The sequence below is a fragment of the Lycium barbarum genome, chromosome 12, assembly GCF_019175385.1.
Source record: "Lycium barbarum isolate Lr01 chromosome 12, ASM1917538v2, whole genome shotgun sequence".
Classification (NCBI taxonomy): Eukaryota; Viridiplantae; Streptophyta; class Magnoliopsida; order Solanales; family Solanaceae; genus Lycium; species Lycium barbarum.
This window is the reverse complement of record NC_083348.1, coordinates 59,847,978-59,920,066: the sequence shown is the minus strand read 5'-3', so window position 1 is coordinate 59,920,066 and position 72,089 is coordinate 59,847,978. Positions and strand designations below refer to the sequence as shown.

At 38.8% G+C, this 72,089-nt stretch overlaps 2 protein-coding genes and 1 non-coding gene across 7 annotated transcripts; 2 read left to right on the top strand and 1 right to left on the bottom strand.

The window, feature by feature from the left end:
- The first annotated feature begins 20,451 nt into the window (after positions 1 to 20,451).
- LOC132624014 (uncharacterized) lies at positions 20,452 to 39,055 on the top strand. Of its 3 annotated transcripts, none has more exons than XR_009576510.1 (3): positions 20,452 to 20,832; positions 20,942 to 21,112; positions 37,834 to 39,055. XR_009576510.1 is itself a non-coding variant. In XM_060338835.1 (3 exons), exons 2-3 carry the CDS (start codon positions 20,990 to 20,992, stop codon positions 38,796 to 38,798), a joined length of 489 nt encoding a protein of 162 aa, XP_060194818.1. In that variant the 5' UTR covers positions 20,464 to 20,832; positions 20,942 to 20,989; the 3' UTR covers positions 38,799 to 39,055. The 3 variants fall into 3 exon arrangements, 1 of the variants encoding a protein (XP_060194818.1); XR_009576508.1 differs by having other exon boundaries at positions 20,460 to 20,832; positions 38,110 to 39,055; XM_060338835.1 differs by having other exon boundaries at positions 20,464 to 20,832; positions 38,433 to 39,055.
- A 14,193-nt stretch (positions 39,056 to 53,248) lies between these two features.
- On the top strand, positions 53,249 to 55,748 carry LOC132624112 (uncharacterized). Of its 3 annotated transcripts, XR_009576529.1 has the most exons (3): positions 53,314 to 53,729; positions 54,752 to 54,820; positions 55,251 to 55,748. XR_009576529.1 is itself a non-coding variant. In XM_060338939.1 (2 exons), exons 1-2 carry the CDS (start codon positions 53,424 to 53,426, stop codon positions 55,640 to 55,642), a joined length of 687 nt encoding a protein of 228 aa, XP_060194922.1. In that variant the 5' UTR covers positions 53,298 to 53,423; the 3' UTR covers positions 55,643 to 55,748. The 3 variants fall into 3 exon arrangements, 1 of the variants encoding a protein (XP_060194922.1); XR_009576528.1 differs by lacking the exon at positions 54,752 to 54,820 and having other exon boundaries at positions 53,249 to 53,729; XM_060338939.1 differs by lacking the exon at positions 54,752 to 54,820 and having other exon boundaries at positions 53,298 to 53,729; positions 55,262 to 55,748.
- Positions 55,749 to 64,760: 9,012 nt separating this feature from the next.
- LOC132625341 (small nucleolar RNA R71) lies at positions 64,761 to 64,865 on the bottom strand. Its single transcript, XR_009576779.1, has one exon. It is a non-coding gene; the product is annotated as a small nucleolar RNA R71 (small nucleolar RNA).
- Between the last annotated feature and the right edge of the window lie 7,224 nt (positions 64,866 to 72,089).

The following is a 72,089-nucleotide window of genomic DNA, read 5'->3' as shown; positions in this document are numbered from 1 at the left end:
TGACAGCTTTTTAATATGAGTATGATGTTCATTTTCTAGACAAAGAGAATATTCAAACTGGTTACACAGTCGCTCTGGACCATGAGTTTGTCATCATAAAAAAGGGAACATAAGCATATGTGTTTTGATGATTGACAAAGTAAATAAACAAAGATAGTACACCGGTCATAGAGACGAATCAAGTGAAACAAGTTTATGGGTTTGCAGATAATCTCTATGTGTGAATCAAGTGAAACAAGTTTATGGGTCTGCAGATATGCTCTATGGGTGAATAGACTGCTGCAGGACAAAAATGAATAAAACAGGTTTATGGACATGTCCCATCTCAGACAGTGAGAAAGATTCAGAGGTGGACGAGCCAGATGCGTGGACCAGGTCCAAGAACTTGTTCTAGCTCATAGTCCTACTGCAAGTAGGGATTTGTGTTTTATGATAAAGACTTAACGAACAAGTTTATAGGATTTCTTGCCATATTTATCAAGATACTTCAGACTTCTACAAGGACTGTGAAGTCGCTTTGAAAAGAAAGAATCTCAAGTCAACTCAAATCCTAACTCTAACTAGGGCCTTACCTAGTAGGGATTGAGTTCAGCCGACTTGAGGCAAACCTAAAGCTATAAATATTCAAGTCTTGCCATGAAGAAAGTTTGCACATTCATAAAGAAAGAAATCATAATATTGAGCAAATATAGTCAATGCAATATTGAGTGTTCTGATTCCAGAAGCGCCACCTGATACTACGAAGAAGATTGAAGATGTTGTTCTACAGAGTCTATGTTTTATAATTCTTGAGTCTAGATTTGTATATTAGGTTGTTTATCGAGTTGTACTTTTATCCGCTTCCATAGAAGCATAAATTATAGGTATAAACAGTTAGTGAAATTCAACTTCAAGTTGGGATAACTTGAAGGGTGCTTACTAGTCTAGGAATATAAGTGACATAGGAATTAGAGGTTAGTTCCTAGGTTACAGAGTTTGTAACTTGAATTTGTACAGTCTCACAGTTGTAGTGCAGTTTTGGGAAAATCCTATAGAGATGTAGGTCGTGGTTTTTTCACCCTTGTGAGCTGGGTGGTTTCCACGTAAAATTGTTGTGTCCTTACTTTACTGTTCTTTAATATTCCGTAAACGCTAGCTTGGAACAGGTAGAGTAACGTGTTCTATCCCAAAGGCAAAAATCTGGTATTACTTAGAATAGAAAGTAGGTCGTGCAACCCAACACTTTCTTAGTTTCTCTGATGGATCTTTTGATAGTATTATATTACCATAACAATCGTTTGCCTTTCCAATACTTTGGGCGGGAACCAGACACAGATCCAGGATTTAAATTTTATAGATTCAATCTTAAGAAACGCATTATATTTTTAAAGTTATGGGTTCATATTTACTATTTATTATAATTTTAATAACTTTTTACACATAAATTGATTCGAAAGTTAGGAATTCTATTGAACTCCACTTATAATGCTAGATACGCCACTTGCGGGATCCGAGCTAAGATGTAGATTTACTTCCCATAGGTTCATGTCGATAATAAGTTCTGTTTAAGTAATATATACTGTCAGTGTAAAGAATTTTTATATTATGATGGTCATTTTCACCTGTTGAAACATCTTATTTTTAAGATTGCAAATCCCACATTTTTAAGAAAACTTACTTGTAGATATCATTTAGATCATTTGATAGTGGTAAAATGGTATTTTCATTGACTGTGTATAAAACTTAAATCTATATATATATATATATATTAACAGCAAGAACTCCAAAACTTAAAAGTTAAATTAGTAAATTGCCCTTTTATTATCTAAACTAATAACCTATTTATTTTATTAAAAAAAAAAAAACAAATAGACACAACTTTTGGAGAAAGCCCCGCTTCTAACTTCCTTTGCCGAACAATTGCATTGTTTTACTTCAGTGTTCTTCTCTCAAACAGTCTGAAACCAAAGTTACTTTGTTGCGTACAAATAGTCTGAAACCAACCTTCATGCTGCTTCATCAACGGTCACACCTGTTTACTTCACAAACATATCTTCCTCTTAATTCCTATTAAATTATTCTTAACACTACAATTTCTTCGTGCTTGATTGTTACTCTCGAGACATTAAACAATCGTGTTTTGCTTATCCATTTATGTACGGGTTATTCATATTGGTTTATATGGTTACTTTTGGTAGAACATATAATATTGCTATGGTTCTGGAATTTGTTTGGCGAATTGGAAGATATTCACTCTCTTTGATTTTCAGCATTACATATTAATTGGTAAGTTCCTAATTTGATATATATTTTCTTTCACATTTTTCCCTTTTTCGGTTCTGTAACGAAATACATGATTTTCAAAACTAAAGATTTGCCGAGTTCCTAATTAATATCCATCTTCCTTCTCTTTTTAATTTTTTCAGATTTTCCAAATTTTTTTCTTTTTGTGTTTAATGTGTTTGAAATTTCTGAAATTCTCATATATCTCAATAATTTTTTTCTTGGTTCCTTCTCTTTTGCACAGTTCATGTACACCATGTTACTTATTGTAGATTTCGCAGCGACATTACAAGTGTCTAACCAAGGGTATAATCAAATAAAGGTAAATTCTTTGTCAATTCACATGCTCTTTTCTAAAAAAAAATTGGTTACTTTGAGTTTGAACTTTAAAATGATTAAAATTTACATCCTTCGTCCTAATTTATGTGACACTATTAGACTTGACACGGAGTTCAAGAAATTAATGAATATTTTTTAAACTTGTAGACTAAAACAAGCCTTAAGCATTTATGTGGTTAATAATCATTAAAATAAACCTTTTACTCAAAAAAAAAAAAAAATTATTTCTAAATATAGAAATGTGACACTTTTTTTTAGATAGACTAAAACGGAATTGAGTTAACAGAATGCATGAGCATTTTCTTTATTTTTTTCATGCATATCTTTGATTGGGGATGAATGTATATATACATGGATCCTTTTTGTTTTTTCGAGGTTTGAATTCAATGACGAATTCATTATAAAAAAGAAAAAAAAAAAGGAACTAATAACACCCAAGATAGATTTCATGGAGTTGGGGCTCAGGAGGAAAGGTTGGTGGGTGATGAGGTTGTGACCAAGGCTGGCTCCAAGGCCAAGCGAGCGAAGCGGCCGCTTTAGGCCCCGGAGAAGTTTAGGCCCCAAAATTACCTTACATCATTTATATAGTTATTTTTATTTTAAATAATTGTTATTATAGATGAAAATTGTTATTATTATTATTATTATTGACTTTTAACGAAGAGTGATTTCTGGATGGTTGCACACATCTTTTTAGGCCACTTTTTAAATTATGTCCCATTGATTTAGTGGGTTTTGTCTAAAAGAAATTCATCCAATTAATTTTCAATTTGTCTCTTTTTAGTAGAGTTGTTTAGTAAATGGTTCTCTTTCTATTTTTCTTGCAATTTAAGTGTATGTTAAGCCACGGTGTAAAGATCCTTTTTTAGCATATTAAAAATCTTATGAGAAAATGTTAGATTATGATTCAAAATTTTGAAAGTTATTGCAAAACGTCAGACGATGGTCTAATGTTTTGTTTGCAAAATTGAGTCATACGTGGACAAACATATGACCTGAATATACCATGTCTAGAAGGATATATTTGCATAACTTTTAAGAATAGGAACAAAATCTAAATAGTGACCTAAATAAGAGATTTTTGCATAAATTAACCACTGCTTTTAAAGACAAAATTAGCACAATGGTTAACAAGTGATAGAATTTAAAAGCAATTTCAAAAAAGGTCATAAAATGCCAATAATCCAATGCAAGCTTGTCCATAGTCTCTAAAAATTTATCCGAATTCATCCATACTATTTTTTAACTTTATGTTATCTACTTTTAAGCCAAAATTTTCACTTTTTTATCTTTTTCTTCATAAATGTTTATCATTTTTTGTTATTTTTGAGAATTTAATATGTCAATTGAAAATATAAGGGAAAATACATAACCCCCCCCCCCCCCCCCCAAACGTATAGCCAGATTAATTATGACGCACCCAACCTTTGCGGGCGACCTATTACCCCCCCCCCCCCCCCAGTCTTAATTTTTCTGTATTTTTGTACCAATTTTTTACTGACGTGGCAAAAACAATTCAAGCCCAGTTGCACAGTGGAGAGTATTACACACTCTCCGCCACATTGGTGCCATGCTGCTGCCACGTCACTGCCACTTTTCCTTTTTTTCATTTGATTTTTCTTTTATTAATTATATTTACTCTAATTAACCATTAAACCATTAATTTTGTCTTCTTCATCACTAAACTCTTCTTCTTCATCACTAAACCCTTCTTTTTCTTCTTCTTCTTCTTCTTCATTTCAAGAAATTCATCAACCCATTTTCTTCCTCCATTAGCACACACACATTCAACCCATTTTCTTCCTCCATTAACACACACACATTCAACCCATTTTCTTCCTCCATTAACACACACACACACATTCAACCCATTTTCTTCCTCCATTAACAATACACATTCAACCTATTTTCTTCCTCCATTAACACACACACATTCAACTCATTTTCTTCCTCTATTAACACACACATTCATTTGAAGGCAAATCAAACACCAAAATATCTCCTCTACCGAAGTGGCATTATGTTTTAATGGGTCAGACCCATTTTCATATTGGTGCTGTTGTTGTTGTTGCTCCTGTTATTGCTGTTGCTGCTGCGGTGTTGTTGCTGCTGCTGCGGTGTGGCGGCGGCGGTGGTTGCTGTTGCTGCTGCGTTGTTGTTGTTGTTGCTGCTGTGGTGTGGCGGCGGCAGCGGCGGTGGTTGCTGCTGTTGTTGCGTTGTTGTTACTGCTACTGCGGCGGCGTTGCTGCAGTGTTGTTGCTGCTGCTGCAGTGTGGCGGCGGCGACGGTGTGGCGGCGGCGGTGGTTGAGGAGAAAGAAGAAGAAAGAGAAAAATAAATTGCATTTAACAATTGAAATGTGAAAGAGAGGGAGGGTGGGGGTGGGTGGGTGAGAGGATAAAATATAAGTAAATTTTTAAAAATTAATTTTTATTAAAATATCTCGTTTGGACCATTTTCACTCGCCATAATTTTTTTTTTTGCCACGTCAGTCCAAAATGGTACTAAAATACTGAAAAATTAAGACTGGGGGGTAATAGGTCGCTCGCAAAGGTTGGGTGCGTCATAATTAATCTGGCTATACGTTGGGGGGGGGGGGGGGGTTTATGTATTTTCCCAAAATATAAACATGATTATTCAACACTAAAAAATATAAGAAAAACTTAATTAATTACGTTGAATCTTAAAAGGCTATAGAAATAAGCTTCAAATAAGTTTAAGGCTTCTTATTGAAGTTTCGCTTTAGGCCACAAAAATTATTGAGCCGCCCCTAGTTGTGACTTCAAAAGGGCAGGCTAAAGTATTGAAAGATGAAAACTATTAGATTTTGTAGAAAATAAGGGTAAATTTTTTTTTTTGGGGGGGGGGGGGGGGGGGGGGATGAAGATGATAAGTCAACCATTGGAATTTTGTGATGTTAGAGTCTCAATTTATAAATGTATTACGCCAACTGATAAACTGAAAGGATTGAAGTGAATATACACCAAGAATATTATCGTCTATACTGAAGTATTAACTGAGATACACTCAATACCTCATAAAATAAAAGTATGAAAAAGAACATGTGTACCTATTTATTCAAACTTTTTTTTAATGATATTGATATTATTTTACACAAGCATGCATGTACTGCATGACTCGATATAAACATGCAACGCACGTGCCGAGAGGCTAATTTAACTAAATATATAGAGAGCTTTCGAGCTTCTTTTTCAACTAACGCATAATCCCCCGACATGCTAGAGAATCGATGTGGCATAAATTGTTGTTATTCTCTTTGGGAGCTAAACAATAAGTCACAAAGAGTATCGATGTCACATTACGCATTGTTATAGCATCTGTGTAATATTAACACCCCGTAGTCTAAGTATTAAACTAGTAAAACGTGATCAATTTAAGCAACTTTTAGGTATTAACTCTAATTTACTTCAATTATTACAGAATTGGAACTACGGATGCTTCTCAGACTTAGACGTCGCATGAATGCTAGGGCAATTCAAATCCGAACCGTAACCGATAACCTAATCGCAAAAATGGCTTATTGGCTTATTGGAATTGAGCTATCGGATTAACGGTCGGTGAACAGTATAGTTAACGACTTATCACTGCGTGGACGGATTACTCAATTTTTTTATTGGGTGGATAAATCGTTAACCCATTAAGAATTATCATATTTATAGTTTTACCTCTAGGTACATAATGTATTTATTGAGAGTGGCATTGGTGGTCTGTATTAGAAATTTGGAATATTATCTATCCGGCGTGTGGATATTCATTTTGCCCTCCATAATTATTGTTTATGGAGACATTTAGTTGTCTTCAGAAAGTTGCAATTCTTGATATGCAGGCGAAGTTGGAAATTTGTATTGAAAATGAAATCAGTACTATTAGGTATCTGCACTTGATCATCCATTTCATATTTTTTGTTAGGTGTTATATATTTTTTAATCTAGCAATTTGGTACAAATTGCAACATCTGCTTGCACAATGCATACACAAAAATAATTGGGAAGTTGTGATCTTAATTTTGTTGGTGGACTAGATGTTGTGATTTTACTTTTTATTATCTCTTAGATTTAGTCGATACACGCAACGATAATCACCCGATAATTGCTAATACGACACTGAACCAACTGATATCTCATTGAATGCAACTGAGTGAATGTTAGGTTTTATCAATTTCTATATTCTAAAATTAATAAATGGCTAAGAAAATGCTGATTATTATTGTAGATTTTTTTCTAATATTTCCTTTGAAAATGTCATACAGCATATTACTAAAGTTACTGGAGGGCCCCCTCGAAAGACCAGCCATAAAAGACCTATCCAACTTCCACGTTTTTTAGCCACAAGGAGGTTCGCTCAGTGAGAAGTTATAGAAAATAAATACGGTATTAGAGATTTGACACCATCAATATATTTTTTTTTGATGTAATAATAGGTTGCTTACGGATGCTTGAACGTTTCCAATCTATATTTCCTATAAGAAAGTTATTTATGATTAACTTGTTTGGCCAATTGGCACGAATGTCCCTAATCTTGGGGTGGTCTTTAATTTTTGGCCCTCAAATCGTTGGTCTTTAATTTTTGGCTTTTGACACTTTAAGTAATAAAAAAGTGATCGAAAATACTGGATAATTTGCGATTTGCACCCCCAACGTATACGTTCTTTTATGACTTACACCTTATCCTAGTGTTTATAGCGATTTGCATCCTAGTCTCCTTAATTCCTTGCAAAACCATAAAACCCCATTTTTTCCAATAATTCATAAAGGGCAAAATAGGAATGTTACATATAAAAAACTAAAAAAAAAAAAAAAAGCAACAACATTTGAAGACTAACAGAAAAATAAGAGAGTGTTGCTCAGATGGTAAGCACCTCCACCTCCAACCCGAAGGTTGTGGATTCGAGTCACCAAGGAAGCAAAAGGGGAGCTCCGGGCGGGGAGGGGGGGGGGGGGACTAACAGAAACATCTACATGGACTCCAAGTTTTTTATATTTCCCTTTACAGCTTTTCTCCACTCAAGCAGTAAAGCTTCCGTTCTCTTCCATCAACAAACATTTAGTCTTTCTAGAGAGAGAAATATTTTTACATTTTCATGGAGTAGTAGACAAGCAAGCTAAAGATAAATGCAGGCTAAAAATCAAGGCCAATCCCAACTCTCTTGATCTATAATAGTTAAAGCTATGCCTTTTCTGAATTAGCTTGGAAATTTCAGATCTGCGGATTCATTTTTCTATCGGTTGGGGTTAAATTCAATTTATCTGTACAGAGGTGAAAGTTGTTTTTGTTTTGAATTTAGGAAAAAAGAGCAGTTTAAGCTTTAGTAGCTACTGTTTCACTAGCTCTAGTATTCATAGGCTTTCAAGGAATGGAATATTATCAAACACCCTTCACTATTTCGGATAGTATTTATGGTTTTACCTTTGTTAAATTAAGTTTGAAGGTTTTCTGGTTTTCATTTATGTTGCTGGAACAAACAATTCTTCTTTCTTTCTTGTTATATTTAAAGATCAACATCACAGTAGCAAAATAACATGGTGATCACAACCAAAATCGATCCTTTCGCAGAGCTTTAGTGGGGTATTGTGGTTGCAAATACGGAAAAGACCGCTTACCTTTCAATTTCTCCCCTTTAATTTGATGGTATGCATAATTGATTCAGTAAAGTTTATAGAATTACATAGCCGTAGAAATGAGAGAAGGTTAAGTATTATTGATGAATTGATCATGTACGATTAGCTCTTATTTATTCACATAGTAATTGTAGAGTCCTAAGTAGTAAACAACTAGGAAATACACCTTGTATATCACATATACAACTGCATATACACTTAAACTAGGAAAACCTATTGTAAGTCAACCAGGTTATCCCATACATGGAAGACTCCATATCCATGCATGAGTCTTCTATCTCGGAACACTTCCCCTCAAGCTTGTGAGGTGGTGGTATGCACACTCCTAGCATGCTTCTGAATCTTGTGAACTCTGCTTTGCCAATGCCTTAGTGTGAATATCTGCCAGTTGATCTTTAGTTCTCACAAAGTGAGTCACAAGTTGTCCTCTAGCTACCTTCTCCCTTACAAATTGATAATCCATTTCCACATGTTTAGTTCTAGCATGTAAAATTGGATTTACTGTCATGTATAATTGTCACGACCCAACCGGAAGGCCATGGTGGGCACCCGATGCTAACCCACCCGGGCACCTCTTATCGTACAATCAACTTCACATCTGGGTGAGCCACATGGTCTACTCATGATTCCTATACATCGACAATGCTAATCACATCAGGCAACGACACATTTATATCATCATCAACAACAATGCCCATATCCATATACACAAGTCGAAGAGGCTAACAAAATAATATACAAAATGTGAGCCGACAAGGCTACAAGACATCTAACCATACACAACTATCTACGAGCCTCTAAGAAGAGTATGTAACATCATATAGACGGGACAGGACCCCGCCATGCCCATATGTATGTACACAAAAGAATAATATCAACAGTTGTAGCTCCGGATGAAATGGAGCTCCTTTATGCAATCCCTGAACGAGAAATCTAAGGATCAAGCCTGTCTCCCTGTCCACCTGCGGGCATGACGCAACGTTCACAAACAAAAGGACGTCAGTACGAATAATGTACTGAGTATGTAAAGCATGATCAATAACATAATGAAAGCATAAGAAATAGCATAAGATAGACGAGTCATGAAATGAAAGAGCTAGGTATACCTCTAGCGACGTTCGTTATATTGACTTACCCTCTTTCTCATGGGAAACTTCCATTTCATACGTTCATACATTTAGAAATATCATACCCGACCATAAAGGTTCGGTGTCTTGCATACCCGACCATGATAAGGTTCGGTGTTATACATACCTGGCCCTACCAAGGCTCAGTGTTATCCGTACCCAACTGCAGTAGTGTGCGCGCGATAAATATCATACCCGGCCAGATAGGCTCAGTGTTACATAATAGCCATACATTCTTATACTCGTATATATATATATATATGAGAGTCCATAAGTATCGTCAACCTCATCATCATCATCATCGATTTTGTTACATCTTTCCTTAGGGGATCAACTATCATAAAGAGGAGGTAATAGCATCCTACAATTATCGAGAATCATGAGCTCTTTGTAATTTTAGAGGTAGAGTCGTTTGGAAGACATTTTGGAACCCATGGAATGATATATAGCAAAGGAATCATGCCTTAATGAAAGAAGGGTTAGCCTTACATACCTCGTCGTCTTCTTAACTATTTAACGTTCATCGTTAAGCTTGAGAAATCTACATTTAGAAGGATTCATACCATGGTTAAGCCTTAATGATACTCTTAAACCCAAACTAGAACAATTCATGATCTAATGAAAATTGGGCAGCATTTCCCCTATTTCATCGACTTCCACTATATTACAAAACAACTCTCAACATCCACAATATCATAATTAAGTAATCACATTACATTAAGACTTCAATATTCACTCTTATATTCAAACCATACTAGCAAATTCATACCAACTCTTGTACATTTTCATACAACGCTTCCTCGTCACCATCGTTACCTTCCATAATAAGATTATATCCATATCATACTAAGAATCACAACTTAAGTTAGCTTACTACTCAAGAACATCATAAAAACTACATTTAGACCTCATTTTCTACTTTCTTTTTCTACCCAAGTTTTCCTACAACCAAGCGTTCTTAATAACATGAAATAAGCATGAAAACTAACCTTTTTATCCCATAGGAACAAGCTTTGGAGCAGCTATCAACTTTTTCAAAACCCTAACTACAATGCCCAAGTAAATCTTGAAATCTACCAACCCCAGGAAGTCTTCTAACACATGAACACTTTGATTCGTGCTATTTAATCTTTGTAATCTCTTGGGTTTAGGTGAAATATGTTTGGAGAAGGGTTTTGGAGCTTTGGAGAGCTTGGAAGAAATGTGGGAAATGAAAAATGAGCAAGGGTCCGCCTTGTATATAAAAAGAAAATCTGACCCGACCCAATTATACGGCCAATTATATGGGACGTATAATTTATACGGTTCATATAATTAGACTGTATAACCCACCAGGTTTCACCCTTCTCTGGAAGCAATCCACGGACCATTATACGGGCCGTATAATTTATACGGTCTGTACAAATGGCCGTACAACTGGGATTTTTCCTAATTTCATTCTCGTCGACTCATTTAACTTCCAATCCTGGTGGAACCTTCTTGGCAGTTATATAACACTTCACTAACCATAAAATAGGCCCTATAGCAGAACCTCAAGATATTTCTAAATAAACATTAGCTCAATTATAGCGGGAACCTTTCCGAACACGACTTACATTTCACTTCCTTCAACAAACTAAGTTCCACATATTCATATGACTTCGAAATCTTATAGTATGCACCTTAATCCATATAATACTTTTCTTAATCTCGTAAGGGTTTCATAATCACCTTAAGCTTACGTTAGTCTACTCACAAGGCAACAAATCCGACATTTCTGAGATGTAAAAATAATGCACTGATGTTGTCACAAAATAGTGTTGGTGCTGACTTCAAGTACACTCTTAATCATTAAGAATGTATATTATCCAAGTCATTTAAGCTATTGTTGAGGCCAGTGCTCTATATTATGCTTCAACACTGGACCTTGACACTGTATGCTGCTTTCTAGAGGCCTAAGAGATGCAATTTTCACCTAGATATATTGAGTAACCTGTGGTTGACCTCGCTGTTATTGCACAACCTCCCCCAATCTGCATCTGAGAATCCATATAATCTAAGTGGTGATCTAGCTAGCAACCTCAGACCATAGTTTGATGTCTCTCTCACATATCTAAGAATCCTCTTTACAGCCTGAAAATGTTTAGTGTTTGGAGCCTGCATAAACTGGCTAACTAGATTAACTGTTTGTGATATATCAGGCCTAGTTAGACACAGATATTGGAGACCTCCTACAATACTCCTATACAATGATGCATCAGCTGTGTTTCCTGCTGCTAGTTGTAGACCATGTTTCTATGCCAAAGGTGTGCCAACTGGTTTTACAAGTGCCATATTAGTCTTCTTCAGCAATTCTGCAGCATACTTCCCCTGACTCAGATGGATCCCTCCTTTGAAATAATGTACTTCAATTCCTAAGAAGAAGTGTTATGATCCAAGATCTTTCATAGCAAACTTTTTTGCAAGGCCAGAAATTATATCACTAATGAACTCATCTGAGCTTCCAGTGATAATAATGTCATCCACATATAGAAGAAGTAAGATAATACCTCTTCTATTCTTAAGGACAACCAATGATGAGTCTGCTTTGCTGCATTGAAAGCCAAGGTGTAGTAAGTAAATATTAAACCTGCCAAACCAGGCTCTAGGTGCTTGTTTGAGCCCATACAATGCCTTCTTGAGGAGACACACATGATCTGGATATCTTGGATCAATGAACCCTGGTGGCTGACTCATATACACTTCTTCTTGAAGAAATCCATGTAGAAAAGCATTCTTAAAATCCAATTACCTTATAGACTAGTGCAAGCTTATAACAACAGACAGAACCTGTCACGACCCGACTAGGGGCAGTGACGAGTACCCGATACTTGTACCGAGCACCCCTTATCTATCATATTACCTTTACCTCATGGCAAGCCGTGTAAACAGAGCCATATATTTTTTTTTTCCTTTCTGAACATTAACATTAGCAGCGTCACCATAAACATAAGTAGTAAGCTTTCCGCTATCGCGTTATACCGGGACGCGAACAATTCAAAATACAACACATCTAACTGTACATAGCTGACTGTGCATATCTGTCTACGAGCCTCTAGATATAGTACACTTATACATGGAAAGGGCCGAGTACTGTCGTGCCCGAATGTACATACACAAAATAGTACCGCTGGAGTGAGGCTCCGAAACAACTGGAGCGCTGTCAAGTGTGGCTGGTAGAACTTCTAAGGATCACGTCCACCTGTCTGCTGACCTGCGCGGCATGAAACGCAGCGTCCACAAGAAGGGACGGCAGTACAAATAGTGTACTGAGTATGTAAGGCATAAAAGATAATATAAACAGTAACATAGAGTACGATTAATAGTATCATGGAGTCATAGGACATATAACGGGGCAGGAAAGTAACCTGTACGTGGGAAGGCCTCTGTTTCAGGCCGGCTATCATGTAGGCTTGTCCTTTTCTCTTTGAGACATTTCTTTCTCGTAGACACAGAAAATAGGATTTATATCGTGTCATATTTTATCATATTATGTGCTGCTCTATCATAGCGTGTCGTATCACGTCATGTCGTAACATCTCATATCATAGTATATCCTGGAATAGCGTATCATGTCATAGCATTTCCCCCTTTTTTTTTCAGAACACGGTGTCCCTTATTCTCGTATACAAAAAACAGTACAATTTAGTAAACGATATCTTTTACTCACATTTACAGACGCCGAATACATCGGCTCTCTCAACCCCCCCTCCCCAACGGTGTCCCAACACATCATATCATATATATCATACATCATATATATACAGACGCCGCGTACGGCTCTCCCATATCCCGCGTCCGGGCATCCCGCGTCCAGGATGAAATCCAGCTGAATCAGGTGGTGATATAACAGTGGCCCTTCCCCTTTCCCCATATACATATCCGTGTACATTTACTTCTCTATTATACATATACATGTCTTATATACAAATACTTGTCCTATATACATATACATATACATGTCCATACACATATCCCTGTATCATATAACCAGCATGCACAGGAGTCCAAAGAAAGTTACGTCTATCGGAGTGACATAAAGTCGGTAACCTCCGATTACATTAGAGAATACTCGTGATCGCTTTGTCTCACCTTGAAGGAACGAGTATTTTAAGGTGAGACTATCAACAGAGAATAATATTAAAGTAAACGTAGAATGAAATCGTGGGCATCATAGATGACAGTTCATAGACTTTGAAATCTTTAGAAAATAAAGTTATAGTACGTATCATTTGGTAACGAAATCGGGATCAAAGGTTCCCTTTGGATTCACTTCAAGTAAGTCAAGCAAGACTGTAAGGAAAATCTGAGAGTAGCGGGCCCACCTCGGGCCGGATGGGGTGGCGTATATGATTTACATATGTTACGTGTCATGTCATTACTTGTGAGGGTTCTAGGGTAATCGGGTCCCACTTATGCAAGTTCTAAGGGTTTAAGAGGTCTTTCCATCATTTGCACACTTTCTAGTTCAATTCTATTGAATAAAAAGTGGAAAACTTTAGGTGCGGATTCCGGGGACTAGGGTTGTCCCCGAGGCTCGTACCCGACTTATTACATCTAAGACATGCCATAGAAAGAAGGGTGAAGCCTTACATACCTCTTTCCGCTCCTTTTGCTACTCCAAATTCACGTTGCAATCTCGTCAAAATCTGCAATTTGGTCATGTTTACCAAAACTCTTATTAGGATACTTAGAGTTAGAATCTTAAGGAAACACTTGGCTACCGAAATTTCGGCAGCACTTCCTCTGTAAATATACCATCCTCAACATTCAACATAGCCAAATTCTCATCAATCACAACCCGGGAATTCAAACCCGGCCAAACTATTAATATAATTCAACAGCTACACTAGCGATTCACATATTCCATTCAAGACACATGATCTCAATTTACCACTTTCTTCAAAACCTTCCAACTTCAATGTACACAATAGCGACCCTATAGTATACGTTCCAACAATATCATACTAATATCATTACACGCTATCCATGCAAGAACATCATTTTTCAATTCACACAATCTTCCAATTACCAAAACTTCATCAAACTTATCAAGTCTTTAGTTGCGATATAAAATCTACGACACAACAACTAAAACATTAATTACAACTCGCTCATTATTCTTTCACAACTCACCAATATACACGACTATACATCATGTATACACGGCCACATACACACTACACACCCACGGCTTCATCATGCACACACAACTACATTCTTTCCAAAATCATTCAACTTTCACTTTCCACATAACATTCTCAACAATAATAACCAAATACTAGATGAAATAATTGAAACATGATTCTTACACCTACATATACATGCACGGCCACATGCTATTTTCTTGTTCTTCATGAATTTCATTCACTTTTGCACACTACAACATGCATAAATATTCATAACATCTAAAGGAGATGAATTCTCACCTTCTTCTTTGATCCTCCAACTTAGCCAAAGTTGTAACTTCAAGAACTTGTATTTTCTTGTTCCAATAACTACTCCACCTTGTTTGGGACCCTTTAATTAGTGGAAAATGATTTTTGAAGAAATTTTTATCAATTTTTCTTGGCAATTTTTCTCTTGGCCGAAAGGCCTTGGGGTTTTTCTCCTTCTTTTCTCTCTTTTGCTTTCTTGAAAGTTCTAGAGATTTTTGGTGATAAAGATGACTTAGTCATCTTTTTTTTATTCACCAATTTTATTCAATATGGGCCTAGCCCATGTACATGGCCGGTTGGGCCTCTCCTTTTTGCTTAAAATTTCAAGCCCAATTGTATTGGCTAGTTCTTGCAATTCATGGAAGGTATTTTTCCAATTTCCAAATTTACCCTTCGTCTTTCTCCATATTTTCACTTCTAGACTTTTCATAAGCAACTCATGTGCCAAACAAGATAAAATATGGCCTTGCTTGTTGTCCTCCCGCGATTGTCTTGAATTATCCGATTGCACAAAAATGCGGGATATAACAGAACCACCCTTATAGTTGTAGCTTTGACTACTGGACTAATTGTTTCTTCAAAATCAATGCCTTCAAGTTGTGAGTACCCCTTGGCAACCAACCTAGATTTATATCTATCAATAGTGCCATCAGACTTCAACTTAGTCTTGAACACCCATCTTGAGCCAACAGTATTCATGCATGCAGTTCTGGAAACAAGAATCCAAGTCTGATTCTTGTTTAGTTCATCAAGCTCCTCTTGCATAGTTGCATACCAGTGGGGACTAGCAAGTGCTTGTTTCACACTTTTTTGCTCCACATCTATCTTTTCATCAGTCAATGAAGTGTGAGTCATGGGCATTTTCTTTGCCTTGTGTCTAGTCATCATGTAATGTCCTTCTGTTGCTTCTAATTCACCTGTTTGAGCAGCTTCACTTGGATCTGACGGGACTTGTATAGGTATATTGTCACTATCTCCAGTGACATTAAACGATTTTGACAGGTCAACTTCCAATTGTATGCCTTGTGGATCCTGTACTGCAACACTGTTAGGACCTTGAGTTCCACCATCTTCTTGTGTACGAGCATTATCACCACCTATATGAACATCACCTGCATGAACATTATCACCACTTGTGACACTGTTTGTGTCATCTTCACTGCTGTTAGGATCATCATCTTGTGTCACATTTCCTTCCACATTATGGGCAGCAGCTTGAACAGGCTCATGTACAAACTCAGTGTTTGTGTTACTCTTCTGCAGTTCTTCCACAGGGTTCAGATCATCTCTTGTCTCAGCATTTTTATTAGATTCTAACAACACTTCCCCTAAGATGTTACTGTCAACTATATGGTAGCGGCAGGAAATTCTTTAGCCTTAAATCGGGATATTCAGGAAGAACAGGTTGTTCCAGCTCGATACCGTCAAGAATTCTTGACTATTGCATGGGAACAGGTTCATCTTCGAAGTATTTTTCCTTTTCAATATTTTTCTATTGGAGCTTCCCTCATTCCTTTTATCGAACATAATGATGCGAATCGAGCTTTAATGAGTGCTCAAGGCTCTCGGCTGAGTAGCAGGAGTAACTTTTAATTTATTATGAGCCCAAACGATGGATTCAATAAGTTCTTGCCAATAACCACGTCCGCTGAATAGAAACATTAAACTAAAAGCCCAGACAAAATGAGCACCTAGGTAAAAAAGGCCATATGCAGATAATGAAGAACAATAAGACTGAATTACCTGGGATGCCTGTGCCCATAAGAAATCGCGGAGCCACCCATTAATAGTAATAGAACTCTGCACAAAGTTTCCTCCATAATGAAATATACGATCAACCAATATTTATCGAATTTGAAAAAGAGTCAGAAGAAATGGTTCGAGCCTCTTATTTTGATTTCTCGAACCGAGAGATCCATGCAGCCTGTTCCTGCATATTAGAAAAGAACTCATGGAAAGTAGTTAGGTGAGGTGAGGGCACTGTGGCACTTAATTGATCTGTTTGAACATAGGGTAGAGTAAGCTCATCAAAAATAACATGTCTAGACACATAAACTTTCCTAGTCTGTGGATGATAACATCTATATCCCTTGTGTAGACTGCTATAGCCAATGAACACACAAGGGTATGTTTTAGGTGAAAATTTGTTTTGTCCCTTTATATAAGGATAACACCTACAACCAAAGACTTTTAGGCTGTTATAGTCTGGTTCAACACCATGCAACTTCACAAAAGGAACGTCATTCTTTAGAATTGAAGATGGCATCCTATTTATCAAAAACACAGCTATCAAAAAGGCTTCAACCCACAGAAACTGAGGCAATCTAGCATGAAACAAAAGTATCAATTCAGTCTCTACTATATGTCTATGTTTTCTTTCGGATATGCCATTTTGTTCTGGGGTGTGTGGAAAAGATATATGCCTGATAATACCACAGTTTTCCAAGTGCTTGGCAAACTCAGCCTGGATGAATTCAACACCTCCATCATATTGGAATACCTTAATAGTGTTAGAAAACTGTTTTTCAACCATTTTTTGGAATTTAAGAAACACTTCATAAAACTCAGATTTCATTCTTAAGGGATAAAGCCATGTATATCTTGTATGATCATCCACAAAAACCACATAGTAATTCATATGTTGAGAGGACACAACTGGTGCTGGACCCCAGAGATCACAATGTATCTTATGTAAAGGAAACTTCTCAATTTTATTTCTTGAATCAAAAGGAAGTTTACAACTTTTCCCTAACTGACAGCTAGTACAGACAGTAGGCACTTTGTTCCAACTTCTAACATCAATATTCTTGCTACTACTCAATAATTTTAAAGACTTCAAACTAAGATGACCTAATCTAGAGTGCTAAATACTCTTTGACTTCTTCCAATCCTGTGTTACTGCTAAGGCATAAAGGTTGTTATCTTTTAGTTGATATAGTCCTTTTGTATTAGGTCCCTTGCCAATAGTGTCCCTGACTTCTTGTCCTTAACAAAAAAACCAAACTCATCAAACTCAAGTTTTGCATAATTATCCTTTGCAATTTTACTAACTGACAGAAGCTTCTTTGCAATGTTCGGAACTACAAGTATATCCTTACTATGCAATCCTGATTTCTTTGTATTGCCAACATGTGTAATATCTAACTGTGCACCATTCCCACTAATTATTTTATCAGTTCCTTTATAAGCTTGGAGATCGGACAGATTACCTGTTGTATTTGTTATGTGTGTAGTGGCACCTAAGTCCATATACATGGCTTCATTCTCTCCTGTAGGATTCTGCAGCAGCTAAGGCCTGAGGAAGATCTTCTTCAGCCTGATAAGAGTAGTCCCATCTGTAAAAGCACTTCAAGGCTGAATGATTGTTTCTTCCACAAATTTGACAGGCCTCAGTACTAGTTCTTCCTTTTCCATTATTTGAACCCTGTATGCCTTAGTTATTATGAGTGTTTTGGTTTGTGGTAGCCTGTCCTGCAGGTCTGAAACCCCTTCCTCTTGAATTGTAGTTGGAGTTTCCTATTCTCTGATTATAGTTTCCTCTTCCCCTACCTCTTTGTGTAGTGAAAGCCATATTGTAGTTCTGTTATGGCATCTCCTCCTCTTCTTCCCTTATGTCAAAACCTCTAAGAGAGTTGACAAATTCATTCAGTGTGGGATATGGAACTTTGCCCAGCATGACAGTCCTAAAGGTCTTATACTTTGAACCTAGACGTCCAACAAAGTTAATGACTTTGCTATCTTCATCGACTGGCTTGTATAAAGCAGCAAGGCCATCACATATGCCCTTGAATTCTTTCAAATACTCATCAAGTTTCTTTGTCCCTAACTAAATGTTTTGCAGTTGTTGCTTAAGTTGGAACTCTTTATCCTTTGTTGCTTGAAGGTAGGCTTCCTCCAAGCACTCCCACATCTCTTTGGCAGTGTTGCATCCAACAATGAGATACGTATTTTCCTCAGTCATGGTTCCTGATATCCAAGTCCTCACAAGAACATCTTGTTCATTCCAACTGCTCTCAGAGATCTTCTCCTTCTCCTTTTCATCAGCAGGCTTTCCAGTATCATATTTGTCCTCAGATGAACCTGTCTCAGGCTTGTTTTCTTGGACTATTTTTGTCACTATCATGACTTGCATCAACTATATGATTTGAGTTCTCCAAATAATGTAGTTGGTAGGCTTTACCTTGATAGGGCAAGCAGCCATAAGGTGATGCAGTGAGGAAGCAGAGAGGGACAAGGAAGAGGAGGCAGAGTTTGAGGCCATTGTTGTGTTTACTGATAACAGATTTTTGCAGCGTAGTTGTGTGTGTTTGATGCTCTGATACCATGTAGAATTACACAGCTGTAGAGATGAGAGAAGGTTGAGTATTATTGATGAATTGATCATGTACGATTAGCTCTATTTATACACATAGTAATTGTAAAGTCCTAAGTAGCAAACAACTAGGAAATACACTCCTAATACACCTTGTATATCACGTATACAACTGCATATACACTTAAGATAGGAAAACCTATTGTAAGTCAACTAGGTTATCTCATACATGGAAGACTCCATATCCATGCATGAGTCTTCTATCTCGCAACAAAGTTGAGAATCGTTTTTCAAATATGATAACTTGCAACTGTTGGGGTTTGTATTTGCTTACAATATGCTACCGATGCGCAGAGAAGAACTACGGCTTAAACCTAAAATACGTATATAAGGCGGGAAGAACACCCACCCAGTTTTCATGTAGATAAAATAATATTTAGAGAAACATTAATTGTGTTTTCCTATTTTTCCCGTTGTGAATTATTGCAAAAAAAAATGGGGTTTTAAGATTTTGCAAGGAATTAAGGAGACTAGGGTGCAAATCGCTAAAAACAATAGGATAAGGTGTAAGTCATAACAAAGCGTATACGATAGGGGTGTAAATCGCAAATTATCCGAAAATACTCCTAATATCAAAAAAAAAAAAAAAAAAAAAAGAAGAATTTGGCCTACTTATGTATGACCTAATTACTTTGCCTTTTCAGGCAAGTTACATAAAAACTTTGCTTTGTCCGGCATAAGTTCTAGAGAAATTAAGTTATCTAGCATAACTTCATTTCTACAAAACTTATGCTAGACAAAGCAAAGTGTCTATTAACTTATGTCGATCGAATTAGTTACTATACAACTTTTGCGGATTAACTTTATTGCCATTAAAAAAAAATTCAACTCTGCTTGGGATCAAACCCGGAATCTTTGATTTCGTAGACCAGCAAATAAAGATACTTTGGCTAACAAATTTTCATAAAAAGAGAAATAGTGGCAAAAATTAAAGGCCATCAATTGGAGGGGAAAAATTAAAGACCAGCGATTTGAAGGGCAAAATTAAAGACCAATCAGTATGAATGGCAATCCGCGCAAACTGGAAGGGATCTGATGGTATAATTTACATGTATATATGAAAATTGAACTCATTTTACTATATTATAGAAATGACACTTGAAAGGGACGAACACAACAATTAATAATTGTACACAGAGCTAAGTGTGTTGTACTGGACGAATACTGTAGTTTTCCAATTGCCTTTACACGTGTATTACATTCAAAATGCATCCCTTTACTTTTGCCTTTCTTGGAATACACGTGTCTATCTTTTTTGAACCATTTGCTTCCAGCCCTCCACTTTACACTTCACTAACGTTTTAGTTCTCCTTCTTCAATGCTCCACCCTTTCTTTCTCTCACTTTTTTACTCTCTCTGTTATCTCTTATGAATTTAATTTCATTTGGTCTTGTTTCTACTCTCACTTTTGGTTTTCTATTTATTTTCTGTTTTGTCTCTCGCTTCTGATTTTATTTTATTTTTTCTTTTGATTTTAGGTCTTCTTTTATCGATTTTCCATTTGATTGGTTTGATTTTTCATTCAATTTTGGTTCAACCCTGTTGCAGTAATAGTGTTGCATGCACTGAATCTAGACTTGGTTGGATGTTGTTGCAGCTGATCCTTTTGTTCCTCCTCTCCGTCGTCCCTAATCAAGGGTTTCTATTCCAATTTTTTTTTTTTAATTCTTCGTTATTGAAATTTAGTGTTTCTTCCGCTTTGTTCTTGATATTGGTGTTTTCTCAATTTGTTAATTTTTATGTGTAGGCCTTTGTGTTTACTTTGAGAAGAAAGGAAAGGAATTGCAAACATGAGATGCAGGAAAGGAGCCGAAAGGAATGGAATTGCAAACATGAGATGCAGGAAAGGAACAGAGAAAGCTTGATATTCCAAAATTCTACCCATTTTCCAAAGATATTACTATATGTTATATTACAGGTACACCGTACACCGAGCTTAATTCTATTGATTAGTTATATATCATCATATATTTAAAATAGAAGTACGTTTATTATGCATTTAGCGCGTAATGTTGTTTGTTTTCCGACAGATATGGTTCTATTATTTTTAATCCGTGTCGATTTTTTTATTGCATTTTTTGCTTAGAAAAAAAATTCTGATTGATCGTACTACTATTTTGTGACAGTTAAGTTTCTATGTTTTACAAACATGATTAGTTTTAGATTTGTGTTTCATTGTGAATGTGTCTCATTGTTGACAATTCTACTTTGTGAAAATAAACCAGAGATTGTTTACCCCCAATTTGGTAACCAATTGAATTTGTATGTGGATATATGATATGTGCTTGGGCCTAAATACGGATTACAAAGAGTGGATAAGAACGCTTTTTAATACACAAATAAGGAGCATAAATACCGGTTGCTTACACATATGACGAGTTGATTGAAGAGGTTCAACAAGAACTGGATATATATATATATATATATATATATTGTGTTACAAATGCTCTTGAAAGTAAAAGAAGAATCCACCGACCTAAGGGAGGTGGGAGTACTCTATTTATAGTAATGAGCCCATGGGCTCTCTCCAACGTGAATCAATAAAATAGTAATAAAAGGGACAGCCCCTGCACGGGTTTGGTGTGATGTGACTGACGGCGCCGTCTGACACACGCATAGTTGGTAGCTGTCCATGATGTGATACCACTGACGCGTCCCAGCAACGGTCACAACGAACAACGGACTCACGGAGACCGGACCAATGGTGATAAAACCTCGGAAAGAGATCCCGAACCCTCGGTGGCTTAGAGACCGAGTCAGATGGCGCTTCCACTCGGCTTCGATCAAAGTGCTTATCTGGGAAGGTGATGTCCTCGTACGAACTCTTGCCCCTTTTCCCTCTCCGATCCATAGTTGCCCCGGATTTACCCGTATCCGGTTTTTTACCGTATACAGATAGCCCCCACGCTTCCCGGACCAACGATCTATCGGAGTGACGGGAAGTGAATGAATCATACATCCGACCATCCGGACGACCTATCCTTATCTCCTTATTTTGGCGGGAATGGGTGCGTCATGTCTTCCCCTTTGCCGGCCACGTGTCCTATTCCGGATGGTCCGTTCCTGTCAATCGCCTCTTGCACGTCGTTTTGCGTCGCTTCGCATTAATGACGTGACACGTGGCGATCCTCGATTGGCCGTCCTCGATAACCGTTCCCTTCCTTATGCCTATATAAAGCCCCTCATTCCCTCATTTTTTCACTTTTTTCGATCTGTCCTCTCTTTTCCTCTTCCCTCTGTGTTCCAGATCCGTCCTTTCTATTACAAATTTGTTGCCAAATCTTCTCTTGTTTATACGAAAAAGAAGGGGGGATTAATTTTGTCATCATTCTTGCCAACTGCTCTTTGCTTCTTCAAATCGTTATTTCCTTCGTTTCCTTTGCGTTGTTTCCCAAAATCCTTTTCCTTCCATTCCTTCAACATGTCTGAAACCACTTCTACCGAAGTTCCTTCAGTTTCATCCCCGAGGGCCGAGGCTGTGTCCCCGACTAAACAAAAGAGTAACCCCGAAACTACGGCCTCGGATGTTATACCGGCCAAATTTAACTTCAATAAAGACCTGGAGGCGGAAAAGCCCTCTGCCGTCTCAGACCGGGGATACGACGTGAGGCGATATCCTTCCTCCATAACCGAGGATAAACTCAACACAGTCCGGGCAGACTGTGGGTGGGACACACGCCCGGTAGGGGTTTTTGCACCCGGGCCAGACGAATCCGTTACCGATCACTGGGAAGGGTTCTTGTACGTATACACTTATCCCTTTACCCTTAAGCTCGATCCCCCGGTTGATCCGGTCATACTGGATATGTGCCGGACCTATGGCGTGACTTTGGCTCAGATCGGCCCGATTGTTTGGAGGGTCGTTGCTTGCCTCCGGTTGCTAGCCAACAGAGCTGAGAAAGAATTCTCACTGGGCCACCTAATACGCCTGTATTCCCTAAGAATATTCCGGGGCGGTGTCATAAAACTAACCAAGCGCAGCCGGAACCCGTTCTTCTCGAAGATGGACGAAGATCGGGACAGGGGGTGGTTAGAACGCTTCGTCCGGGTAAAAACCGAGGACATAATCCCGGCCGCCCATCTACCTTTTCCGGAGAAATGGAACGACAAACGTAAGTTCGAACCTTTGAGCAATCGCCCTTACCTGTTCAGTCGCTTATGGTATTGTTTTCTCACCGCCCTTTCCTTATTTTTGTAGCAAATGGGTTTGTTCCCCCGGTTATCCGAGATCTGAGCGAGTGGGTCACGACGCTCCTCAACCAGCTTCCCTATGAAGACCGGACTTGGGCCCACTTGTCACGCGGTCGATGGATCGCTCAAAATCATGGTAACATTCGACTTTCCTTCGATCTTGCTGCATCTTTAGCCATTCGAGGTCGTCAGTTTTCTTAACCTGCCAACGTCTTTTATCGTTCAGGTTTGCCGAAGGGCTCGGTGGCATCTAGATCGGATTCGGGGGCCGCTTCCCCTGCACTGGCGTCCGCGTTCGATACGGCGGGTTCCTCCCGTGTTCTTGCCGAAGCCACCAAAAGAAAACGGCCCTCAGAAAAGGGGCAGCCGTCCAAACGAAAGAAGGCAAGAAGCGTTGCTCGGCCCCAGAGAGAGGAAACGGAGCCCGACATCATAGTTCGGAGGGTCGACCCGGCTCCGCCAACAGCCCCAATACCCGAGGATACTGCCTCCGAACCGCCCTTGCCTTCTATCAACGAAGGTATCTTGATTCCCGTTCTTCCTTCAGGTGCGGAAGAAATCCTTTCCCCGGCTCCTCTTCGGTCGGTTGACTTTGTCGATATTTTAGGTGAAACTTCCTCGGAAGATACTCCCCTGCAGAGGAGTAAAGGAGCCGGGGAAACGGCTGTCACTGCAACCGATCAAAGGACCGTTCCAGTTCCGGAGACCGAAGCCCCCATTCAGGCTCGCCCATCGCCCGGCCACGAACCTGTTTCTACTCCGGAGCCCCCGGTCCTTGCCCGGAACATCGAGTCTACGCCAAGCTCGTCTACCCCCGCCCCGAGGGTTGAAGACTTTGAAGATATGTTTTTAACTACTCCTCCTGCTACCGGTGAAGCTGCGGGTTTTGGCCATCTTCCAATTCCTTGGGTCACGAGGTCGGCCCACCGACAGTCAGAATCTGGCTCTAGAGACAACCTGGTGACTATCTTCCCAGCCCCGAGCGTAGAACCAAGAAGGACCAGATCGGCCGTAATCACCGTCCCCGAGGATTGTGGCTTTCTATCACGTCCGGTAGGAGTAGCAAGTTATTTGCGTCCTCTTGTCTCCGACTCGGACAAGCGTAAAATGACCGGGGTCACCTGGCAGTGCCTTATGAACGAAGGCATGCACGCGGGCAACCGGGTAAGACTCTCGGCCATCTTTGTATATCAATAGACCTTATGCTCATTTCGTTTGATTCTATACGTTTGCTTTCTTTGCAGAGTGTAGTACTGGCAAACGAAGCCTTCATTCGTGCCCAACACGAGATGGATGATCTTCGAGGCCAGCTAGATGCCCAAGGCCGAGAAACGGAGAAATACAAGCATCTCCTCCGAGAGAAGGATGAAGAGTTGGGTCGGGCCGCCGTTCTTGCCAACCTTCGTCCCGAGCTTGATGCGGCCAAGGACGAAAATCGTCGTTTGAAAAATGAGTTGGCCGCCATGACTGATTATAACCGAAGCCTCGAGGCTGAGAAGATTTGTCTTAGCCGAGACAAAGCTCAATTTTCGTCGAGGCTGGATGAGCTAGAAACCACCGTGTCCCAACTCCGGGGGGAACTTGATTTGGTGAAAGCCGATGCAGCGAGCTTAGCCGGGAGGAACCGACTACTGGAATCTGATACCGCTCTGTATAAAGAACGTATGAAAGTTTTCGAAGAGAAAGCCGAGGAGCGGTCTCGGATAAGTGAGGGCTTAAAAGTCGAGCTGGAGGAGGCGGTGAGTGCCAACGATGTTCTTAAGGCCGAGCTAGAAGCTGCTGTCCATATGAGGACTATTGCAGTGGCGGGTCGGGCCGAGCTGGAGACTAAGTTGGCTAAAGTTGAGGCCGATTTGGAAGAAGCCTGGAAAGGCGTGGAAACGGCCGAGGCCCATACTGCCATTGTCGCCGAGTATGAGAAGTGGAAGTCTCGGCGACTCACCCTCGAAGAAGCCGATCGCGGATTCTCTGATCTTCCGGCCCTGATAAACCAGGCCAAAGAGATGGAGGAGGAGGCAAACCATGCCCTCGGGTCCGACTCGGATGATTTCGAACGAACCGAGTCCGATCATTCTGCCTCTAGCCATGCCGAGTAGCATAGGATTTTTTGATGTAAACGTACTCTTTTGATGTAAATGTACTCTTTATAAAAGTATCCTTTGCGTACATGAAAGTTGCACTCCTCTTGTGTCTTCGTTTGAGTGCTTGTTTTTATTTTACTTTGAATTATTGGTCCGTTTTTCGGAAGAGATGATCCGTAGTCATTGATTAATTCTGCCCCGTGGGACTTACCAAATGTTTTGTGGGTTTCGGACCTTTCTGTGCCCATGATAGGGGCTTCTCTAGGACCGGCGTTTTTCATGGCCGGTTTGCGATGACCTCATTGGCCTTGTCTAATATCGGCCATAGTGTCCGGTACAGGGCGTATCAATTAAGCAATGCCGAAATACGGTCATTGTAATGGTTTCTGTATTGCAAGTGTTTGTACATATGAGAATTTTCATTTCTTGTATCTTTGCCGTAGCAAACACTAAATGGGACACGATTCATTATGATCGTTTGGTCCTTACATCGGAGGAGGTGGCTGGTGCCCGGCCTTTGTTTTTGCCGTGGCGAATGTTAGATGGGACACGATTCATTATGATCGTTTGGTCCTTACATCGGAGGAGGTGGCTGGTGGCCGGCCTTTGTTTTTGCCGTGGCAAATGTTGGATGGGACACGATTCATTATGATCGTTTGGTCCTTACATCGGAGGAGGTGGCTGGTGGCCGGCCTTTGTTTTTGCCGTGGCAAATGATGAGCTTCTTTCTTTATTTCTCTTTATCGTTTCATGCTCCGATGTGGGTACTGTGCCCCCCTAACACTTGTCCGAGCTTCGGGGTCGAGTGAGTGTTACCAAGCCCCTACTCGGAAGATGTAACCTCGGGTGCCCGAGTTCTGGCCCTTTATCTTCGTTGTGTAGCACGTTGTACTTGTTGCCTCATTAAAAACCTCGTCGGAAAACCCATTTTGGGACAAAACCGCACTAAGGAAAAGAGTGCAACACGTGCTTTCAGTCCTAAATTCTATTTTTGTGCCGTCCTCGACTTCCTGTAAAAAGGCAGTACGGTTAACAAAAGGTATATGAGAGGATCATACCTTAGCAGTAGTATCTTTTTAGATGGGCTACGTTCCAGTTGTTGCGCAGGCATTGCCCATCCATGGACTCCAGCTGGTATGACCCTTTGCCCGTTACACCGGTCACCTTGTACGGTCCTTCCCAGTTTGGTCCTAGCTTTCCCTCGTTTGGGTTCTTTGTATGCAAAGTGACCTTTCGAAGTACTAAGTCCCCAACTCGAAAATGCCGAAAGTTGGCTCTCCGATTGTAGTATCTTTCCGTTCTCTGCTTTTGGGCCGCAATTCGGACCAATGTTCTTTCACGCATCTCATCGGCGAGGTCGAGTCTTACGGCCATGGCCTCCCCGTTTAATTCCTCGGTTGTATACCTGAACCGGAGAGTCGGTTCGCCAACCTCGACGGGGATAAGGGCTTCGGCCCCGTACACCAATGAGAAAGGGGTCTCGCCCGTGCTAGACTTGGCCGTGGTTCGGTACGCCCACAGCACCTCGGGTAATACTTCTCTTCAATGGTGCTTTGATGCTTCTAGCCTTTTCCTTAGGTTTTGGATTATTGTTTTGTTTGTGGATTCCGCTTGTCCGTTTGCACATGGGTGATATGGGGTCGACACAATCTTCTTGATCTTCAACCCTTCAAGAAAACTGTTGACCTTGCTACCCACGAACTGAGGACCGTTATCACAAGTTATTTCGGCCGGAATGCCAAAACGGCAGACGATGTGATCCCAAATGAAGTCGATAACTTCCTTTTCTCTGATTTTTTCAAATCAAAGGCCTGTGCTTCGACCCATTTAGAAAAATAGTCAGTCATAAATAAGATAAAGCGTGGCTTACCTGGTGCCCGGGGTAACGGGCCCACGATGTCCATCCCCCACTTCATGAACGGCCATGGTGAGACCACCGAATGCAGCAACTCCCCGGGCCGGTGAACCATCGGGGCATGCCTCTGACACCCGTCACACTTTCGGACAAAGTTTCTCGTGTCTTCATCCATCCGATTCCAGTAATATCCGGCTCTGATAAGCTTTCGGACCAGAGCTTCCGCACCGGAGTGATTGCCACAGGTTCCTTCATGTACTTCTCTCATCACATACTTCGTTTCCCCAGGGCCCAAACATTTAGCCAAAGGTCCGTGGAAAGAGCGTCGGTATAATTGGCCGTCCACTAAGCAAAAACGGGCTGCCTTTGTTCGTAACGAACGTGACTCCTTTGGGTCGCTTGGGAGCTTATCATCACGCAAGTAATCAATGTATTTGTTGCGCCAATCCCAAGTCAAACCTGTTGAATATTTCGGCGTGTCCGCTTTCTATGGCCGTGTTTGATAGTAGCACCGTTGACCCGGGGTTGATTTCGGCCCCTTCGACCGCAGATCCCAAATTTGCTAATGCATAGGCCTCGCAGTTCTGTTCTCTTGGTATATGCTGCATGGTCCATTTTTTAAATCGGTGAAGCACCACTTGGATTTTCTCGAGGTACCTCTGCATCCGTTCGTCCTTGACTTCAAATGTGCCATTCACCTGGTTTGCGACCAGAAGCGAGTCGCACTTTGCCTCGATAGTTTCTGCCCCCATGCTCCGGGCCAATTCCAAACCTGCAATCATAGCCTCATACTCGGCTTCATTGTTAGTTAATTTGGCAGTTTTGATGGACTGTCGGATGACATCACCGGCCGGGGCCCTAAGGACAATACCAAGCCCGGAACCTCTAAGGTTCGAGGCCCCATCCGTATGCAGAGACCAAATGCCCGTGGCCTTTCCTGAGGTTAGTAGGAATTCTTTTTCGACCTCGGGGACCATGGCCGGGGCGAAGTCTGCTATGAAATCGGCCAAGATTTGGGATTTGATGGCCGTTCGGGGTCTGTATTCGAGGTCGTAACCGCTAACCTCTACAGCCCACTTCGTTAGCCTACCCGACAACTCCGGTTTATGCATGATGTTTTTCAATGGATAAGTAGTTACTACACATATGGGATGGCTTTGAAAATAAGGTTTAAGCTTTCGGGAGGCGCTCACCAGTGCTAATGCCAGCTTTTCCAAATGGGGATAACGGGTCTCCGCGTCCCCCAATGTTCTACTCACATAATAGATAGGGAATTGCGTACCTGATTCTTCTCGGACCAAAACGCCGCTTACCGCCACTTTGGAGACAGCTAGATATAGAAATAGTGTCTCACCCGCCTTCGGCGTGTGCAGTAGAGGGGGGCTAGACAAGTATTTCTTCAAATCCTGTAGAGCTTCTTGGCATTCGGGTGTCCAGACAAAATCGTTCTTCTTCCTGAGCAAGGAGAAGAACCGGTGACTCCTGTCCGAGGATCTCGATATGAAGCGACTTAGCGCTGCGATTCTCTCGGTGAGTCTCTGAACCCCCTTTATGTTGTTCACCACCTCGATATCTTCGATGGCTTTGATCTTGTCCGGGTTGATTTCGATCCCTCGGTTTGACACCATGAAACCCAGGAATCTGCCAGATCTTACTCCGAAGGCACACTTCTCCGGGTTGAGCTTCATGTTGTATTTGCGAAGCACATTGAAGGTTTCCTGCAAATGCTTTAAATGGTCCTCTGTTTCCAGGGACTTAACAACCATATCGTCAACGTAAACTTCCATTGTTTTCCCTATTTGTTCTTCGAACATTCCATTAACTAGGCGTTGGTAAGTTGCACCGGCATTTTTTAATCCGAAAGGCATGACATTATAACAGTAGGTCCCGTACCGGGTGATGAAGGATGTTTTCTCTTGGTCCTCCGGGTACATCCGGATCTGGTTATACCCGGAGTAAGCGTCGAGAAAACTCAACATCTCGTGCCCGGCCGTTGCATCGATCATTCTATCGATGTGGGGCAACGGAAACGAGTCCTTCGGACATGCCTTGTTTAAATCTTTGAAATCAACACACATTCGAAATTTGTTACCTTTTTTGGGTACTACCACAACGTTAGCCAGCCACTCCGGGTATTTCACTTCCCGTATGGAGCCTGTTTTCAAAAGTTTTGTTACCTCGTCCTTCACGAATGCGTGTTTAGCCTCCGCCATGGGTCTTCTTTTCTGCTTTACCGGAGCAAACCTCCCGTCCAGGCTGAGCTTGTGAGTTGCTATGTCTGGTGATATACCTGTCATATCTATATGCGACCATGCAAAGCAATCGGCATTAGCACGGAGGAATTCAATTAATTGACGCCTGAGCTCCGGGGTGAGCCCCGTGCCCAGGTATACCTTTCTTTCCGGGAGATATTCGAACAGGATGACCTGCTCCAGCTCCTCCACCACTGTCGACTGGGTTGCATCCGAGTCATCTGGCATGACAAACGATCTGGGTACCTCGTAATCTTCCTCTTCATGCACCGGATTAAACCCGGCGCACTTTGATTGCTATTTGGGAACTTCTCCTCCTATTGCACATTTCTCTTCCGACCTCTTGGGCCGATGTGCCACTTCCTCTACTGCGAACATTTCCCTTGCAGCGGGCTGCTCGCCTCGGATGGTTTTCACTCCTTCCGGCGTGGGGAACTTCAACAGCTGGTGTAGTGTTGAAGGCACGGCCCTCATGTTATGTATCCAAGGTCTGCCCAATAGGGCATTATATTTCATGTCCCCCTCGATCACGTAGAACACTGTTTGCTGAATGGTGCCACCCACATTTACAGGCAGTGAGATTTCCCCCTTTGTGGTTTCGCTTGCCATATTGAACCCACTTAATACCCGGGCCACTGGTACGATCTGACCGAGCAGTCCCATCTGTTCAACCACCCTCCATCGGATGATGTTGGCCGAGCTACCCGGGTCAACCAAAACGCGTTTGACCTTAGTTTTAAAGACCAGTATAGAAATTACCAATGCATCATTGTGGGGTTGGATGATGCCCTCTGCGTCTTCATCATTAAAGAAGATAGATCCCTCGGTCGAATGATCTCGAGTGCGCTTTTCACGGATAATAGAAATCTTTGTCCGTTTCATTACCGGCCCTCGAGGGGCATCAGTGCCCCCCACTATCATGTTGATCGTATGTTGGGGTTCAACAGGCTCGGGCATTTGATAAGATTCTCTTTCCTTATAGTGATTTTTGGCCCGCTCGCTCAGCAGATCTCGGAGGTGACCATTTTTCAATAGCCGGGCTACCTCCTCTCTCAATTGGCGGCAATCTTCAGTTCGATGACCGTGGGTCCCGTGATATTCGCACACTACACTTGGATCTCGCTGACCCGGGTCCGTCCTCGATGGTTTAGGCCATCTTACATCGGGTATACGTCCAATAGCCGAGACAAGTCCCGAAGTACTAACGTTGAAGTTGTACTCCGAAATTTTTGGAGAAAATTTATTGCTGGCGGAACTTCCGGTGTCGCTCCTAAACGAGAGTCCCCGACTGTTAGACGGGCGTTCAACCCGCTTGCTGCCCCGTCCCGAGAAATGGCTCGGACTCTCTATTGCCTTTTCTGACCTGAAATTTTGCTTCTCCGTATAGGGATATGGCCGAAACCTCTCTTTCAATGATTCGGACTTGCCTTCATATCCCTTCCTCGGTGCCTCGAAACCTCTATTTACTTTGGTCCTTACCGGAGGGAGCTCGAATTGATCATCCTCCACCCGGATCTTTGACTCATACCTGTTGTAGACGTCGGCCCAAGTTACGGCCTCGTATTCTAACAAATTCTCTTTCAGTTTGGCCGAGGCCACCGAACTTAGCATGTTGAAACCTTTTGTGAAGGCCTGTGCGGCCCATTCTTCTGGCACCGGAGGGAGCTCCATCCGTTCCCTCTGGAACCGGGTGACGAATTCCCGTAGCAGCTCATCGTCCCTTTGGGTTATCCGGAAGATATCAACCTTACGGGCTTGCACCTTTATCGCACCGGCATGTGCCTTTACGAACGCATCAGCGAGCATTTCAAAAGAAGTGATCGAATGCTCGGGTAGATGGTCATACCACGTCAATGCCCCCTTCGACAGGGTTTCCCCAAATTTCTTTAACAACACCGACTCGATCTCATCTTCTTCCATATCATTGCCTTTTATGGCACAAGTATATGAGGTCACATGCTCGTGTGGGTCTGTGGTGCCGTCATACTTCTGTATGTCGGGCATTTTGAACCTCTTCGGGATCAGTTTCGGGGCTGCACTTGGCGGGAAAGGCCTTTGGATGTACCTCTTCGAATTCGGCCCTTTCAGTAGAGGTGGAGCCCCCGGTATCTGGTCCACCCGAGAATTGTACGTCTCGACCCTCTTCTCGGTCGAATCCACCCGTTTTGCCAAGGTCTCAAGCATTTTTAGGACCTCAGTTGAGGAGCCGGCTCCGGAGCCGTCGCTCTCGATCATTCGTTCTCCGTTTCTTCCGGTTTCAACCGTACCTTTTGACTTTACCGGCCCTGCTTCACCCTTTCCGCTCTGCAGTTGAGCAATCGCTAGCCCTTGCTCGGCGATTGCCGCCCTTTGTTCCTGCAGCATTTCAAAGATTAAACGCAAGCTAACGCCGTCGTTTGGCGCGTCTGGCTCTCTCCGGACCCTATCCCGGGATAACGTAACGGAATGGTGAGTGTTTAGAGGATCGGTTGCCGGCGGAACGACATTCTCTTGATCTACGGTGTTTTGCCGGTTAAGTCCTTCCCTTGAATCAACGGGGTTCGGATCAGCGGGGTTCGGCAATGCCCGCAGTCCGCTCCCTTCGTTTTCCGCCACTATCTCGGCATTATTGACATGACCGGATTGCTCGACGTCAGCCATTTGGACCGTTTTCACAGAGACGGAGAGGGAGTTTTTGGTTTCGATGAATGCGGTGGAAGTTAAGGCCAAAGACCACTATTATCCTAGCCCCACGGTGGGCGCCAAACTATTTACCCCCGATTTGGTAACCAATTGAATTTGTATGTGGATATAGGATATGTGCTTGGGCCTAAATATGGATTACAAAGAGTGGATAAGAACACTTTTTAATACACAAATAAGGAGCATAAATACCGGTTGCTTACACATATGACGAGTTGATTGAAGAGGTTCAACAAGAACTGGATATATATATATATATATATATATATATATATATATATATATATTTATATATATATATTGTGTTACAAATGCTCTTGAAAGTAAAAGAAGAATCCACCGACCTAAGGGAGGTGGGAGTACTCTATTTATAGTAATGAGCCCATGGGCTCTCTCCAACGTGAATCAATAAAATAGTAATAAAAGGGACAGCCCCTGCACGGGTTTGGTGTGATGTGACTGACGGCGCCGTCTGACACACGCATAGTTGGTAGCTGTCCATGATGTGATACCACTGACGCGTCCCAGCAACGGTCACAACGAACAACGGACTCACGGAGACCGGACCAACGGTGATAAAACCCCGGAAAGAGATCCCGAACCCTCGGTGGCTTAGAGACCGAGTCAGATGGCGCTTCCACTCGGCTTCGATCAAAGTGCTTATCCGGGAAGGTGATGTCCTCGTACGAACTCTCGCCCCTTTTCCCTCTCCGATCCATAGTTGCCCCGGATTTACCCGTATCCGGTTTTTTACCGTATACAGAGATATCTTCATATTTTTTGATAGTGTGAATTTATCATTACTTTAGATGTAGCAGGGACAATTTTCAGATATTCAAGTAGTCCAAAGATGCATTTTTAAAAGTTTTATAGGGTTTTAATAGATTGTTTTTTGACGTTTGAGAAAAGCTTTAGGAGTTGCTCTACCGTCCTTACCTGTTCAGGTTTAGAAGTTCCACTACAAATTTCTATTGGGATCTGATGAGTTATGTTGTCAAAAAATATTCTTGAACTGATTAAGAAAAGTGGGATAAAGGATTAGATTTCAATTGAACCTAAGAGTTTGGTGTTGAAATTTTTTCTGAATCTGATTAAGAGCAAGTATGATAAAGGATTAGAAATTGAAGCTAGCTGTGTGAAGTTCAATGAGGTCATCTGTTCTACCTTCTCATCATCTAGAACTTAAGTGCAATAGCTATGCACTAGAGTTTTTTCATGGAAGTTATGCACTAGCGGCTTTCTATGGAAGTTTCTCTTTTTCTTGCCTTTGGCTATTCCAGACCATCTAGCAGGCATGGGATTTGCTTTATGTATTTGAGTTTATGATTTCTGCTAATTCTTATTCCCTGTGCAAGCAGATTATACTATTGAATGTCATTCACGTGTAAGGACTAAGGATAGGCTTATATAAGTTCCTTTGTGAAATCAACTTATCCTTAGATTTTTTTTCTCTCTCCCCAGGCCTCTTATAATGATCTCTGTTACATGGACATTTCGTTTTCCTGATTTTCCTTCTAGTCCTCTCTCGACTTTGTTAGAGTATCAACTATGATTGTATTCTTATTCATAGCTTCACAGGTATTAGGCATTTAGAAGTCGGACCATTATCATTGGGCATATATGGTAGACTAAGTTAATATTAATTTTATGTAAAGAGTTCTATGTGTTTGATTTATAATACTTGATAGAAATGTTTCTTGCTAATAAAGGAATAGGTTTGATTTCCGCCTGACCCAAAATAGCACTACACTATATATATCGATGGCACAATTTATATCGATAACAACCATTTTCCTGTATGTAATTTCTGGAACATAATCACATAGGCATATCTCCTGCTTTTATCTTTTGGAATTTATGTGACACAGATCATTAGTAATGTTCAGAGCTATAAATATTTGAGTTGCTTATTGCTTTGTCACTACTAGAATTTTGGTGAGATGAAATTTCAAAAAGAATTTTGATGATATGCTAGATTTTATATTCAAAGATTATTTACCTCATTTTTTGGCATCACCTTTTCTACAGCTTAACTATCTAGATTTTATACTTCTTTTAATGGCTATTAATATTCAATTTTGCCCCTACTGTTCCTCTCTTTCCTACTTTGGACTAATGTAGCATCTTTTCAGTTAGAAATGTTTTTAACATTCTTTACTATGTACAAATTTCTAACATAGGAGATATATTAATGAATGAAGGATATGCCTACAAGGTTACAACGAAGATGGTAGCTTATTTCTGTTATTGTATTGTATGATGTTTTAGGACCGCTTGGGAAATGGTCCTATGTGTTGACTTATAAAAGTTGGTATCTTAAAGTTCTTTTTCTATAATGCAGCCTGAAATGCTTAATACCCACAAGTTCCTTTAATTAGGAGAATTAAAAGCAAAATATTGCCACCCAAACATGTATTGTTGAAATTTTTAGAATGCGTAAAGCAAATGCTTTTGGCTTCTCCCATGTATATGCACTCAGCTTCTTCATTTGGAATGTTATCATACGACTAAGGAAAAGAAGACGCAAGGCAAAGTTACTCTGAAAGCAGTCTATGTTCGTCTCCAGTTACGGTTATTTCTCTCCAATATGTAATTTGAGGTCTTGGAGATCATGACCTACTGATGTCGGGCCCGTGTTGATGGTTCATCTAGTGCTACATATATATGGAAGAGAAGTTTGCCCATTTGCTTTAGGTTCATGGATACTACAGTAGGGTCACTATTTTTGGACCGGGTAAAGACTGTGGGTCTTGGAGAAACACACATGGGTAATTTGCACGATTGTCCTTCGTTGGTGGTGGTCTTTAATTTTTTCCCCTCAAATTGGTGGTCTTTAATTTTTGCTCTTCGCCTAAAAATTCATGGATTCCGGGTTCGAACCCCCAATCATTCAAAAAAATTAAAAAAAAATCGCAAGACAGAATTTGGTAGCAAAGTATGCCTATTGGGATTTGGGACAAAAGTCTGCCTTATAAGGCAGAGTTCAGCCTTAATGCAAAATTCTGCCTAAAGGCAGATTTTTTTTTTTTTTATTTAAAAAAAAAAAAAACTTTGCAAGGCAAACCTCTGCGTTATGAGGTAGACTTTTGCCTGAATAGGCAAAAGTTCGAACCCAGTACTTCGGGATATTATAGGCGAAGGACAAAAATTAAAGACCAGCAATTTGAGGGACAAAAATTAAAGACCACCCCAAAAGAAGGCCAGTCTGCGCAAAAATAATGAACAAACATAAGCTTTAAATGGGCCTGTGGACGCAATTGAGTGGATCTAAACTTTTGTGGGCTTAGTAAACCTATGTTGCTCGGACTCGGGTGCGGGTGTCGGATACGGGTATGGATCTAGAGGTCGGACTCGGCATGATCTAAATTTTAAGATTCGTGGGTACGGATCCGGGTACGGATACGGGTGCGGGGATTCGGCAAAAATAATTCAAAATTCTAATAATATAGCTACAAGAATATGCCTAGATTATGAGAGCTTTTTGTGGAAGCACCTACATGTAGTTTGTACCAAACATGTGATTCAATCTTCCATTCTACTAGGTGCTAGACTGCGTGCTCCGAGAAACTAGTTAAATTTTCTACATAATATTGAAGGTATGCCATCTCATGTCTTCAAATCTCTACCTTTTGCTATCTTGAGAAATCACAATCTCAAAATTTTTCTTTAATTTGGTCATGAATTTCGGTCAAAGTATCCGATCTCTATTGACCGGATCCGACACGAATTCCGTACCCAAACCCGTGTCGTGTCGTGTCGGACACGGGTACGGCGGCAAAAGTGAAGGGTCCGAGCAACATAGTAGTAAACAAGCTCATAGGAGCAATCTGCACCATTCATTCATTTGGACCAGGACTTCGGGCAATTCGCAGAATTGTCCTTCTTTTGAGGTGGCCTTTACCTTTTGTCCCTCAACTTGGTGGTCTTTAATTGTTGTCCTGCACCTAAAATTTATGGGTTCCAAGTTCGAATTCCTGCTCAGTCAAAAATTAAAAAACAATCGCAAGGCAGAGTTTGAATTTCGCTTTGCCCCCTCCGACAGACTTTGCCTTGAGGTATATATTTTATTTTATTTAACTTTTCAAGGCACACTTTTAGTTATGCATTAAGGAAAAGTTCCGCCTTATGAGGCATACTTTTAGTTATGCCTTAACTAAAAGTGTGCCCCATAAGACATAACTAAAAGTGTGCCCCATAAGGCGGAACTTTTCCTCAAGGCATAACTAAAAGTTTGCCTTATAAGGCAAAGTCTATGCCTTGAGGAAAAATTCTGTCTTATAGGCATACTTTTGGTTATGTCTTAACTAAAAGTCTGTCCCATAAGGTATAACTAAACTATGCTTTAAGGAAAAGTTCTGCCTTATGGGGTAGACTTTTAGTTATGCCAGATCCGGCATAACTTTAGTTTTTCCTTAAGGAGTGTATGCCGACGGATCCGGCATACACGCCCCCCAGCCCTGCCTTGCGAAATTATTTTTTTATTTTATGCCTGAGCGGGGGTTCGAATCCAGAACCTCAGGTATTCCACCCACCTTTTCAAGCGAAGAGCAAAATTTAAAGACCACAAATATAAGGGGCAAAATTTAAAGACCACCCCAAAAGAAGAGCAATCCGCGCAAAAAAATGCAGGACTTCTATAGCTTAGTAATCAAGCACGAATTGGGCATTTTACATCCACTAGACAAAGCCTTGATCTTTTTCCGATTTTATCTGGGAAAGTTGTGTAATTACACCCAATTATACTCAAATCTAATTCTCATGTGTCCTTTCATAATGCCTTTACTATTTTTGTCAAATCAATCCATTTCGTCATATCATTAACCTTTACAATTTTCGACTCATAAGTCATAACCTACTAGCTTTCTTCAATCTTATTCATTCTCTTCCCAGACTCTTCGATGAAGTTTTGAAGCTGAGTTTCCATTTTCTTAATCTCATCTTCACTAGATTGATTCCTTCGTTTGTCCACCAATATTGGTAGATAGTGATCGGGCTTTGATACAAAGTTTTAGCAGTGCGGCTCTTACTGAATTAAGATAATTTTAATTAAAAATAACAAGGACATTTAGAAAGCTAAATAAAAATTACTACTTTTAACTCATACAAATTACAACATTCAGGGAATAAAACGGATTGAAATATTTACAACAGAGGATTATCTAACAAACTAATTTGTATCTATATATAATATAAAGTTAGGCATAGACAAGGTTGATGTGACACCTCTCTATGACCTAGAAATGAATTTATCTTTTTTCTCTTTTTTTTTTGCCCAATATCAATTTAAAAAGCAATAAAAATTCATAAAAGTTGGGTTCTTTTCCCATTCCTCATTAAAGGCCTCCTTAGAAGTTACCAGTTATAATGAACTAATTGCTGATTTTACTTTGAACTCAATCAATTAATTGGTACAATGTGCTTAATAGCCAGGTTACGTACATTTTTCCCTCTCATTAGTTTCCTTTCCTTTTTTTTTTTTTTTTTTGGTTGATATTTTCATTTATTCTATGTTAAAGCCCATAATCAATTAAATTTTGCTAATTAATGGTGCAGTAACACTACTAATAAACTTTTGTAGCGGTTTATAAGTTATAACGTGAGGAAACTGAAGAATTTTAGAAGTGTGCCGAGACATCTATATAAATGGAAACTATGATCATTGTGAAACAAGTAGATGTGGAAATCAAGAGTAAAAATCTGGACGGGGTAAAAGTTTGTCATTCTGATGCTCTACACAGGAAGCAACAACATTTTGGTGACGAAACAGCGGAAAATGATGTGTGTTCGTGTTTTTTGGTTTGTTTTGTTGTGGTAAAATATTTTCTTTCCGATTTTTTGTTGTTATTTCTCATAGGAACTTATGGGATCATAGTGCTCCAAGTGACTCTAGCTGGTATTGGAAGAAGATAAATAAAATAAAACTGGGCATGAAACAATGGTACAATGCTGGTGTATACACTCTTACAACCAATGGCAAATACTCTATTGGTAACAGCTATCTCACTCTGATAGGCAGTGGAACCAATATTAAGGAAATGAATTGATATGGAATAAGGTGATGCAGCCAAACCACAGGTTCATCCTGTGGTTAGCATACAGAGGAAGTTACTAACTAAAGACAGGATGATAGGAATGGGAATGATTTGTGATATTGCTGAGTGTGTGCTTTGTGATCAGGACAAAATGGAAGATTTCGATCACCTCTTTGGGAAGTGTGAATGGTTTCAAGTACTATGGATTGAGATTAACAAGTGGCTGGGCGTGCAGATACCACAGGCTGAACCAAGAAAGGTGGTGCAAAGCATCAGAAGGAAACAATGGAGTAAAATGAAAAAGGAAACTGTCGTAGCAGTACATGGAGCAATGATTTATCTCACATGGCAAGTAAGGAACTGGAAAATCTTTCAAGCTACCACTGTAAACACAGACTTAGTTGTTAAACAAATACAATTTGTAGTTAAAGAGAGTGTAGGTATGTTCATAGGCTCAAAACATGCTCGGAATTGTATAGATTTTCTTGAGGCAATTGCAAGTAGCACTTGAGACTTGCTATCCTGGTTGACCTGTGTGGGTGACTAGGAAACAGGTGTTCCTAGGCTGTTTTGTTGGAATGGTTGGTTGTGGTAATAAAATATTTACAGTTCATTACCAAAAAAGAAAATTGCTGGGAGCTTTAGAAGGTTGGCAATTTATTTAATTTAACTTTAAGGTGAGAAATTTATCATATTCTATGATTGCATAGCGATTTTTAATCCTTATATGTTATAAGTGATCAATTAAGTTTAGATTCTTATTCCTTTTGTTTACGTGGTTCTACTTGTACTTCGATCGACTTCTTTTTTAAAAAATATATCTCTTACCGCGAATAGCCATATTTTTTTTTCATTCAGAGGTTTTTTAAAAAAAAAAAATAAAAAAAATTGTGGAACCAATTCCTTTATATTCTTCACTTTTTGGAAACAGGTACATCATTTAGGTAACCCTCTTGCCGCGAAAGTAGATTAAGAAAACGGAAGTTAGCAAGCATAGCAACTACAATTTATGAGTTTTTTTTTTTTTTTTTTTCTGTTAGTTGCAAATATGTACTTTTGTGAGTTTTGTTGGCAGGTTTGTGTTTTTGGTGCTTTTGAATAAAATAGAAAGCATCAAAATTTATTTAACTCTTTAATGAAAGAAAAAAACAAGTTGGATACTTATATATGCATATTTCAAATGTACAAAGGTAAATTCACGTTTTAAAGTTTGTTAAACATATGCACATAAAAAATTAACATTTTTTGAAAAAATCTCTTCATTTATATGCTTTGTAAGAAACGGTAAGAATTATAATTTTCAGCTTTATCAACTTATTCAAAAACAGTATTTCTACAAGATTAAAAATCCTAAGAACTGAAAAATTAGAGAAAAATATAAGATAAATTAATTAATGTCAATGCTAATACATTCTAATTTTATTTGGATTTAAGGACTAGAAAAAAAAGGTTAAAATACTTTAATATGTAGATGTTAGAAAATAATATTACATAAATCTAATTGGCGCGAAGCACTGACAAATTCTCTAGTTTATATATAATATAAAGCTGGACATAGATAAGATGATGTGACACATCTCTATGACCACAATTCCTATTTATCTTTTTTCTCATTGTTTTGGTCTTTGTTCTATATTTTTCCATTTATGTGCTAAATGCTATGTAAACAAATTGAAAATCACTCATTAAACTCTCTTTATTATGTTAAAAATGCCATGTTTAATATTGACTCTTACAATTCCTCATACACGTAACTTATATTTTGCAGTTAGTCACTATTTACTACCCCATTTAGTACCTATCATTGTTATACATATTTTATTTAATCACTCCAAAGGCAACATACTACCAATACATATCTCTCAATTTGAAGGCACAACATATTCACTACTTTTCTCTAAGGCAGACAAACTGAATGCTTCACACATTTCCCATCTGATTTGTCGATCTGCCCCCTTGTGTTGATTAGTTCTATCGATTGCTTTTGGGTAATGCAAAAATATGTTATTTTTTCCTGATAATAATTGTATTCAGACGTGGTTTGTTTTCTTCTATTTCTGATATTATTTGGTGGATGTAATAATTTTCTTTACCCTATTTTGATTTTTAGTGATTCATTGAAGTGTTAATTTTGGCTGATAATTATGATTTTCAGTTGATCCCTAATTCTCATTCTGTTCGCTCTTTTGTTTCATTCTATTTTAGGACCTGGCAGTGGGACTTTTAATTTTGATCTCTAATAGGTATGAATTTTCTTAACGTGAATGGAAATTTATCAAGGTATTATAATTTCTATACCAATTGTATTCTTGAATATCTGTAATTATTTTTTGAGAGTTTGATGTATTACATTAAGATGCTTTGCTTTTGGCTGAATTATTGAATGATAATAAATCTTATTCTCTAGGTTGAGTTTTCGTGCAGAGATCATTATTGTGACAGAAGCTATTATGGTAAACGATATTTGATTTGGATGTTCAAAAAATAAGACGAAGCGATTGTAGATAATTTTTAGCTAATATACATATATTTTTCAGTAAAAGGTTAACAATTCAAACTATTTAACAAGGTTAAACTCTCCCATCATTTTAATTTTCTCAGTTTATGTATAATAACTTTTTTTTTAATAACAAACTTCATAACTAGATTTAGGTTTTGAAGACATTAGAAAATTATTTAAATATTAATTAGTGGTTAATTCTTAATTCTGTCAATTATGATGTAGATTTTTGTTTGTTGTTTAGTGAAAATTTTATTACTGTGATGTATGGTATTTGATATGGGTTGTCAAAGAATTAACGAAAATAGTGGTACAATTTTCAAAAGTTTTCCTTCATTTGGCGTTTAGTGCATAGATTATCAATGCACTAATTTATTTTCATTGGATGATTTAAAAACACAAATGACAAAAGCATTTTGATGAATTAAAAACACAAATGAAAAAAGCATTTGGATGAATTATATTTGACCTGATCTTTAATATTCTTTTATATGTATGCCTTTTGTTATATGTCTATTTTTTAAAATTTCAATTACATTTTATATCAGGAAAATTTACAAAAAATATGTCTAACTAGTTACTAATATTCTGATATCTGTACCGTTCTAGAATTTCACTTGTGGACAAATGGACCTAGTTGTAAGAATCAAAACTAGTGGACGAAAATTAAAAGACAATAAACCACTTGGGCTAATACTCAAGTATCTAGTGGGCTTCTCTCCATTTCGGACCCAACTCCCTCTTACAGAGTCTCTTACCCGACTCCATCGAAGCGACCTCAAATGCATGAAATATGAATCATTTGTATCTATCCTATTCTATTTAGATGCATTTCATTTTAACACGAAATAATTATTCGCTTCATTCCAATTTATGTGATCTTATTTCTTTTTAATCAATTCCATAAATAATCCTTTTCTAAATTTAAAAATAATTTAATATAAACTTTTCACTTACCCTTGATAAGAAATTTTTATAGCTACACAAATGTTGTAACATATTTCAAACGTCTTATCACAAATGTTATGATTTGTTTAAGGACATAAGTTTTTAAAATTTTTATTTCTTTATTAAACTCCCTTTCAGTTAAATAGATTGATATAAATTGAAAAAGAAGAAGTATGTCTTTTAGCCAAATTATTTAGTTGTCTAAAGATAAAATTATCCAAATCTTAAGTGCACTCTATCCTATACTAGTGGGAAGAAGCCTGTACGGACCCAATATGCAGTCACAAATTTAATTTTTAAGCGATGTTGATTAAATAATTTTTAAATTTATTATCTAAAGTAAGTTATATATTTGTGTGATAGTAAGTCATCTAATTCCGTCATATTTGCTAAAAATAGCGTGTCCTAGATAAGTTATATGAAAAATATAAGCATTTTTAGATGAGGATTATTTTGACGTTATAACATTTTTTTCTACGATCATAAGGAAAAACACTCTCATGAGTATTAGATAAATCTAATAAAGTACATTAGGGTTAAAAAAGGAAAAACATGTGCACGTTAAAAATTGCTACTGAAAATTTCCTTTGTCCTTTGGGTGACACAAATACGCGACTTAAATAGCACAAAAAAAAAGTTAAACCAAACTAGTACAAAAAAAAAAAAAAAACATAAGTAGTATTCACGCACGAAATTCATGCATGAAAGGACCAAACTGCAAAAATGCAGTTTTGGCCTTTCACGCACAAATTTTGTGCGTGAATGGGGTCATCAAAAAGAATTGTGGGGGCATCAAAAAAAGAACACGCACAAATTTTGTGCGTTAATGGTGTGGTTTTTTTTTTTTTTTTTTTTTTTTGCGTTACCTTTCCAATCACCTTTTTTTCATACTTTGGGCAAAGATTAGTCATGTTTTAAAATCCCAAAATATCAATATTTTATATAAAACTTAATATTTGTTTTTGCGCACAATAATGTCGGTTCATTACATCAAGTCCACCTAAACGTTTGGATCGTCGTTTTAGGGGTTCTAAAGTGCCCCGAAGCAAGTTTTGAAACTTGTAATATTTATAGGGTTTTGATTTAAGTGTTTTATTATATTTGAATGTACAAATTTAAATATTTTATTTAATAATAATTCATCCAATACGAGAGGCCTATACTAATTAAAAAATAATTAATTCCATTTAATTACAATACTAATTCAAAGCAATACAATAATAAATTACAATAACAATACAATCTTCAAGTGAAAAAATATATTTTACCCTTTCACGCATAGATTTTGTGCGTACCTAATCTGTTCCTGAAAGTGAAAAAATTATATTTTACCCTTTCACGCACAAAATCTGTGCGTGAAAGTGCAAAAATATATTTTACTCTTTCACGCACAGATTTTATGCGTGAAAGTGGGAAAATGTATTTTACCCTTTCACGCACAAGATTGTATTGTTATTGTAATTTATTATTGTATTGCTTTGAATTAGTATTGTAATTAAATGGAATGAATTATTTTTTAATTAGTATAGACCTCTCGTATTGGATGAATTATTATTAAATCAAATATTTAAATTTGTGCATTCAAATATAATAAAACACTTAAATCAAAACCCTATAAATATTACAAGTTTCAAAACTTGCTTCGGGGCACTTTAGAACCCCTAAAACGACGATCCAAACGTTTAGGTAGACTTGATGTAATGAGCCGACATTATTGTACGCAAAAAATAAATAAATTAAGTTTTATATAAAATATTGATATTTTGGGATTTTAAAACATGACTAATCTTTGTCCAAAGTATGAAAAAAAAGTGATTGGAAAGGTAACGCAAAAAAAAAAAAAAAAAAAAACCACACCATTAACGCTCAAAATTTGTGCGTGTTCTTTTTTTGATGCCTCCACAATTCTTTTTTGATGACCCCATTCACGCACAAAATTGGATGACCCCATTCACGCATAAAATTTGTGCGTGAAAGGTCAAAACTGCATTTTTGCAGTTTGGTCCTTTCACGCATGAATTTCGTGCGTGAATATTACTTATATATATTTTTTTTATATTAATTTGGTTTAACATTTTTTTTTATGCTATTTAAATCGCGGATTCCAAATACTACCATTGAGAAATTGTAAAAAGTTGTCAAATCCAAGATACCTATGGAGCCCACATAACCATGAAGTATTCCAAAAGGAGAAGAGTAAAGAAATTTAAGTGGGCCCACGTTCACATAAAGCTGCCCAAGCCCAATAGATAAGTACACAGCAGTCTAAAAGTTAGTTATCATAATAGGCTTAAAAGAATTTTATTTACGAAAAAATAATTCAAATAAAAGCAAAACCAGGGGCAAATAATAAACAAGTAAGCAGGGATGTCAACTAAATGCTGTCTGCTTCAGCTGCACACTCTCACTTCTTATACAGGAGAAAGAAATACAAAGAGGAGAATGGAAAGAATAGCAGGTCTTCTCCCCAACAACAAGGATTATGGTGGGGAATAAACGAAAATTCTTTACTCTTAATCAAAACTTCATAATCGAGCTTTGGCATGGATAAATTCCTACTATGGAGTGTTTTTTCTTTACTGAGCGTTATTTAACGTGAATCTAAATTAATCAGTTCATTAAATACAAAATAAATTTTCACTCAAAATTTCTTACTTTGTGTTTCATACAACTGACACAAATTATGTAAAACTTCTTTTTATATCACAAATTAATGGATCCAAAATTTGTGAATCCAAAAGTATAAAATTTAAATCTACTAATTTGTAAAATAAAAAAAACCTCACGCAACTTACGTCAATGTAGAAGACACAAAATAAAATTTCTCCTTTCCCTCACAGTATTTGCCAAAGTGATGTGTGGATGTTTTTTAGAGGATAAGATGAGTGAACAGGGGACAAGGACATTTCACTCGAATTAAGTTCATTTTGTCTCGCTGGAGTTTTGATTTCCAAACCACCCAATCTCACCTTACGTAGAAACTACACAATCTTGACTTATTTAATTTATTCACCAAGAGAGAATATATATAGGATACAATCTTGAACCCTAGTGAAATAAGGAAACTAAGATCCTAGTGAAACAAGGAAACTAACTAATATATGGTAATTAGTGAAACAAGGAAACTAACTAATATATGGTAATATAAAGATATTACCGCAATACCCCCCTCAAGTTGGAGCATGGGAATAAAAAATGCCCAACTTGGAAAGCAAGAAGTCAAACTGAGTTTTGCCGAAAGCTTTTGTAAAAATGTCTGTCAATTGTGAAGATGTTGAAACGTGTGACGGAGAAATCAAACCTTCATTAATTGCATCACGAACAAAGTGACAATCTACCTCAATGTGCTTTGTTCGTTCATGAAAAACCGGATTTTTTGCGATGTGCAAAGCGGACTGACTATCACAAAACAATTTGATCGCTTTGGGATGTTGTATACCTAAACTCAACAACAGACCTCTCAGCCACTTAAACTCACAAGTGACCGCAGCCATGGACCTATATTCAGCCTCTGCAGAAGATCTAGAAACTGTGTGATGCTTCTTTGTCTTCCAAGAAATGGGAGATTGACCTAGAAATACTAGCCAACCTGTCAACGAATGACGAGTAAGCGGACAAGCCGCCCAATCAGAATCACACCATCCCTGCAAAGTCAACTCACTGTCGGCACGTAACAAAATACCCTGTCTTGGTGTGCCTTTCAAATAACGGACCACTCGTAAGGCCGCTTCCCAATGTTCAATCCGGGGTTCTTGCATGAATTGAGACAAAATATGAACAGAATATGCCAAGTCCGGTCGAGTGACCCCCAAATAAATTAAACACCCGACTAATCTACGGTAGACCTCCGGATCCGACAACAAATCTCCATTTGCAAGGCCAAGTTTATGATTTTGCTCAATAGGGAACCCACTTGGCTTTGCACCTAACAATCCTGCTTCAGAGATAATATCAAAAGTATACTTGCGTTGATACAAAAACAACCCTGATGAACTACGAGCTACTTCAATACCCAAAAAATATTTGAGAGACCCAAGGTCTTTCATTTTGAAACAATCACTCAAATAGGCTTTGAAAGTTGCATGTGCAGCGGAATCATTCCCAGAAATAATAAGATCATCAACATAAACCAAGATATTAATCTGAATATTCCCTCTAGTAAATGTAAAAAGAGAATAATCAGAATAAGATTGAAGGAAACCGTACCCTTTCAAAGCAGTCACCAATTTTGCAAACCAACATTTAGGGGCCTGTTTCAACCCATACAACGATTTGCGCAAACGACACACCAACGTAGGATCTGGACTTTCAAACCCGGGAGGGAGCTTCATATACACCTCCTCATCAAGGTCACCATGTAAAAAGGCATTATGAACATCCATTTGGTGAAGTTTCCAATTTTTGGATGCTGCAATGGCTAGGAAGGCTCGAACAGTAGTCATCTTGGCGACCGGAGCAAAAGTTTCATTGTAGTCAATCCCCGCATGTTGATGATTTCCCAACACAACCAAGCGCGATTTGAGCCGTTCCACATCTCCATTTGACAAAAACTTGGTCTTGTACACCCACTGATTACCAAGTGCTTTCTTACCTGGAGAAAGATGTTCCAAAGTCCATGTACCATTGTCTTCCAATGCACATATCTCTTCTTTCATTGAATGTCTCCAACCTTCGTGTTTCATGCTTCTTTGAAGGTCTTAAGATCCTTACCCGAAATAATAGCTGCAAGAAACTTACGATAATTTACAGAAAATTGTCACAATTAATATAGTGTGCCAAAGGATAGGGAGTACCTGAGGATTGATTGTTAACAGGAGTTGTAGGGGACGGACTATTAGCAAAAACTGAGTGTGTCACATAATCACGAAGCACAACAGAGGGAAATTTCTCTCGAAAACCACGCCCCAAGCCACCTTCCACATTCGTGACTGGGGTATGATGTTGCTGCCTCCCCTCGCTGCCAGCGGGCTGTGCAGTGGCTATTGGCAGCCGCTCAGCCTCGCTGCCAGTTGGTGCTGGGTTCCCAGCGGGCTGGACAGTGGCCGCTGGCTGCAGCTCGGCCTGGCTGCCAGCAGGCGCTGGTTGGGCAGTGGTTTGCGGCTGCTGCTCGGCAGCCTCCGAACTATCAACTTCGCCCCCTAATTCATCCCCGTACACCATAAAATCACGATCAATTTCAGCACCCTCATCAAAAAAACTAGACGAAATATTAACATCTTCCGGACAAGCAAAATGAAACACATCCTCCACAAACTTTACATCACGAGAGACATTCGTATCAAGATCAAACAACCGCCACCCCTTCTTACCAAATGGATATCCCACAAACAAACACTTTCTGCTCCGACTAGCAAATTTGTCACCCTGAGTTTTTTTATTATGAGCAAAGCACAAACACCCACAAGTACGAATAGCATCAAAAGAAAGAGATTTATTGAATAAAATTTCAAAAGGTGTTTTATTTTCCAATTTGGGTGTGGGGGTACGATTTATGAGATAAGATGCAGCAAGAACACATTCACCCCAGAAAAAAATAGGCAAATTGGCCAGAAATCTGAGAGCCCTCGCAACATTCAACACATGTTTATGCTTTCTCTCTACCCTCCCATTCTGTTGCGGAGTACCCACACAAGAGGTTTGAAATAAAATACCAGTGGCGGAAAAATAATTGATCAAACAATTAAATTCTGTACCATTATCACTCTGTACAACTTTAATTGTTTGATTAAATTGTCGATCAACCATACCAACAAAAGCCATAAACATCGGAAACACTTCTGTTTTATCAACCAACAAGTAAATCCAAACAGCTCGGGAAAAATCATCAACAATTGTTAAAAAATAACGAGCTCCACACGACGAAACATGACGATATGGGCCCCACAAATCACAATGTATTTTCTCAAATATTCTAGATGCATTATTATCACTTAAAGGAAATTTGTCTCTAGGATGCTTAGCACGTAAACACACTTCACAATTCTTTGCTAAACTACTCTTATCACTACTGACATGAGGAAGCAACTTAACTACTCTCTCGGAAGGATGCCCCAATCGTCGATGCCACAATTCCAATGCGGACGTTGCCACGACAGTAGACACATGTTGCACCACGTCCGGTTTGCTAAAATAGTATAGTCCGTCCCTCCTAACTCCCGTTCCAATCAGCTCCTTCAGTGGGTCATGAATAGCACACATATAAGAATTAAAAGAGGCAATAGTATGTAAATTATCAGTAAGTTGGGGGACGGAGAGTAAGTTGCAACGTAAATGAGGCACATAAAGAACATGATGTAAGGTGATTTTATCTGACAGTCGAACAGAACCTTCCAAAGAAGCAAGCACCTTTTCATCATTAGGCAAACCAATAGGACAATCAACAGTATGGACATCAAACAACCAAGATTTTTCACTGGTAACATGATGAGTAGCATCAATGTCAATAATCCAAGAAAAAACATCAAACTTACCATTCAAGCGATTTTCGGGAATTGTAGCATTACCAAAAAATCCCGTAATAGCCTTCCATTGATCGGAAGTAAAGTGCTGACCGACGGCAGCGTTATTTGATGCGCCCTTGAAATGAGTAGGCGTGATATAGTCCCCGGGTCGGTCTTGAGGATCGAGAAAATAGGGAGAATTAGACTCAATTTTGGGTGGTGGTGGAGGAGGTACGGCGTCACCGACCATGGAAATTTACGATGAAGAGAAGAAAAAAAACGTGTGGCCTGATACCATGTAGAAACTACACAATCTTGACTTATTTCATTCATTCACCAAGAGAGAATATATATAAGATACAATCTTGAACCCTAGTGAAATAAGAAAACTAAGATCCTAGTGAAATAAAAAAACTAACTAATATATGGTAATTAGTGAAATAAGAAAATTAACTAATATATGGTAATATAAAGATATTACCGCAATAAATTACCTTACAGGCACGTTCATAGGGGTCCCCTATAATTTGGAGTCACTCGTTGACAACAAACAGTCGAAGCAGTGCCAGTGATCAGTGATGGTACCCAAAATTTGCAAATCAAAAAGAATCCTATGAGTCTATGACCATTGTCAGACCATATTATTAAAACCAAAAAAGAAAAGAAAAAAGATTTGATTCATTCTCTTTTTTTTCCCTTTTCTTTTTTGGGGTATATGATGACAAACAAACATATCTGGCTATGGAAGTGGGCAAGTAACAACAAGAGTCCCTACCAAGTTTTCGGTGGGTATGGGCTGGCAAAATACCTTTGGTTTTGTTCTACCAAGGTTCACTCACATGACCTAAACAAAATTTAGAAGATCAATTAAAACAAGAAATTGAAAGACCAACAGCCAATAGGCTTTATACAGTATTATCTCATAGAGCAAGTTTAAGTTGTCCCGAAATATGGGTTCAGAATTCTTTTCTTTTTAAGTTACTGAATTCTAAATTTATATTTGTACAAATTCAATGAGCAATTTTAAGACCGATACAAGTTTCGGACTAAAACTATTAAGATCGGTTGAACCCGTAAAATATACTCTAACTCCACTCATGTTAGTACGACTACAAGTAGGGGTGTACATGGACCGGGTTGGTTCGAATTTTTTAAATACCAAACCAAATTAATTGCGTCGGGTTTTTAAATTTATAAACCAAACCAAATCAATAAAATTCGGGTTTTCTCGGGTTATTCGGTTTTTTAGGGTTTTTCGGTTGTTTTTCCGAAAAATTCTTCATACAAAACATATGACTTTTACTTCAAATATTTCTTTAGTCCTAGTAAGATTCAACTATATAACTAAGATGTTTCTTAAGAAAATAACACAAAATGTGATATGGATGATGACATTGTATTAAAATATTTTACAAAAAATAAGTATTGCTAATTAATAAGCCATAAAGAAAATGATTTTAATCTAAGTACTAAGTTATGCTAAAATAAGTACGGCTAATAAGTATTAATTACATGATAAAGAAAAAAATTAAGCTATGTATTTTTACGCTCTAAACCAATTATGCAAAACTAAAGAATAGATATCCAACATTACTGTCCTTCCTAGTGTTAGAATTGAATTTCTTTTGTTAGCATTAGTGTTGACTTGGTTTTGATTTGGACTTTATTTGAGTTACTAACATCCATGGGATATAAAACTTATTGTATTCAAAATTCTAAGTTCAAGCTTAAAATTATATGATAAAAGACAAAAAATTATGAAAAAATTTAAGAAATATTTCAAATTACATTACAAATAAATATTTATGTATAAAATATTTTAAAAATCGAATACACGTAATGTCTGGTCGGTTTGACTTTTTTTAGCTAAAACCAAACCAAACCAATTATGGTTAGTTTTTTTTTCAACACCAAACCACTAGTCGGGTTTTTTTCTCGGTTTGATTCGGTTTATCAATTTGGTGCGGTTTGTTGGTTTGCTTTATACACCCCTAACTACAAGCATATACACAAAAGTAACACACAAAAAATGTTTTGGCTCTTATACTCTTTTTAGATCCAGTAATAAGAAATTCGGTTGGCACACCACGATATATAAGAACCGGTGTCGTGTGATCAGATGTAATATATTTAAAGAGTGGAAATAGTTTCTTCTCAAGATACAAAGTAAAATACGTACAATAAACCTAATATAGCTTGACTCTTTTCGAAATTGTGCAAATAGCGAGAACTTAGTATATCAGGATGTTCTTTATAAAAAGAAATTAACCAACCTAAAGATCCAACAACCAATTACAATGTGATTAATGCTAAAAATAGACACCCTAAACAAACTCTAAGAACGTTAATTAACCACGAGTCCTCTAGGTACTCATTGTTTTTAATAGACCAGTGGGCAGTGGCTCCTCGTTTATGGTTAGAACTTAGAAGCGCACCTAATTATGCATTAACAATCTAGCTTTGTTAAAACTGTCACCATTGTTGACAATGAAATCTGTAAGTGTCACTATGAAGCCAACACAGAGAAGTAAATATCAACTGCACATTTGTATTGAAGAGGAAGAGAGTTTTCTCAGTACAATGAGATAAGAAAAATATCTAGTCCTACAATTGTAATATATAGACTAAATAACTTTTGTCCTTCACACCTAATTAACCGCTAATCTACACACTTAAAACTAACTCCAACCGACTTAGTTAATAAGCCAGCTGGCATATCCCTGATCTTTCCTCTATTTACAATAGTGCCCCATTTCCTATATTATCATTTTCTACATAAATCATAGTACTACATATTATACTACTGTTCTTTTGCTTGCCTTTTTAATGGTACTAACATAATTTACTATGGCCAGCTCGTCCATTAAATTTTGTGCACTTTTTGGCCAAAAGATTTAGGACAATGGAAAAAGCCCGTCCAAAGTTCAAACAGTAGAAGTAGGTCAGCTGAAGTTGAATTTTTTTTTTAAAGCCATAATGGACTGGCATGCTGGGCTCATTATTCATCTTACTTATTGAATACTGAGTACGATAAAGTAAAGAAAATGATAACATCCTGGTATGGTCTGCAACATGACCAAATAGTAGATATAAATCGACTGATAAAACTGACGATCTCAACTGGAAATGATTATTTTTTACATATAATAATTAACATAAACTATAGAAGAGATCCAACTAAATAGCAATTGACACGACGGGTAAACTGTCCCCTAGAGAATGGCTGGATATGATTAAATTTTAGCAGATTAATTTTCCTATACAATAATACTATAATTTTCCCTTAAAGAATTGAGGAACAATAATTTTTTTTTGTAATCATCAAAGTCCTTTTCTTTACAATTTTTCCATAAACACAAAAACAAAAAAAGCTCGAGGTTGATTGATTAGTGTCCGGGACCCCTGAGTATCTCTTTATATTAATAAATCATTCCAACCACAAATTTGCCTCACAATATATTAGTCTGTACGCCTTAAACTAGTCACGTAAAAAAAAAAAAAAAAAGGATTAATGGCGATACAGCACATGATGCTTTATATATATAGGTGGTAGAATCACTCACATGTATCCATTGATACTCTTAGATCTCACTAATCCAGACTTCAGGGATCTTGACAGAAAGTACGTGACAAATTAACTGTTTGTAATACAATAAATCAACTAATCTCAATTTTAAACAATAATTAGAGATCAATTGTACCAATTCCTTACATTTATTTTGCTCTATAGATCTGTTCGGACCAACATAATTGTGCAGTTAGTAACGAATCCAGATACCATAGTTTTGAAAAGAGAGTGAATTCTGAAATATATATATATATATATATATATATATATATATATATTTCCAATTTTAGTTTTACTTATTTTCATACATATATGAATGATACAAGTCGAAAAGTGTGAATTTTGTAGAACAACCAAAATCTCTTTGACCCGTCACTGCACGATGGTGTTTGAATAAGCTTATAATCAAATTAACTTATGTAAATACTTTTTGACTCACTTATACATTTGATGAACCCAAAAAATGTTTATAAGCTAAAGTCCAGTCAAAAATCATAAGCTATCACCCCTAACTTAATAACTTTTTAATTTATAAGCACTTTTGGTTTGACCATTATTTTTACTTTATTCCTAATAAATTTTGTAAGATCCTCCATATGTCTTTCCCAAAACAAAATTACATCTGTTTTCATGTAAGGATATATACTTTTAAAATTAATATATTTTTAAAATATATTTAAGGGCATTTTAGTCCTTTAAATAGACATATGCTAATCAACACCTTTTTTAACAAAGTATGCGGATTGATTATTATCCGTCTCAACACATCTATCCAAACACATAATTGTTAATTTATAAAATCAACACTAACATTTAAAAATACTGCAATGTACATTAGGTAAGTCCATTGTTTTCTTAAATTTTAACTTATATAAACTAATAGCGTAAATCCCCCCCCCCCCCCCCCCCCCCTAATTAGAGGCATATGCTAATCAACACCTTTTTTAACAAAATATGCGGATTGATTATTATCCGTCTCAACACATCTATCCAAACACATAATTGTTAATTTATAAAATCAACACTAACATTTAAAAATACTGCAATGTACATTAGGTAAGTCCATTGTTTTCTTAAATTTTAACTTATATAAACTAATAGCGTAAATCCCCCCCCCCCCCCCCCCCCCCCCCCCTAATTAGAGGCGAAGGTAGGTTGGGCCGAGGGAGTTCATTCGAACCCCCTTCGGCAAAAAATACACTGTATATACAAGATTAAAATTAATTTTTATGTAAATATAGTAGATGTCGAGCCCCTTAACTTCTTTGTGCGTTTACTACTTTATATTTTTGAACCTCCTTAGTAAAATTTTTGACTCCGCCGCTGCCACTAATAGTACAACATAACTTGTATAGGTGTAAGCTTGTAGCATATTATTTCTCTATTTGTTAAGTAATCTTAAATTAACATTACGGTGATATACATATTACTATAGTTTAATTTAGCCTGACAATACAAAAATATTTTACACCGTGAGCATAAAAATAAAAATTATTTTTGGGGCAACGAAATACGGGAATTAGTTAGGCCCACAGAAAATTGGTGCACAACGGATAACAATTTGCTACTACGTAAGTCCTACATAATCTATTCCACTTCACACCTTATAGGGGAGAGACAACCAAAAACCAACAAACATTCATCTAACTCAAATACACTCTCTTTAACTTGTTAGCAACCATGGGGACTGATTCAATTTACCGGCGGTCGCCATTTTACGGCTGTATGTCACCGTCATGTATTCCGGTGCACGAAGAATATTCGCGTATAAACGAGTGTCGCCGGGGAGGACGTGGCAGCTATGGGAAAACATGGAGAAAGATGCTGAAGAAATTGGTGAATGAAGGGAAGAATGTGTATGGAAAAAAGACTTTGATGTTTCACTATGATGCAGTTAGTTACTCGCAGAATTTCGATGAAGGATGTAATAAAGATGATTATCCTATACGTCATCACCAAGTGTTCAGAGATTTCAGAATTACTAATGTACGGAAGTAAATACAGTTTTTTTTTTGTTTTTTTTTTTAAATCAAGCATAAGATTAGTATATGTATATCTTTCATGATCAAGTATCAAATATAATGCAAGCTTTGGCTGAATTTTCGTTCACATTGTTTATGATTAGACTATCTTTTCTTCTTAAGGACCCGTTTGGCAATGAGAATTATTCACTTTTTTTGAATTTTTTTTTACCTTTATTTGAAAATTAGCGCTTGGTCATAAAAATTTCAAATTGTATGTGGAATTAGGAAACACCTAATATCTTGATTTCAATTTTTTCACTTTCAGTACATTCAAACAAAATATTTTTTGAAAAAAGGTATAACCAAATACAACTCCATCTTTAACTTCAACTTAAAAAATTTCAAAAAAAATAAAACATATTTGGTTTCTATGCCAAACGCCTATTTGTCTCCTTCTTTCTCTTTTGGGTGTCAATTTCAAGGCATCGGTCACTTGTAGTTGTAGATCAATAATTTCAGTCATTCAATTCAAACTGCAAAGCATCGTCATAATCCTAGCTACTCGTTCATGGCAATATATGATCTAGTTTCTAGTGAAGCGCGCTGTGGGATGGGATAGGTAATTGGCTTGCTCAATTTCATCTGCCAATCTATAATTTAAATTTGTAAATTGAGGTTAGTATATTTTAAACTCACGAAGATATGATTCTAGATAGGAAAGTGTGGAGGTCGAGGATTAAGATCGGAGATTGTGATAGCCTAGTATTCTCTTTATTAGTAGTATTAGTTAGTAATTGTGTATATTCTTTTCTTCGAGGTGTACTACTATCTATTCCTTCTTTTGCTTTTATCTTGCTACTTTGTTACCATATTTTTCTTGATATCATGCTTCAAATCTTTTTTTTTTTTGAGCCAAGGGTCTATTGGAAACAGTCTCCCTACCCTCACAAAGGTAAGGGTAAGGTCTGTGTATTTACATCTTATCCTTCTTAGACCCCATTTGTGAAAAATACAGTGGGTATTTTGTTGTTGTTGTTGTTGTAGATTATAATTTATGAGCTCCATTGACATCATTTCATCATCAGTTGGAGCAGTTAGATAGGAATCCCGATGGTAAGTCCTTTGACATTTTTATAAGGCGGAATAGTCTGGGAGACCCCTGTACTTGTCCATTTTTGTCATCTTGGTGCTCATACTTGCATGTTTGTCAACTGAATCCCTCTACCCATAAAAAAATGAGCATTTTAAACACTTCTCATCCTATGTGGCATTTCTGTCAGCTGTTCGTGTGATACGCTCGCTTTAGGCGAGTGAGGCCTTGTAAAAAGGCATTAACGGTCAATTTTTGGCTTTTAAAAAGCCACCTTCTTCCCCAAACACTTATCCACCATTTTTGAACCAATTTTAAGCTCTATCCCATAATCTTATCTCAAAATTTCTTCCCCATTTTTTCTTTTCTTTTCTACATTTATTCTTCTTGTCCAGTGCAGTGCTGCTTACAAGTTGTTTTTTTTCTTTCTCTAAGTCGAATTTCTTTTCCAAGAAATTGTGAAGGTACGATTTTGCTATTGTGGACTTGTTGCGGATCTTAAGATGTCCAAGACACCAATAAATCTTGGAAGAAGGTTTTGGGGCTGCCAAAGATATGCAAGTGGTAATGAATATGGCTATTTTCGATGGGTTGATCCGGCTGATCCAATATGCCAAGAACAATACAACATACTAATAAACTCTACAAGTGTTGGTAGGGAAGGCATGGAAGGTCGACTTGCTGCATTGTTGCCACAGTTATGGTTATTGTTCTTTGGTTCCTTATCTTTTGTATGTAAGATTAGTTTTCTAGTTCAGTTGTTTAGGCTTGTTATTTTCAGTTGGAGAGAGCTGCAGGCTGTGCGTCCACCAAACACAATATGCAGGGACCTGGTTATTTACTAGTTCTCTTTCGCAATGCAGTAAGTACAGAAGGCGAGATTTTAGTGCGGAAAACTCTTTGCTCAAAAGATTAAAAACCACGACCTACCCCAGTAGGATTTCAACTCCACTACACCGAGCAACTTTAGGTTACAACTCTATCGTAAGCTAGGAACTAACTCACATAATCCCTCACCCTTACAATAACACTTATGTAACCTAGGAACTAACTGCTATAATCCCTCACCCTTACAATAACGCTTATGTAACCTAGGAACTAACTCCCATAGTCCCTCAACCCTGGCAATACTCCGATTGCAAGCAACTCCACTTAGCTAACTCTAGCTAGGGACACTAAGGTCGACTACCTCTTAGCCGGACCCAACTAATACACCTTAGACTAACACTAGCCAAGGGTATCACTTAATAAATTGAAAGGTAAATTGCCTAACAACTACTAAGAATTTGAAATATCTACAATAGCTTCTTGTAAGAGAAGAGTAGGTTTACAAGTAAAAGCACATGAAAAAAAGCTTAAAACAAACTAGGAGACTAAAGAATCTTCAGTGTTGGAATCATGTCCTTCAGTTTGTGATTCACTTTGTTGAACACTTGGAGAGTCTTCCGGCGGCTGCACCTTTAGGGTGATTTTTAAGTTTTCCAAGTGATACACAATATGTTGTAACATATTGTATATATAGTAGGAATCATGTGGGATGGATGTAGACCACTCATTCAAAAGTGTGACCTAAAGCATGGGCCAGCTCACTGCTGTACTGGTGTGCAGTGAGTAGCTCGGCTTTACAACTATCTCTGCTGACGGTGCATGGTACATAGAGAGCAGATCACAGACGAGGTCTCTATCTGGTTCTAAATCAGTTTGACAATCATCAAAACCAAAAACACTTGAATTTATCAATTTCCCCCTTTTTGATGATGACAAACTTATAGACGATGTTCCCCCCGAGAACCAGTTTCCCATTTGTTTGATAACAATCAACCTAGGAAACCATAGAAATCAAAATCAACAAAAGGGAAAAACAAAGGGATATGGGAAATTAGGGATGAGGAGATAGAAGGATAGATACTTGACCCAATTGGTAATGAACCCTATAGGCAAATCTAAGTATATGAAACCTAGACCCTCCTATTTTGAATTCAACCAAAGAACCAAAGCAATTTGAATCAAATTAGAATACTCAATTTGAATCCACAAATGAGCAATCTAGATGAATTTAATAGATAAGCAATTCACTTTGCCACAGGAAACCACAATTAATATAGGTAACCAAACAAACTATATTAATGACTAAAATCTCTTAATATGAGTTCACACAATATTCAAGCTAAGTCTTCCAAATGGATGAAAACAACTATTTATACTAATGTCTATTACACCAAAAGGCCCTAAAGTGGCTCTTTTGCAAAAATAGCCACATAGGTCTTCAATTGCACCCAAAGACCCATATTTTGCAAATAAGGCCTCCAATTACAAAGTTAGCCTCATATCTTGCAATCAAGACCTCCAATTGAAATCTTAACCTCCAAATTGCGAATATGACCTCCAATTGCAATCTTAGCCCTTGATTGCACTTTTAGCTCCTTTGTGCATCTAGCCACTTTAGGTAGTAGCCCTCTCTTCCACTTGCCAAGCTATTTTCCAAACGCCATTTGCTCTCTTACGTGGGTCCACAAGTATCTCCAATTTCCTCTTCCATGCCCTTGAGCCATTAGCGCCAATTATACCCTTTAGGATCATATCATCCTTCCCTTCTTGGAAATGATTCGTCCTCCCTTGAAAAAACCAAGGGAAGATAGACGAAAACATAGTCCTCAAGGCATGAGAGTTAGCACACAAAGCAATAATCATACTTTCATTCCAAGGATGGACAAACTTGTAGTACAACCACACATCAACAACCATCATAAGCAATGAGAAAACTAAGATGCCCATGCATCTAAGATAAGAGACAAGGGGTCTAGTAGACATGAAGCAAGGTTGACCTCCCTTAGGACTAAGTGCAAGATTTAAAGCAATATTATCCAAACCTAGAATTTCATTCATTGCACTAATCCTGTCCAAAAGTGTCCACATTTTCAAAACATGAAAATAGCATGAAACACTGAGGTCATAGACATAGACATGTCTTAAGTCACCTTGCACAAATCCATCATGTAAATGTACCATTATACCAAGTGGTAGCACAAGACAAGCATCGCAATCAAAGAAATGGTAAGGAAAGGCATCACACAAGACATAGGTGACAAGTTGTAGACTAGTGTTATCCTTCCCTTTGAGACAACTGATTCCCCAAAACGCATTACAATCCCTCAAAAAGAGAGTTATATTAATAAGGAAAGGATCATCCACCCATAATGGGTTCCCATAGGCTTTGTTATTCCCATAAAAAACCAAAACTTTCACAATACAAGGCATATAGTCATGCAATCTATGATCAACAATCATGTTACTATCAAGCCAAACATTATCCTTAAAGAGAGAATGTGTAACTAAAAGTTGAAAATGAAAGCAAGAAAATCCACTCTCAAAACGATCAATAGCAACATAAGTGCTCACACTAGGTGGACACAAATTGATTTTGCAAGAAGAGTCAATTGGGTCATCATAAGGATCAACTAGTGTGAAGGCACTCTCAACAAGGACATCATCATTAATTAGCAAAGATTCAAGATGCTTCAAACAATACATCCTCACTCAATTGTCGATTAAGCACAAAATGTTCCTTCTCGTTCGTTAGAGTATAAGGAATAGCTTTGTTACTTTGGAGTTCAAGCACATGTCCTTTGTTACCTTGGTCAAGTTCCTTGCATTGACTTTCCTCTTCGGAGGAGGTTTGAAGTACTTCACTTTCCAAAGGGACTTGGTGATCTTTGGGCATTGTTTCCTTGGGATGATCATCTTCATGAGTACCTACAAAGGAAACAAGACAACTAGAAAAAGTAGAATGGTTAGAAGGGTTAGTATGAGTTGGTGATAACTCCCTCACATCACCACATATCACCTCTCCACCCATTATGCCCTTTGTACAAAATTTTGGTTTGGCAACCATACACTTTTTTCCTTTCTCTTGAGTTGAACCTTGTTCTCCTTGAGCAACCAAGGTATCCTTTTCATTAACCTCCGTGTCCCCATTTTGAACCCTCTCACGGAGTTCCTTTATGATTCTATAGTCTTCACTAACCTCACAGGGAGTCGAACGAGCAAGGGTGAGTTTCTTGTCATCCAACACAAATGAATACTTGTTGGATCTTCCACTATATTGAGGATCCCTTTCAAATTGCCAAGACCTACCAAGCAAGAGGTGACATGCTTGTATTGACACCATATCACAGAAGAGTTCATCTTGATACCTACCAAAAATTTGATAACGGCTTGCTTGGTTACCCTCATCTCACCACATTCATTGAACCATTCGAGCTTGTAGGGGCTAGGGTGTTTTCTTCTAGGGAATTTCATAGTCTCAACCAAAAATTGGCTTACGGCATTGGTACAACTCACACCATCACTGATCAATTTACACACCTTTGTCCACTATCTTGCACCTAGCATGAAACAAATTCTCCCTTTGGTTAATCTCCTCTCTCGCTAGTGCCCCTATGGCTTTTCTAACTACAATAGCAAAATTCAATCTTTCTTCCATCTTTTTCTCAATATCACTTTTGGCATCTCCCTCATTCTCACTCTTTTCTCCATCATTATCAACACCAATCCCGTTCTCATCTTCCTCATCGGTTTGGTACCCATCTCGCAAGACCATAATTGCTCTGCTAGTAGGACATTCACTTGCAATATGTCCTTCACCTTGGCATTTGAAACACTGAATGGTAGATGGACGAGGGAAGTTAGGTTTAGCATTGTTACCTCCTTTGGCTTGGTCGTCTCCTTTAGCTTTGTAGTCAAACGTGGCTTGAGGAGTGGGAGTAGTGACCTTGGGCTTCTCCCAAGTGGACGTCTTCCACTTCTCTTTTCGTTGGTTCCAAGTTGAAGATGGAGTGCTCTTGGCTTTGTAAGCCTTTTCGTCTTTCAATTCCGCTTCAACCTTGGAAGCATCATGAAAAGCTTCCTCTAAGCTATTATAAGTTTGTAGCCTCATGGGTTTAGAAATCTCCTGACTTAAGTTGGCTACAAATCTTATGAGTGTAATTCAAGTGCTCCTTAATCTTGGACTTCATCCTTAAGTTTTCGAACTCATCAAAGTACTGCTCAACACTTTTGGAGCCTTGCTTCAACACGTATACCTTCTTGAGTACCTCTTGAAAAGTAAGTTGGAGGTAGATACCTCACTTCCATGAGCCCAATCAACTCATCCCAAGTAGGAATATCGAAAATTTGACGTTGAGCTCTATCTCGCTTCTTAGATTCCCACCAATTTGATGCATATCCCTCAAATTAGTTGAGGGCATACCTTGCCTTCAAAGCTTCAGACACATTGTTGGTGAGGAATATCCTCTCACTTTGCAACTTCCACTCAAGGAACTCTTTTGGGTCACTATTTCCTTTCAAGTTTTGATCATTGTCCCCACATGCTTCATTTCCTTGCCATCTCCCACGGTCTTGATGACCTTGGAACCTTGCAAAACCTCCTTGCCTTCCTCTACCCCGGTTTTTCATCTCCCAACGCCTTTCTCCGTGCCTTGGTTCATCCCACTACCTCTCTTGGGCAACTTCCTCCGCTTCTTCATCATAAAGAGGGTTTTGGAATTGGTCTTGGGGTGGTTATTGGGGAACATGTGGAACATTTTGTGGGGTTCTTTGGGGTGCGGGTTCAGTTTGGGATGTTCGGTATACTTGGGGATAGGTTTGTCGATTGGTGTTTTGGGTATTAGATGGTTGTTGTCGTGGAGCTTTTGGGTTAGGTGAGGAACTGGTAGGTGGGAAGCATAATGCTTGTATTTTTCCGGGTGTAATGGTTGGAGTAGTTTCCGCATTTTTGCTCAAATCCCCTTCAACTTGAGAATGGGGAGTGCCCTCTCTACTTGAGGTCTTAACTTGCACCACCTTCACCTCCAACCTATCTATCCGCTCTGTCAATCCTCCCACATTCGAAGTCAATGTCGCTAATTGACTAATGATCTTGTTCAAAGAATTCACCATGTATGATGGTTCCTTTACTTCTTGAGTACGATCTCCTTGATTAGACATTATGACCTGAAAAACTAGCAAACAATGTTAGTAATAGAAACCTCATGTCACTCGTATTGAACTGTTAACCTTATCACACTCTGTGCTTTTTCGAAGTTGTTGATGAATTGCTCGTCCAATCAAATACAAACGTTGCTTATCCTTTGTGGTAGAATAGATTCTTGTTTAGATGAATGACGGACGACTCAAAGCAAAACGGATGAGATCCAATAAAGTTTCGACGAAATAAATGGAAAAACATAAGAAGAATTGGCACGAATGACTCATGGACTCAAAGAACTATCCAACAACTAAGTAAGGATGATTACTAATCGTTAGTTAGTTTATAGAATCAAGGAAGGAATTAGGAATGGAATCGAAAGAAAATTAGAGTTGAAAAAACTGAAAAGCGCAACCCGCTAAACCTGTGCACAATCTGCCGCTTGTATGTACTCTCTGCTAGGGCAATCTGGAGCTAGCAAATGATGCAACCAAAATTCTCAATTCTCTGTCAAGGTTTGCTGCACCAAGTGCTTTTAGCAGGTGCTGCCTGCGACGCAACCTGCCACTTGCAAGTGTTGCCTACGGGACAACTTTTGTGATTTTATTTTTTCTCTTGGGATTTGTTTAGATGCTTCTTTTTCTGATTATTCCTTGTACTTGGGCCCACTAAACCTAGTATTTTCCTTTTTGGGCTAGAAAAATACTTTTCAAATTTTGTACTTGAGTTTTTAGGAATCGAATCTTCCTTTTTTGCTTTCTTCTTCACTATGAATCTATGAATATCCTCAAGAACACTTAGAACACCCAAATTTTATAGAACCTTCAAATCAACTCAATTTGCTCCCAAAATATAGATCTAGCTTCTCCTCAATGTACAGAACAAAGCCCAGCCTAAATTGAAATCAATTGGACTTCCAATCAACAAGACCCAATTTGGTGTTCTTCAACCTTGAAGGTCCTTCAATGGAGATTTTCCCAAAACACCTCCAAACATTTCCAAACTTTGGATTCAAGTAGTTTTGATCTTTCTAAACTGAAATCTAATAACTATAACACTCAGATCCAACAACAAATTTGATTTTCAAAATTTTTGGATGATTTTTTTTGTTTTGCTCAATCTATGCACAACCTAGGATTAGAAATTGTAGAAAGAATCCCCTAGCCTAAGCTCTGATACCAAATGATAACAATCAACCTAGAAAACCATAGAAATCAAAATCAACAAAAGGGAAAAACAAAGGGATATGGGAAATTGGGGATGAGAAGGTAGAAAGATAGATACTTGACCCAATTCATAATGAATCCTATAGGCAAATCTAAGTATATGAAAATCCTATTTTGAATTCAATCAAAGAACCAAACCAATTTGAATCAAATTAGAAGACTCAATTTGAATCCACAAATGAGCAATCTAGATGAATTTAATGGATAAGCAATTCACTTTGCAATAAGGAAATCACACGTAGTGTAGGTAACCAAACAAACTATATTAATGACTAAAATCTCTTAATATGCGTTCACTCAATATTCACACTAAGTCTTCCAAATGGATGAAAACAACTATTTATACTAATTCCTATTACACCAAAAGGCCCTAAAGTTGTTCTTTTGCAAAAACACCCACATGGGTCTTCAATTGCACCCAAAGACCCATATTTTGCAAATAAGACCTCCAATTGCAAAGTTAGCCTCTTATCTTGCAATCAAGACCTCCAATGGCAATCTCAGCCCCATAGTTACACATTTAGCCACTTTACGCATCTAGCCACTTTGGGTAGTTTCCCTCTCCTCCACTTGCCAAGCTATCTTCCAAACGTCATTTGCTCTCTTACGTGGGTCCATAAGTATCTCCAACGTCCTCTTCCATGCCCTTGAGCCATTAGCGCCAATTATGCCATTTAGGATCATATCATTGTTCCCCAGCGAAGCAGACCATCATTTTCAAGGCACCCGCAATATGTTAGCAACAACAAAAAATTTTCCAACTGGAAGACCAGAGCGCCACATTATCAGTACATCTTGATGTGGCGTGATTTTACGCCACAATTGATGCTTTTCTGCTATAAGTTTTACTTGTTTTTAAGCAAGTCTATGTGATTTTACGTGGTTTTTAGTGTTTTTCAGGAAACGGAACAGATTCGGAATGAAAACAGTTGAAAGTCCAGAAGTGGTCGTAAACTCAGTTTACGGTTCGTATTCTCAAACACGAGCCGTATTCCATGGGCGTACTAAATAATAAGAAGAACCATAAAGGCAGGATGAGGGAATGGTGATTTACGAACAACTTTTACGGACCGCATTCCACTTTACGGTCCGTATTTCAAAGCGTGTTTAACCATTCGAGCATCTGGCAGAAAGTCAAAGTTTTGAAAGTTGAAAGACGACTGGGCAGCTTACGGACCGTAAACCAATTTACAGTCTGTATCTCAAGAGATTGAAGTTGCTCAAAACTGGAAGGAAGACTTGGTCGTAAACTGGTTTACGGTCCGTATTTCACTTTACGGAACGTATTTCGTATCGACGGGGACCAAAGTGCAAATCTGCAACTTTCACATTTTCAGAACCTATAAATAGTCATTGTAGGGTTTTAATAGTTATCGGTTAATATATTTTGACTTTTGGCTTAGAACATTAAATACTCTCTAGTTTTTGAAGGTTCAAACATCAAATCAAGTATTATCAATTCCTCTTTTCTTCCAAAGTAAGCAATTATGAATTCTTCAATTTCTTATTTCTTGTTCTTTGTCATGAGTAGCTAAATTCCCTTACTACGGTTGTGAACCCAATGATGGGTGTTGTGTGATTGAGTTGTGATTGATATACGCATAATGGATTATTAGGGTTTATTTATTCTTCATTCTTCATTCATAATTAATGGTTGAAAACATTTATTAAAGCCATAAACCTTGATTTATTTGGGAAAATAATTAGGGTTGGTAAGAATAAATAACAAGGACTAAAAGCTTTAAACTTTGTTTAATAATTTCACTTAGGAATAAGAAGAATTTACTTGGCATGATTCATCGTTCTTCATAGTTACTTTCTTATATTTGGAAAAATCATAGAAAGAGATAATCTTTATTTATTGGAAAATAGTAGAGATTCATATAGAGATTAAGTGCATTCATATAATGATCCATTAGAAGTATATCAAGATCAATACCCATGATCATACACCCTATCTAACGGGGACACAACCTTAGTTTCTTTTACCACAAATTTCCACCAAAGTAAGTAGATAACAATTAGTCATAGAAAAACCAACTATTACCAAAACCATCGGATTAAAACATTAGACCTAAAACTTAGCATCCTACGACTTTAGTAACCTTTTCACACCATATTCCCTGTGGGATTCGATCCCAACCTTGTTGGGTTACTATATTTGACAACGTCCATGTTATACCATTTATAGGTGTAATTTGAGCGTAGCAAATTTTAGCGCCGTTGCCTGGGAATACGGTTCTGAAATTACTAAATAGTGTTTGATTTAATTGAAGTCTTTTGCTTATTCCATCACACCTTGTTTTCTACTCTGAGTAAACCAGGTGAACATGAATCAGAATCAGCAAAATCAACGTGCTGGCAACTAGGGGAATCGGTTGAACAATCAAGCAAATGAATCAGATGATGAGAATATTTTCGCTGATTTTGTTACGGAGGAGGACTATGAATCAACTATTGTTCAGCCTCGAGTTGCAGCTGCTAGCGTGAAAATTGACTCCTCTCTATACCAGTTGTTGAAGCTTGAGGGATACTTTTGGAACTCTACCGAGAATGACCCTCAACGTCATTTGTAGAATTTTGTGGATGTGTGTGCTAATCACATCCAGAACAACATTCCACAAGATGCTATTCGGTTGAGGTTATTTAAATATTCCTTAACTGGGGAGGATAGAACATGGTTTGAGAAGCTGCCCCGAAATTCGATTACTTCATGGGCAGAGATGGTGACTACTTTTCTCACAAAATGGTACCCCCCTAGCAAGAAGGCTGAAAGTCGTGACAAGATATATGAATTTAAGCAGCGACTGGGGGACAACTATATGAAGCCTGGGAGAGATTCAAGGTGTATTTGTAGAAGAGCCCGAATCATGGTTTTCCGTAACACATATTAATAGAGAAGTTCTACCAAGGGATAGATCCAGTGACGCAGTCAGTTGCTAATAATGCAGCTGATGGTTGTTTCATGAACAAAACTTATCGACGAGTGACCAACATATTTAACAAGCTGACGACTCATAATCAGGCTTGGTACTCAAACAATACTGATGTGGTACCGTATGGTAGTGCTATGATCCAGAATATAGTAAAGGAGAATCCAGACACCCAGCAAACATTGGCAGAACTTGCAACAAATATTTCCTTGCTAACGAAAAAGTTTGATGAATCCCAGATCAAGAAGGTAAATGTTTATGAGGATGTACCATACTCAAGATGGTCCGTTCCATTATGGGCCACCTATGCAGGTTGAAGATGCTAATTATGTTAATAACTTTCAAGGGGGTTACCAAAGATAGAATTATCAAGGTGGTTATCCGAATCAGAATCAATGGAGACCTCAGCAAGGTCAAGGTACTTATAACAACTCTGGGAACTACAACAATAATTTTGGTGGTGCGAACCAAGGGAGCTACAACAACAGTAAAATTTTTAGGAACAAGAGTTCCAATCTAAGTCTGAAAGGACTTTATCTGGGCTGACAGAAACAGTGGGTTCCCATACAGCGGCTATTCAGAAGCTTGAGTCACAGATGAGGGATATTTCTAGAGAGCAGCACCCTCCTAAAAAGGGAGGACTTCCGAGTGACACTATTCCAAATCCAAAGAATGGGGGAGGCGGTGTAGACCGTGTGTTTGCCATCGCTACTAGGAGTGGTAAAATACTCCATGGGACTGATGAGAAGGTGATTGATCTTGAGCCGATAGATGAAGAGAATGAGGTGCAGTCTGAAGCACCCATTATTGTTGATGAGAATCCTACTGACAAGAAGGTTATTGATATTCCAGAGATGGTGAAGGAAGCTGATAACACAAGCAAGCAGATTGTAAAAGGGGCTCTCCGCCCTTTGATGCAGCTTTTCAAATCTAAACCTCCCTTTCCTCAAAGGTTGGTAAAGAAGAAAGAAGATGCTAAGTTCAAGAAGTTTTATGATCAGTTGAAGCAGTTATCTCTAAATTTTTCCTTCTTGGAAGCTCTCAAGGAGATGCCCGATTTTGCTAAATATTTGAAGGATCTGCTGACCAAGAAGAAAACGGTTCAACATGAAACCGTGAGTTTGACTCACACTGTGAGTTCCATCATTTCAACTACAACTGTTCAGAAAAAGAGAGATCCTGGGGCGTTTACCATTCCTTGTTCTGTTGGGCACCATGATTTTGCTCGTGCTTTGTGTGATAATGGGGCGAGTATTAATTTGATGCCCCTTGCTATATACAAACAATCTGGTTTGGGGATGCCAAGGCCAACTACTATGAGGTTACAAATGGCTGATAGGTCTATCAAAAGACTTGTTGGGGTTGTTGATGATGTAATTGTGCGGGTTGGTGACTTTATGTTGCCCGTTGATTTTGTGATTCTTGACTGTGCTGTCGATCAGGACATTCCTATTATTCTGGGGTGACCTTTCCTTGCTACAGGGAGAGCTCTGATGGATTCGGAGAAAAATGAAATCAAGTTCTGAGTCAACGATGAAGCAGTGGCGTTTCAGGCTAGCAAAGGGATGAAGTTACCAAGTGCTTATGAGAGTATTTCGGTAATTCATTCGTTTGATATTGTTGATGAAGCAGTGGAGTTCATGATAGAAGAAGAGAGTTTGGGTGAAGTTCTAGCTGGTATTCTTGTGAATTTCGATGCTGAGGACATGAAAGGTTGTGTGGAGACAATTAATTCACTTGTTGGGTTGTGATCATATTCCTATCACCCAAAAAAGCTGAATCTCGATCTGGAAAATAGAACAACTCCTCCAGCAAAGCCTTCGATCATTGAGCCACCTAAGTTGGAGATTAAACAACTCCCATCACATCTGAAGCATGAGTTCCTTGGTCCGGATAATACATTGTTAGTGATTGTTTCAGCTCTACTGACTGAGGAGCAGATTTTACAGCTTTTGGAGGTGTTGAGGGTGTATAGGCGTGCTATTGGTTGGACCATAGCAGACATTCGAGGTATTCCATTAGGATCTGTGAGCATAAAATCCAGTTGGAGGAAGATAGCAAACCGAGTGTAGAGCATCAAAGGCGACTGAGCGAGAATGTACAAGAGGTAGTCAAGAAAGAGATCATCAAATGGTTGGGTGCGAGAGTGGTTTACCCAATCCAATGTGTTCCTAAGAAGGGCGACATCACTGTGGTGCCCAATGCAAAGAATGAGTTGATCCCAACTAGAACTGTAACCGGATGGAGAGTTTGCATGGACTATCGCAAGCTCAACACAGCCACATGCAAGGACCATTTCCCCATGCCTTTTATTGATCAAACGCTTGATCGGCTAGCGGGGCGTTGCTACTATTTCTTCCTTGATGGTTATTCGGGCTACAATCAGATCAACATTGCTTTAAAAGATCAGGAGAAGACTACGTTTACTTGTCCTTATGGGACGTTTGCATTTAGCCGGATGCCTTTTGGTTTGTGTGATGCACCAGCTACTTTTCAGAGGTGCATGATGTCAATCTTCTTTGACATGGTAGAGGATTTCTTGGAAGTATTCATAGATGACTTTTCTGTTGTGGGTGATTCATTTGAAGATTGTCTTGGCCATCTGGGTCAAGTGCTAAAAAGATGTGAGGAGACAAATCTCGTGTTAAATTGGGAGAAGTGCCATTTTATGGTGAAGGAAGGAATCGTCCTCGCTCACAAAAGCTCTGAATAGGGAATCGAGGTTGATCAAGCAAAAATTGATGTGATTGCAAAACTTCCACCACCTATCTCGGTCAAAGGTGTCCGAAGTTTCTTGGGATATGCTGGGTTCTACAGGCGCTTCATCAAAGATTTCTCCAAGATTTCCAATCCAATGTGCAAGCTTCTTGAAAAAGAGGCGAAGTTTGCGTTTGATGATAAGTGTCAGAAGACGTTTGAGGAGTTAAAAGAGCGTCTCACTACTGCTCCTATTATTGTTGCTCCTGACTGGTCCTTGCCATTTAAACTGATGTGTAATGCTAGTGGTTTTGCAATAGGTGTTGTGCTTGGGCAGAGGCACAATAAAATTATGCACCCGATGAATTACACAGTGACGGAGCAAGAGCTGCTTGCCATTGTGTTTGCTTTTGAGAAATTTCGGGCCTACTTGTTGGTGTCCAGAGTAGTGGTTTACACTGATCATGCAGCCTTGAGATACCTCATGGCAAAGAAGGAAGCAAAGTCGCGACTGATCAGATAGGTGCTATTGCTGCAAGAGTTTGATTTTGAGGTGAAGGACCTCAAGGGCACTGAAAACCAGGTTGCTGACCATCTCTCTCGGCTTGAAGAGGCTGGGAGACCTTCTGATGAACTTGATATAGATGATGCTTTTCCGGATGAGAGGGTGTTGGCTGTGTCAATGCAGGTGGCACCGTAGTATGCTGACATTGCCAATTATTTAGTAATAGGCATAGTTCCAGAAGATATCAAAGCTTACCAAAAGAAGAAATTCTTGCGGGATGCTCGGCAGTACTATTGGGACGAGCCTTATTTGTTCCGAACATGTGCTGACAACATCATTTGGTGTTGTGTTCCTGAAAGTGAAGTGATGACGATTCTAAAGGCGTGCCATGACTCTCCAGTTGGGGGTCATCATAGCGGAAACCGGACTGCAGCTAAGGTACTTGAGTGCGGCTATTACTAGCCGACCATTTTTCATGATGCTAATCTATTGGTGCGGTCCTGTGATCAATGTCAAAGGCAAGAAAATATCGGCAGAAGGCAAGAGATGCCTATGAATTTTGTTATGGAGGTAGAAGTGTTCGATGTCTGGGGGATTGAATTTATGGGACCCTTTGTGAGTTCGGGTGGCATGAAATACATCTTGGTTGTTGTGGATTATGTGTCAAAATGGGTAGAAGCTGTAGCTTTACCTAATAACGAGTTCAAGAGTGTTATAGGGTTCCTCAAGAAGAACATATTTACTCGTTTTGGTACTCCGAGGGCTATAATCAGCGATGGTGGATCCCACTTTTGTAATAGAGCCTTCGCGGGATTGATGGAGAAATATGGTGTAAAACATAGAGTGGCAACACCTTATCATCCTCAGACAAGTGGACAGGTTGAAGTGTCCAATAGGGAGATCAAGAGTATTCTAGCAAAAACAGTAAACGCAAATAGAACTGATTGGGCCCGCAAGCTCGATGATGCTCTATGGGCATACCGGACTGCTTTCAAGACTCCGATTGGGACTTCACCCTTCAAGCTTGTGTTCGGAAGAGCTTGTCACTTGCCGGTTGAGCTTGAGCACAAGGCTATGTGGGCGCTGAAGAAACTGAATATGGATTGGGAGAAAGCAACCAAGCTCAGGTTATTTCAACTAAATGAGATGGATGAGTTTCGATACCAGGCATATGAGAGTACAACACTATATAAATAAAGGATGAAGTAATACCATGACAAGAAGATCCTGAAGCGAGAGTTCTATAAGGGTGATCCTGTATTGCTGTTTAACTCTCGGTTGAAGTTGCTACCTGGTAAGCTTAAATCAAGGTGGTCTGGTCCGTTTGAGGTGGTAGGTGTTTCACCCCATGGAGCGATTGAGTTAAAGTCTGGAGATGGAACTCGGACATTTAAGGTGAATGGGCATCCTATTTACTGAACCATATCAAATAAGCTACTTTCTTTCTGGCTTTTATACCCAGGTATAAAGGGATAGACAATCTAAGAGAGTGCCAAGAAAGAACACACACCTATCACTTTTGGAAGGTTTGGAACCCTCGATTCATCCAACTCAAGGAGAAAAAGAGAACAAGATGGGGGGGCTTGCCTCCTCGTTCCCTTTTACCTATGCCATGATGCTCATGGGTAGCGTATCTCTAATTGGATTTCCTTATTGAAGCACTATCATGGGATGGTTTCGAAGGATAGGATTGTTGACCGATGCATGTTGAAGCACCTCGGAACGAACGATGATCTGGTACACGCAGATAAGGAGTGAATGGTTACCACCGTCGTGCCGCGATGTTAAATCGAGCGCTTCTTGGAAGGTAACCCAAGTGTAATATTTATTTTTCTTTTGTTCATTTTTTATTACATATGGGGTAATGGTTGTTTTGGTGCAGGAATATATTGCAGAAAATATTGCTGAATAGCAGGTAAGTTAAGTAGTAAGAGATTGTTTCACAATATTACAAAATACGCCTGCAGTTTACGGACCGTATTTCACAATACGGCTTGTAAAATGGGGCGTATTTAACAATGTCACAAAACAGTAAGCACTGTAATGCAACATGAAAGTTTACGATCATGGAAGACGGACCGTATTTTGAAATACGACCCGTAAATCTGATCGTACTCCTTCCTGAGACAATACAGTGTACTGCCCACATCAACATCTCTAAATACGGGTCGTAAATCACTTTACGGACCGTATTTAGAACAAAAAACAACGCTTTAAATACAAGAGAGGGCAGCGATTTAAATCACAGGCAGAGAGACAAACGTTTCAAATCCCCTCCCACGATCAATCCCATTAACTTCCCTCCTTTTTCTCAACCCCCACGATTTCCCATGAAAAAAAAACAAAAAAAACCCATCATCTTCCTTTTTCTAAACTCCATAAATACACAACTTACACTCGAAAACCTATCCACTCTCACAAAATTTAAAATCTTCTGCCCTAGGTTTAAATTTGGTTGTGATTGAAGTTGTGCTCTCAAAGTCTTTGCTTATTGTGATCTGTTGGTTCATCATAAAATGGTATGATTGACACTCTCCACTCTTATTTTACAGCATTGAGTTTGAACTTGGTGGTAAGTGTTGATTAGGCTAGGTTTTGATGTGTCTTTTGCAGGAATGGGTCAGAACAAGAGTGCAAGGAAAGCGGGGGCCAAAAGCAAAGGCACAGGAAACAAATTGCGCTCGAATTTTAATTTGATAGATGAACCCTCCAATTCGGAAGGGGGAAAATCAGGATCCGAGTGCGCAGAAGTTATACCGCTACCAAAGGTCAGAGGGTCCCCCACGCAAGGCATCTCGGTAAGGCCATCTACGCCTCCAGCAATGAACCCATCCACATCTGTGTCGGAAGCCTCCCAGTCTGAAGAGGGGGATTTTGCTGCGGAAGTATCAAGCAGGGGGGCTGCCAACCAAACAACACAGGAGAGTGGCTCAGTAGGGCCAAGTGATGGTAATGATCCGGATGATGGTACGCCGCCAGAGGGTCGTAAACTAGCCGTCCGGACCAAACGGCTGGAGGAAGAAAAACTTTGATTCTCGGTCAAAGGGTCAAAGAAATTGTATGACCAATGGATGGCTCGGACAAAAACTGCGGGACAGCCGCAGTGAAAAATATTTGAGGAGCGGAGACTGATTTTCGATGGTATCTCGGCTCATCCACAGCTGGATGATACCATCAAAATGTACAAGCTGGATGTTTTCACTCATGAGCCGGGAGACTATGCTCCGCACATTGTGTGGGAATTCTATGCATCATATGGGGCTGTGTTGGTGTCGATGAAGAAACCGAGTCGTGCTTGGCATGAGATACCCATTTTGGAGAATGTGATAGTCCGGAACTCACTTGTCGATATTTCCTCCAAAACCATCAACAAAGTCCTATTCGGTAATGATTTTGTGGCGCCTACTGATCTGAGCCTGTTCCTAGACAAACGAGACAAGAAAGACAAGAAATCTGTGAGGGAATGGACTGCTGCGATTATCACATCTGAGCCACATAAGCAAAAATGGACTAATGATGGGAGAGTCAAGATTGCTAAAAGTTGTTTGTCCACGGAAGCTAAGTTTTGGTGGACGTTGCTTCGGTACAGGATCACTCCAACCCAGGCAGATAATACCCTCTCCACCAGTCAGGCAGTCACTATCGCCTCGTTGATGTCAAAGTATCCGATGAATATTGGGGAGCTCATTGATGAGGAGCTGCATGTGCGGGTACACAAGCCCAACCAGAACATAGTATTTCCGTGTCTTATCACGGAATTGTGTAGACGGGCAAGGATTATTTCAGCTTCCAGTGTCACGACCCAACCCCGTGGGCCATGACCAGTGCTCGAGCTGGACACTCGTGTACAAACCTATTAGATACAGTCAGACTGAAACTAAGGACAGTATGGGGACTTGTAAAAGCAACTAAATATTCATAACGTCACATATCATAAACCTGTCTCCTAAGGAGCCACAGCTAACC

Coding starts and splice junctions, on each gene's coding strand:
- LOC132624014 (XM_060338835.1), top strand. CDS start 20,990: ATGCAGGAAAGGAGCCGAAAGGAATGGAATTGCAAACATGAGATGCAG. Junction 21,113..38,432: donor TACTATATGTTATATTACAG/GTACACCGTACA, acceptor CTTTGTGATCAG/GACAAAATGGAAGATTTCGA.
- LOC132624112 (XM_060338939.1), top strand. CDS start 53,424: ATGGGGACTGATTCAATTTACCGGCGGTCGCCATTTTACGGCTGTATG. Junction 53,730..55,261: donor GAGATTTCAGAATTACTAAT/GTACGGAAGTAA, acceptor GAAATTGTGAAG/GTACGATTTTGCTATTGTGG.